The following is a 72089-nucleotide window of genomic DNA, read 5'->3' as shown; positions in this document are numbered from 1 at the left end:
ATTCTTTCAGCCTAATAGCTAGTAAGCCCTCTTTGTTCAGGACCAAACCTGAGCTCTAGTTGGAAATGAAATGCTTCTGAAAGCTGCCTTAACACTTTTCCTCCATGAATGTTGTGTTTCCCTAGGGATCCTATAGGAACCATTCCCTAAATGGGACTCTGGGGCATGAAAGAAGTTCAGGTGAGCTTCTCCAAGCCTATCCTTCCCAACTAGGGAGGATGGAGCCCACAGCAGGTAGAGGATTGATAGAATAAAAGAGAATGACCACAAACTGCTCAGAGTTCCATGCAGGAAGAACCAAGAAAAGAACAATCTAGCTAAATGAAACTGCTTTCTTCCTTTCAAACCATGGTATATTAATTGGGTACACATCGGTCCACTTAATACCAATTGACATTAAGCAATTTACCATTTGATGGCAATTGAAAAACCCAAGCTTACTGCTCCAAATTCCCTTGATTGTTCCGAACAGATTTCCCATCCTAAAGTGGAAATGGATTTAATTTGATCTCTTCAGTCTGTTCACCATTATGTGTAAAACAGTAATGCTGGTACCAGGAAACCAGAGGCTACCTGGGCAGTGGAGTGTTCAAAACAGAGACATTCAGTCCTTGGAAGATTCAAAAGAAGGAGTCACTATATAGTTGTCATGATGGCTACAGACCTGGGGTAACATGGCTGTTCTTTGTAGTTGTTGATTTCTCAACATTTTGATTTCTGGTTTCTTTTTTTGTTGTTGTTTTTTTCTGTCCTATTTCCTTAACACCAGAGGAGCTTAAAGTTGAAAAACATCCTAGAAAGCAATCTAATTCAGCTCTGTCACATCTCAAAAAAAAAAAAAAAAAAAAAAAAACAACAATCTGTTCTCTTTTCCTCTTTCCTATGTCTTCTTTATCCTCTTCCATCCCCATTCCTACCCCAGCTCAGAGCTCTAGAGGCAAAGAGGTAATGGAAAGAACATGTAATCTTATACCAAAGGACTTGAGTTCAAATAATGCACTTCTACCACTTAACATCTCAGGACCTGTTTCTTTGTCAGTAAAGAGGAATAAAAGTCCACCTCCCAGAATTTTTGCGAGATAGTGGTAGAATAACTTATGCAAAAGCACCTTAAAATCTGCAAAGGAACGTGATGTGGAAGATACTGCCTGACCAAAAGCCCCCTAGAAGGAGATCAGCCAAATGGGTCAAAGGTTGAAAGCCAGGCAAGGAACAAATTTTGAGCAGTTGGCAGTAAGAACCACAGCACCCTAGTTCTCTCCACTCAAACCTGAAACTAAAGAAAGACCAGGGATTAGAAGCCTGAAAATATTTGCAGATGTTTGGCATGGCTGTGGTTAGCCTTTTGACTTTTGTAACAAGTAATATCTAGGGATATTTGTTCCACTTGTTTTCCTTTTAACTAACTTGTCAAGCATATTGTTTGCAAACTTTTTAAGTTCTAAAGATCTATTTTGTGAAAAGCTATCTAATCACTTATCTGAAAAAAAAAGGCAAACACGGCCTTGTGGACTTGCCCTGTAATTATACTTTAAAGTGAAATACACAAAGCCGTAACCTCTATTCTGTTGGCAATGTACCCAAATCCTTTATTAAAGTGTTCAAAGAAATATGTGCCATTGGCCCTTTCACAAGTATAGGCATAAAAGAAATAACATATAACCAGATCATACTAGAAGCAACCCTGGGCTAGGAGACACAAAGCATTGGTCCTTGTTAGCTGTGTGACTTGGAACAAGTTACTTTACACTCTGAGCTTCAGAGAGGTAAGTGGGGATGCAGAGTGGGGACCATGACCCCAAGGAGTAAACACAGTCATATCATTCAGGTCTCAGCTCAAGTGTTTCCTGCTCAGAAGAACAACGGTGGATGCTCGGATACCCACCTCCTGACTTCCAGGACTGACGCATCAGTCCCCTGACTGCTGAGTGTTAGCCACTGGCCACTCACAGCTGGATCCCTTCATAGACTGCCCTCAGCAGTCCACGTCCTCCAAGATCTTCTCCCCCACTAAAGACATCTCATATACAATATTAGCCAATAAGAAGGTTGAAACATTACCATATGTAAAAGAGATGGATAATGAGAAGTTACTATATAACACAGGGAGCTCAACCTGGTGCTCTGTGATGACCTAGGGGGTAGGATGGGGTGGGTGTGGGTGAGAGGTCCAAGAGGGAGGGGACACATGTACACTTATAGCTGATTCACAATGTAGTGTGGCAGAAACCAACACAACATTGTAGAGCAATTATCCTCCAATTGAAAATAAATTTAAAAAAAAAATGAGGTCTCACATTCATCCCTCAAGCACCAATTCAGAATACCCTGCAGGGCTGCTGTTGTTCAGCTGCTCAGTTGTGTCCAGCTACTTGTGACCCCCTGGACTGCAACACGCCAGGCTTCCCTGTTCTTCACTATCTCCTGGAATTTGCTCAAATTCATGTCCATTGCATTCATGATGCCATCCAACCATCTCATCCTCTGTCGCTCCCTTCTTCTCCTGCCCTCAATCTTTCCCAACATCAGAGTCTTTTCCAATGAATGGGCTCTCTGCATCAGGTGGACAAAGTATTGGAGCTTCACTTTCACCAGCTCCAAAGTGCCCTGCAGCCTTGGGAGTTTGAGGCTTTGCTGTGATTATGTAACAGTCCAACTTCTTCCTCTTCCCTATCCTGCTTCCTATATTCCCCCATGGATATTGATCCTAAAAGAGCTCCACAATAAACTCTCTGCATGCTCATCTCCATCTGAGTCATCTTCACAGAAAACCTGACCTGCAACAGAGGCGCTTCCTGGCCACATATTCTCTGGCAACTCTCTATCCCATTGCTCTTGTCACTATCTGAAAAAAGACCATTTATTTGCACGTAGACTGTCTGACCCCTCCCTACTAGAATATATGCTCCCTAACTTTTCGTGTTTCTTGCCCACTTTGTGTCCTTAGGGCCTAACCCTCAGTAGGCACTAAATACTTGTAGAATAAAAGAATTTCAGATATTCAGACCTTCCAGTTCAGCAAATACAATGACCTGTACAAATGTTAGCTTATATATTTTTAAGAACTTGGTTTCTGCTTCAGAAATGATAAATTAAAGATAACTGATAAATAGGACTCACCCAGTGAATCACTTATCAACAAATTAATGTATCGTGCCTCAGTTGACATTCCTGTTTCCAAACTAATGGCATACTTATTTAACTGTCTCCATCATGTGCCCTGAATATACCCAAACAGTATTTTTTAAACATGAAAAAAAGCAACTTGAAAAAATTGGATGCAATCACAGTGCATTTGTAGGCACCAGCAAATATCATTTGTATAAACTAACAGCTCATAACTAAGGAAGCAGCCATCAATAAAAGAAAATATTATTAGTCCAAAGACAAAAAGTTTCGTTATAGACAAGAGTGATACATGTGTTGATCCTTATAAGCCTCTGGACATAAAGGCTTCAAGTCAGAACATCTGAGCTGCAGTCCAAGCTCTGCCTCTAGCTCATCAAGTGACCAGGGTCAAGTCACTGCATTTTACTGGTCCTGAATGTTCTCATCCATGAAGTGAGATGTTCTCTTCATCTCTTTGCATTTTGAAATTCTACATGCCTATATTAGGTGATTAATGTATATCCATGATACACTGATGTCAAAGAAGACAACATAGACTATACTATCAACTATATTTAGGATAATGCTAGGAAGTCTCATAGGGGCTTCCCTGTGGCTCAGTTCAATTCAGTCACTCAGTCGTGTCCTACTCTTTGAGACCCCAAGCATTGTAGCATGCCAGGCTTCCCTGTCCATCACAAAATACTGGAGCTAACTCAAACTCATGTTCATTGAGTTGGTGATGCCATCCAACCATCTCATCCTCTGTCATCCCCTCTCCTCCCACCTTCAGTCTTTCCCAGCATGAGAGTCTTTTCCAATGAGTCAGTTCTTCACATCAGGTGGCCAAAGTATTGGAGTTTCAGCTTCAGCATAAGTCCTTCCAATGAATATTCAGGACTGATTTCCTTTAGGATGGAGTGAATGGATCTCCTTGCAGTCCAAAGGACTCTCAAGAGTCTTCTCCAACTCAACACTTCAAAAGCATCATTCTTCAGCACTCAGCTTTCTTTACAGTCCAATTCTCACATCCATACATGACTACTGAAAAAACCATAGCTTTGACTAGACAGGCCTTTGTTGGCAAAGTAATGTCTCTGCTTTTTAATATGCTGTCTAGGTTGGTCATAGTTTTTCTTCCAAGGAGCAAGTGTCTTTTAATTTCATGGCTGCAATCACCATCTGCAGTGATGGTGGCTGCACCATCACTAACTGAGGTTATTGATATTTCTCCCAGTGATCTTGACTCCAGCTTGTGCTTCATTCAGTCTGGTATTTCACATTATGTACTCTGCATATAACTTAAATAAGCGGGGTGACAATATACAGCCTTGACATACTCCTTTCCTGATTTGGAATCAGTCTGTTGTTCCATGTCCAGTTCTAACTGCTGCTTCTTGACCTGTATATAGATTTCTCAGGAGGCAGGTTAAATGGCCTGGTATTCCCATCTCTTGAAGAATTTTCCACTGTTTGTTGTGATCCACACAGTCAAAGTCTTTAGCATAGTCAATAAAGCAGAAGTAGATGTTTCTCTGGAACTCTCTTGCACTTTGATGATCCAACAGATGTTGGCAATTTGATCTTTGGTTCCTCTGCCTTTTCCAAATCCAGCTTGAACATCTGAAAGTTCACAGTTCATGTACTTTGAAGCCTACCTTAGAGAATTTTGAGCTACTTTGCTAGCATGTGAGATGAATGCAATTGTGCAGTAGTTTGAATATTCTTAAGTATTGCCTTTCTTTGGGATTGGAATGAAAACTACCCTTTTGCACTCCTATGGCCACTGCTGAGTTTTCCAAATTTGCTGGCATATTGAGTGCAACACTTATACAGCATCATCTTTTAGGATCTGAAATAGCTCAGCTGGAATTCCATCACCTCCACTAGCTTCACATTCCAGGATGCCTGGCTCTAGGTGAGTGATCACACCATCATGATTATCTGGGTCATGAAGATTTTTTTGTATACTTTTTCTGTGTATTCTTACCACCTCTTCTTAATATTTTCTGCTTCTGTTAGGTCCATACTATTTCTGGCCTTTCTTGTGCCCGTCTTTGCATCAAATGTTCCCTTGGTATCTTCAATTTTCTTGAAGAGATCTCTAGTCTTTCCCATTCTATTATTTTCCTCTTTTTCTTTACCTTGATCACTGAGGAAGGCTTTCTTATCTCTTCTTGCTATTCTTTGGAACTCTGCATTCAAATGGGTGTATCTTTCCTTTTCTCCTTTGCCTTTAGCTTATCCTCTTTTCTCAGCTATTTGTAAGGCCTGCTCAGACAATCATTTTGCCTTTTTGTATTTCTTTTTCTTGGGGATGGGCTTGACCACTGCCTCTTATACAATGTCACAAAGCTCCGTCCATGGTTTTTCAGGCATTCTATCAGATCTAATCCTTTGAATCTATGTGTCACTTCCACTGCATAATAATAAGGTATTTGATTTAGGTCATACCTGAATGGTCTAGTGGTTTTCCCTATATTCTTCAAATTAAGTCTGAATTTGGCAATAAGGAGTTCATGATCTGAGCCACAGTCAGCTCCCAGTCTTGTTTTTGCTGACTGTATAGAGCTTCTCCATCTTTGGCTGCAAAGAATATAATCAATCTGGTTTCAGTTATTGACCATCTGGTGATGTCCGTGTGTAGAGTCTTCTCTTGTGTTGTTGGAAGAGGGCACTTGCTATGACCTGTGCATTCTCTTGGCAAAACTGTTAGTCTTTGACCTGCTTTGTTTTGTACTCCAAGGCCAAATTTGCCTGTTACTCAGGCATCTCTTGACTCCCTACTTTTGCATTCCAGTCCCCTATAATGAAAAGGACATCTTTTTTGGGTGTTAGTTCTAGAAGGTCTTGTAGGTCTTCAGAGAACCATTCAACTTCAGCTTCTTCAGAATTACTGCTCAGGGCATAGATCTGGATTACTATGATATTGAGTGGTTTGCTTTGAAAACAAACAGAGATCATTCTATCATTTTTGAGATTGCATCCAAGTACTGCATTTCAGATTCTTTTGTTGACTATGATGGCTACTCCATTTCTTCTAAGGGATTCTTGCCCACAGTAGTAGATATAATGGTCATCTGAGTTAAATTCATCCATTCCAGTGCATTTTAGTTCTCTGATTCCTAGAATGTCCACATTCACTCTTGCCGTCTCCTGTTGGACCACTTCCAGTTTGCCTTGATTCATGGACCTAACATTCCATGTTCCCATGCAATGTTGCTCTTTACAGCATCAGACTTTACTCCCATCACCAGTCACATTCTCAACCGGGTGTTGTTTTTGCTTTGGCTCTGTCTCTTCATTCTTTCTGGAGTTATTTCTCCACTGAACTCCCGTAGCATATTGGGCACCTACTGACATGGGGAGTTCATCTTTCAGTGTCCTACCTTTTTGCCTTTTCATGCTGTTCACGGGGTTCTAAAGGCGAGAATACTGAAGGGGCTTGCCATTCCCTTGTCCAGTGAACCACGTTTTGTCAGAACTCTCCACCATGACCTGTCTGTCTTGAGTGTCCCTACACGGCATGGCTCATAGTTTCATTGAGTTAGACAAGGCTGTGGTCAATGGGATCAGATTGGTTAGTTTTCTGCGATTGTGGTTTTCATTCTGTCTTCCCCCTGATGGATAAGGATAAGAGGTTTATGGAAGCTTCCTGATGAGAGAGACTGACTGAGAGGGAAACTGGGGTCTTGTTCTGATGGGTGGGGCCATGCTCAGTAAATCTTTAATCCAATTTTCTGTTGATGGGCAGGGCTGCATTCCCATCCTGTTATTTGACCTGAGGTCAAAATATGGTGGAGATAATGAATATAATGGCAACCTCCTTTGAAAGGTCCCATGTATGCACTGCCGCACTCACCGCCCCCAACACCTCAACAGGCCACCACCAACCCATGCCTCCACTGGAGACTCCTGGACACTCATAGGCAAGTCTGAGTCAGTCTCTTGTGGGGTCACTGCTCCTTTCTTCTGGGTCATGGTGCATGCAAGGTTCTGTTTGTGCCCTCCCAGAGTCTGTTTCCCCAGTCCTGTGTAAGTTCTGGGAGCTCTATTGTGGGGTTAATGGTGACCTCCTCCAAGAGGGCTTATGCCATACTCTGGTCTGCTGCACTCAGAGTCCCTGCCCCTGCAGCAGGCCACTGCCAACCTGTACCTTCACAGGAGACACCCTTCTGGCTCAGTGGTAAAGAATCCGCCTTTCAATGTAGGACATGAGTTCGATCCCCGGGTCAAGAAAATCCCATGGAGAAGGAAATGGCAACCCACTCCAGTATTCTTTCCGGGGAAATCCCATGGACAGAGAAGCCTGGGAGCTACAGTCCATGGGGTTGCAAAGACTTAGTGACTAAATAACGACAGCAACAAGAGAGAAAAGAGTCAGAGCACCACTCATACACAAAAGTTATGCTGAAGTCCTTTTAGCCAGCAGGTCTAAAATGTGTGTCTGCCTCTGCCAGATCAATCCCTGGGTCGGGAAGATCCCCTAGTGGAGGAAATGGCAACATAATCCAGTATTCTTTCCTGGAAAAATCCCATGGACAGAGGAGCCTGGTGGGATACAGTCTATGGGATCACAAACAGTCAGACACAATTGAATGACTGAGCAGCAGCAGCAGCAAGCCTAATAACCTATAGGATATTTGTGGGAAAAAGCAGAGAACCTATGTGTAATTACCTATTTTACTAAGTTCAAGGTCATACTTTTAAAATTATTTTGATTTTACATGGGAATGATCAATAATTTAATGAGATTTAAAGGCAAATGAGCTTGAGGCCACTGGATGATAGAATATGCGTGACTACGTTTGATCGAGGGGATGGGATCTACTTTTCCGGACCTAGGCAAGCAATGTTTTTAAGAATGTTTCCTCCAAAACTATTCTGAGCAATGCAGTGATCCCCTTGCTTCAAGTGTATGAACTAAGTGAGGAGGTATCAGACTCCACCTGCTAGCTCAGAAAATTGTGACTTCACAGTGCCTCTCTCCTTCCTCCATCCTATCACTGTGGTACCCTTCAGTCTCCACCCTCTCCCCTCTTCTCTGCATCCTCACCTGAGATGATGATGTCATCCACCTACACAGCTTAATTATGTACAAATGGCTTCCATGACACTATCTCTAGCCTGGACCTCTCAATTTATAAAACTCCTAATTGCCTGCTGCTGCTGCTGCTGCTGCTAAGTTGCTTCAGTCATGTCCGACTCTGTGCGACCCCATAGACTGGTAGCTTCATTTAGCTACCTCAACACCCCCAACTCATATCAAATCAGAACTAAACTTTTTCTTTATCATCTGTGTTACCTTAAACAATTGTTGCTTCTCACTTTCATCCTTGAGCTTATGGTAGCACTCATTCAAGTTATTGCTCCCTCAATCTAAATATTCACTAAATTCTCCCCTTTTCCTTTCCACTATCTTCTACATATGACTGATTTCCACTGCTTCCACACTGATAGAAGTCTTGAAGAAGATTACCCATTCAATAGTCAATGGCACTTATGTTCCTATTCTAAAAGTTTAAATAGACAACAGTATGAAAAAGTATAGATATAGCTCATTTATAAATATAGATAAGGCAATATTAAATAAAATATTAGCCAGGCAAATCAAGCAATGAACAAAAAGGACTTTGTGACAAATTGGATTTATGCCAGGAATTCATACACAGCTTAACACTAGAAATTTTATTTCTATATAATTCTTTATACTATCAGACTAAAGGAGAAAAATAATATGCTAATACTCATAGACACATAGATTCAGGAAAAATATTAAAATTGACAGAATTCAACACTTGTAATTTAAAAAGAAAAATTTAGCAAATTAAGAAAAGAACTTTCTACATCTACCAAAAAACTTCCCTCAAATGTCATTTTTAGCAATCAAATATTAAAAATTCCATAGGAAAGATGTGGAAATTCTGACTATTGACACTTATAAATGTGTAATAAAAGTTCTAAGAGGGACAGTAAGAAGAGTCAAAGAAATAGCAGGTATAAGAATTGAAAAGGAAAACAAAACTGCTCATACTTAAAGTTGATATGATTTCCTCCATTGAACAATAAAACAGAAGAATCTACAGGAAAAAATAATAGATTTAATAAGAGCAGTCAATAAAAGTGTTGGATATAGTATAAATATACAAAAATTAATTCCATTCCCTTAAAAATTAAGCAAAAATAACAATAAATATAATTTCACAATTACCATTTACAAGACCCAATATAAAGTATCAAATAATCCCACAGACAATGTACAAACTGTTTAAACATAAAGTACTATTGAAAAAACACTTAATAGATCTAAACAAATAGATATACTAAGTTCATGGATGAAAATACTCAATAACGTAAATGTGTCTATTATTCCCAAATTAATCTATACATTCAAAAAACTCTAATCAAAGTCCTAACAGAATGTTCATGGAACTTGAGAAGTCAAATTCTACAGATTTATGAAAGAAAAACGGGCAAAGAAAAGGCCAAGACACTTGAAAAAGACTTGGCCAGATTTTGGGACTAGTATTGTGGGTTGGGAAAAGGGATGGACAAATTGAAAAAAAAATAAAAACATGTTTTAGTGTAAAAAAAAAAAGTAAAAACAGGTTTTAGTGTTCAAAAACAGATTTGTATATATGAAGAAACTTCATATATAATAGAGAAAACACTGACAATTAGTGAGGGGAAAATAGGCTATTCAATAAATGGTGCTAGAGTAACTATGATCTGTATAAAACACACACACACACATATTTCTACCTCATTCTACACCTATAAAAAGTCATTTAAAACAAAAATATAAACATTAAACATTTTGGAAGAGTTTTAGAATATATTCATGACGTTGTGATGGGGAAGAATCCTTAAATACCCAAAGTGTAAAACCCATGAAAGAAAAGATCGATGAATCCACCATACAATTAAAGTATTCTGGCCTCAAAAGACATAACTGGAGGCAGTTTGGGTTATGGCAGGGTGAAGCAGCTCTTCAAAAATAAATATAACAATGCTGGACAAAATTCTCAAAACCATTCACTTCAAGGCTCTGGAAATTAACCAAAGGTAGATAATGAATTGAAAAGCATTTATTCTTGAAATATGCTGGATATTTTGGTGTGAACAATAGGGATGTGTGGTCTTCTCCTATTTCTTGCCAAGCTTGGTTGGTAAGAATTTTAGTTTGGCCCATGCTGGGCTAGCTGAAAAACCAGCAGCTTTGCTGCCAGAGGAATCCAGCTGAATTCTGAGGGAAATAAATGGGGAAAAACCCACAACCGCTTGCTAGTTCAAGACTGCAACCTTAGATGTGGTGAGAAGTAGACCAGTCAGGAACTTAATGGACAGATCCAGGAAACCAGGAAGCCACACATGAGCTAAGATGAACTTCCCACACATACCTGAGTGACTGCAAAACTATATGTGCAAAGAAGATCTGAGAAAGGCTGGAGATAAAATTCTAAGGAAGACCTGAGAACTGGCCACATGTGTAAATGACTTTTCAATTCGCACACAGATCAATCAGCACCAGGTAAAAGCCTTTCCCAAACAAGCACAGTCCCTGCCCACTCACTAGCCGACCACTAAGCTATGCAGAATGGGAGCAGGGGCAGGGCAGGGCGGGGCGCCTCTAGGAAGCCAGAGGCTTCCACAGTAGCTCAGCAGTACAGAATCTACCTGCAAGGCAGGAGATGCGGCTTAGATCTCTGCGTGGGTAAAATTCCCTAGAGAAGGAAATGGCAACCCACTCCAATATTCTTGCCTGGGGAATCCCATGGACAGAGGACCCTGGCGGGCTACAGTCCACGGGTCTCAATGAGTCCGACATGACTGAGCACGCATGCACCCATACCAGGAAGCCAGAATAAAATTACAGCAAATTTTAAAAATTTAGTAAATACCTCAGTGACTACACTTCTTAGGGGAAACAGTTCCTCCACATCCTCACCAACACTTGGTATTGTTAATCTTCTTGATTATAGCCATTCTAGTGGGTATTAGTGTGATGTCATTGTGCCCTTAATATACATTTTATTATTGACTGATAATGCTGGGCATGTTTTCATGTTCTTATTAACCATTCACATGTCTTCTTTAGTGAGATGTCTATTCAAATCATTCACCCATTTGAAAAAATACAGATACTGCTGGCAGGGATGAAAAATGGTTTGACCATTTTGTAAAATAGTTTGGTAGATTCTTACAAAGTTAAACATAGAATAAACATACAAGTCAGCAATTCCACTCTGAATATCTACCCAAAAGACATCAAAATATATACGGACCCCAAAATTTGTACACAAATGTTCACAACAACATTATTCATAATGAAAGCTGGGAACAATTCAACTGATGGGTGGGGATAAACAAAATGTGGTATAGCCATACAATGGAATGTTATCCACCAAAAAAAAAAAGAGAAAAAACTACTGTTACCTGCAACATCCTGGGCGAACTTCTAAAATATTATACTGGATAAAAAAGCAAGCGACAAAAACTATGTATCATATACTTCCACTTATATGACAACTTTAGAAAAACCTAAACTAGAAACTCAGTGCAAACCTGTGGAAGGTAAGATTGACTGAAAATGTGCAAAATGTTACTCTTGAAGGTGATGAAAATGCCCTAAAATTGGATTGTAGCAATAGTTGCCTAATCATAAATTTACTAAAACAAATCAATCAGTATTTATGATAAGCAAATATTGTGGTATACAAAGTATACTTCAACAGAGTTTGTTTTGTGGTTTTTTTTTTTTTAGGTAATCATTGAAAAATAAGTCAAGTTACAGATTGAGAGAAGATATTTGAAATTTATATAATTATAGAAGGATTATAATTAAGAATATATATCCATTCCTCTGTTGATGAACAGTTAAATTGTTTCCATGTCTTGGCTACTGTAAACAGTGCTAAATGTCCATTGACACGGGAACGGATAAAAAAGATATGGTACATATAAACAATGGAATGTTACTCAGCTATTAAAAATAATGAAATAATTGCCATTTGCAGCAGAATGGATGGACCCAGAGGTTGTCTCACTGAGTGAAGTCAGAGAAGGAGAAAAAGCATATGACATCCATTATATATGGAATTTTAAAATAAATGATACAAGTAAACTTACAAAAGAGAAATAGACTCACAGACTTAGAAAATGATCTTCTGGTTGTCAGGGGAAAGGATGGGGGAAAAGGATAGTTAGGGAGGCTGAGATGGACAGGTACACACTGCTATATATAAAATGGATAAACAGCAAGGACCTAGTGTATGGCACATGGAACTCTGCTTAGTTATGTGGCAACCAGGATGGGAGGGGAGTTGGGGAAGAATGGATACTTGTATATATATGGCTGAGTCCCCTCCTGTTCATCTGAAGCTATCACAACGTTGTTAATTGGCTATACCTGATGGAAACAGTGTCAGACTTTATTTTGGGGGGCTCCAAAATCGCTGCAGATGGTGACTGCAGCCATGAAATTAAAAGACGCTTACTCCTTGGAAGGAAAGTTATGACCAACCTAGATAGCATATTCAAAAGCAGAGACATTACTTTGCCAACAAAGGTCCGTCTAGTCAAGGCTATGGTTTTTCCAGTAGTCATGTATGGATGTGAGAGTTGGACTGTGAAGAAAGCTGAGCACCGAAGAATTGATGCTTTTGAACTGTGGTGTTGGAGAAGACTCTTGAGAGTCCCTTGGACTGCCAGGAGATCCAACCAGTCCATTCTAAAGGAGATCATTCCTGGGTGTTCTTTGGAAGGAATGATGCTAAAGCTGAAACTCCAGTACTTTGGCTACCTCATGCAAAGAGCTGACTCGTTGGAAAAGAGTCGGATGATGGGAGGGATTGGGGGCAGGAGGAGAAGAGGACGACAGAGGATGAGATGGCTGGATGGCATCACTGACTCGATGGACATGAGTTTGAGTGAACTCCGGGAGTTGGTGATGGACAGGGAGGCCTGGTGTGCTGAGATTCATGGGCTCACAAAGAGTCGGACATGACTGAGCAAATGAACTGAACTGAACTGAACTGAAACAAAGTAAAAAGTTTAAAAAAGAACATATATGTTTGTGCTGCTGCTGCTGCTAAGTCGCTTCAGTTGTGTCTGACTCTGTGCAACCCCATAGACGGCAGCCCACCAGGCTCCCCCATCCCTGGGATTCTCCAGGCAAGAACACTGGAGTGGGTTGCCATTTCCTTCTCCAATGCATGAAAGTGAAAAGTGAAAATGAAGTCGCTCAGTCATGTCGGACTCTTCGTGACCCCATGGACTGCAGCCTACCAGGCTCCTCCATCCATGGGATTTTCCAGGCAAGAGTACCGGAGTGGGGTGCCATTGCCTTGAGTGAGTATATATGTGAGTATATATAGACCCACAGACAGAGAAAACAAACTTATGGTTACCAAAGGGGAAAGGGAGTGGGGAGGGATAAATTAAGAGTTTAGGATTAACATATACACATTAATGGGCTTCCCTGGTAGCTCAGACAGTAAAGAATCTGCCTGTAATGCAGAAGACCCAGGTTCAATCCCTGGGTTGGGAAGATCCCCTTGGAGATGGAAATGACTTCCCACTCCAGCATTCTTTCCTGGGGAATTCCATGAACAGAGGAGCCTGGAGGGCTACAGTGCAAGGGGTTGCAAACAATTGGACATGACTGAGTGACTAATACTTTTTTACTTTTTTATACACATTAATATATATAAAATATCAATAGATAACTGACAAGGACCTACCATATAGTACAGGGAACTATACTCAATATTTTATAGTAATCTACAAGGGAAAATAATATTAAAAATTATATATACATATATCATATATATGTGTGTGTATATATATATATAACTAAATCACTGTGCTGTACCTGAGACTAAATACAATATTATAAATCAATTATACTTCAATTTAAAATTTTGAAATTAAAAAAAGTAACTTGAAGATTAAAAAATTTGTGAGTGAATATATATATGTATATATATGCATGCATATTTCATTATATGTATATGGATTCTTACAAATCAACTAGAAATAGAAAACACAATTTTGTAACAGAGTAGGTGGAAAAATTATCAACAGGTAATTCACAAAGAAAACCTGAATAGGCAACAATAAACATCTAAAAGACAATCAATGTCACTGTAGTCAAGAAAATGTAAATTTAAACTACAATGAAGTACCAAGCATTGCCAGGGAAAGAAACTTAATTTTGATCACTCCAAATGTTGGCAAGAATATGGAGTAACAAGAATTCTTAAACACTGCTGGGAAGATTATAAATAAGGAAATCACTACAGAGGGCAATGTGATATGTCTCACAGTGCTGAAGATGTACACTTTTCATGACTCAGCTATTGCATTTCTACACACACACACACACACATGAAATTTTCACATGTATTCCATGAGAATAAATAAATAAGAACATTCATAATAATAGCTGCTTTTGGTGTCAGAGACCTGGATTAAATCTTAAATAAACCATTCACCCTCTAAGTAGCCATAGGCAAAAGGTCTTTTCATCTCTCTTAGCTTTAATTTTTCCAATATTAAAATGGGGGCAACCATACATGCCCACCAGAAGTATTGTGCAGATTGAAAGAAACAAAGGCTTATGAAGAATACAGCAGAACATTTGACATGTACTAAAACTCTAAGTATATTATTACTCATGTCTCCATGTACTAAATGGATTTTCACATCCTAAACTGATTGGAGGGATATTCTTTGATTTTAAGTGAAGCAGGAGCCTAGAGTGAAAGCAAGCGTGCTCCTTCAAAATGCTGAAGCTCCATTTCCTGTCTTGGGTGCTTTCTAAAAAGTGCACCTTGCCACACATCCCAGAGAAAAAGTATGTCATAGAAGGATGGAGCCAGAGACACTGAAAGAGTTACAAGCATAGGGAATCATTGATTATAGCCTTCTCAACACCTGGATCTCAATATGAGTTATAAATAATTATTCTTGGCTTAAAATAGCATCTGTGTTATATTCAAATGGGTCCAGGCAGGTTTAAAGGGTAAATGTGTTTATATATGTTCAATGAGACATACTGATGCCTGGTCCTTAAAAACTTGTAAGACCGTCTTATCAATTATGTTATGAAGATCAGGGTAAATATCTTTAGTTCAGGCAGTCAGTTCAGTCGCTCAGTCGTGTCCCACTCTTTGCAACCCCATGGACTGCAGCACACCAGGAGCTGTCCATCACCAACTCCCGGAGCTTACTCAAACTCACGTGCATCAGCTCAGTGATGCCATCCAACCATCTCATCCTCTGTCGTCCCCTTCTCCTCCTGCCTTCAATCTTTCCCACCATCAGGGTCTTTTCCAATGAGGCAGTTCTTCACATCAGGTGACCAAATTATTGGAGTTTCAGCTTCAGCATCAGTCCTTCCAATGAATACGAGGACTGATCTCCTTTAGGATGGACGGGTTGGATCTCCTTGCAGGCCAAGAGACTTTCAAGAGTCTTCTCCAACACCACAGTTCAAAAGCATCAATTCTTCAGCGCTCAACTTTCTTTATAGTCCAGTTCTAACATCCATACATGACTACTGGAAAAACCATAGCTTTGAGTAGATGGACCTTTGTTGGCAAAGTAATGTCTCTGCTTTTTAATATGCTGTCTAGGTTGCTCATAGTTTTTCTTCCAAGGAGCAAGTGTCTTTTAATTTCATGGATGCAGTCACCATCTGCAGTGATTCTGGAGCCCAAGAAAATAAAGTCTCACTGTTTCCATTGTTTCCCCATCTATTTGCCATGAAGTGATGGGACCAGATGCCACAATCTTAGTTTTCTGAACATTGAGTTTTAAGCCAAGTTTTCACTCTCCACTTTCACTTTCATCAAGCAGCTGTTTAGTTCTTCTTCACTTTCTGCCATAAGGGTGATGTCATCTGCATATCTGAGGTTATTGATATTTCTCCCAACAATCTTGATTCCAGCTTGTGCTTCATCCAGCTCAGCATTTTGCATGATGTACTCTGCATATAAGTTAAATAAGCAGGGTGAATGATATACAGCCTTGACATCCTCCTTTCCAAATTTGGAACCAGTATGTTGTTCCATGTCCAGTTCTAACTGTTGTTTCCTGACCTGCATACAGATTTCTCAGGAGGCAGGTCAGATGGTCTGGTATTACCATCTCTTTAAGAATTTTCCACAGTTTGTTGTGACCCACATAGTCAAAGTCTTTGGTGTAGTCAATAAAGCAGAAGTAGATGTTTTTCTGGAAGTTTCTTGCCTTTTGATGATGCAACGGATGTTGGCAATTTGATCTCTGGTTCCTCTGCCTTTTCTAAATCCAGCTTGAACATCTGGAAGTTCATGGTTCACGTACTGTTGAAGCCTGGCTTGGAGAATTTTGAGCGTTATTTTGCTAGTGTGTGAGATGAGTGCAATTGTGCAGTAGTAAATATCTTGGTTATTTCTAAATTTTGCAAAGGTGCTCATGGCAGATAAGGTTAAAATGTGGCTTATTTCTGAATAGGATGGAATATCCTATTACAATGGATGTCAGGCTGAAAATTTGGTTGGTTTGGGTGAGCCTAATTTTAAAAGAATTGTCTAAATGGATGTTCCAGACTTAGGTCAGAATTGGGATCTACACAGAGCCAGCAGGGGGCTTCCCTTGTGGCTCAGCTGGTAAAGAATCTGCCTGCAATGCAGGAGACCTGGGTTCTATCCCCAGGTTGGGAAGATCCCCTGGCGAAGGGAAAGGCTACCCACTCCAGTTTTCTGGCCTGGAGAATTACATGGACTGTATAGTCCAAGGGGTCGCAAAGAGTTGGACATGACTGAGAGACTTTCATTTTCACTTTCAGAGCCAGCAGGAACTTTGCATGGAGCAGAAAGCCTGGATGGGGAAGGAAGGATCTTATCTCTAATCCTGGCTTGGCCCCTAGCTTGCCATACTAATCTATGAAGTCCCTTCCCAGCTTCCAAAGTCTCCACAGACTCCATGATCCACCTGTTCGAGATCTGAGATTCTCAGGTTCATCATCTCTTTTTCAAAGCCTGGTTGTAGAAGTTATCTTCCTCTCGGTCTATTAACATGCCTTGAGAACAGAGAGATCTGTATTGAACACAGGAGAGAGAACTGGGCAAAAATGATGTATGGGAGCCAGGGAATGAAAAGAGGAATTAGCAGATTCATACAAATCATAAATGCATAAAAACTGAGGTGTATTTTTAAATGGCACTGAATTGGAATGAATACATAAATCAAAATCAGGCCTTCCCAGGTTTATGGAAGCATAAAGGTTGAATACCTACTCTATAGTCTTAGCTCTTGAACTAGCTGTGTGACTTTGAATCACTCAGTTCCCTTCTTAGTCTGTATTTTCTTCTCTAATATAACAAGGTGTTGGGGTCAGATGATTTCTGAGCAAAATAGTTTGATGAATTAAAGTAAGGGTGAATAGGATGTAATGAATGTCTAAACCTTGCCATGGTTAGAAGTGGGCAGGGGTTCCATCCGAGAGCCTCCCTGTTCTCCTGAGAGTTTGCCCTGTCAGACTTCCCAGACTCTGCTGGCATAGCCAAAAGGCTGCTGGGAATTCCTCTGCAACGCCTTGTTCTGAAAAGAACTCCCAGGAGATTGAGGGGATGGAGGAGGGTGCCAGTTTAAAGCAGGTCTGATATGATCCAGGACCTGATAGGGTTTCAGCTGCCTGCTTCTCTGGCAATTTGCAGAGAAAGAGATTTTTTTTTTTTTTTTTTTGTAGAGGTTAAATGGTTCAAGTCCTAGGGAGGGGACACTGTTGCTCAGAAAGAAACACAAAGACAAGATTCATCTTGCTCAAGAATTATAAATAGAACAGTCAGATTAGATTCGGCCGAGGAATGGGGGCACCACTAAGGAGCCAAGTTCTCTCCGAATAAAGAGGCAAGGTTCCAAAGACTCCCAAAGCAAGCTTTCAAAAAGGGGGAAAAAAAAAAGAAAAGAAAAGATGAGAAAGAAGAAAACTTCAAAAAATGGGCCTTTTCTTCTAACCCACAACTTCTTTTCAGGCAAGAAGACAAAATCATCAGTTCCTGAAAGAGAGATTAAAAGTAAATTATCAGCCCATAAGGAGTCGTTCACTGTAAAAGGAATGAAAATAGTTTACTGCTCTACGGAAAATGCAGGCTGCTTCCAAACTTTAGGTTAAAAACTTGGCAAAGGGAGCTTGGCCTCCCTGTGATTCTGTCTCGGAGATGTTTATCCAGCGGATGGAGATACTGAGATGGGCCTGGTCCTCAGGTTTATTTTTTGTTCTGCATAAGGTTTCCATCAGATACAGTCTGGAAACTGGTGCAAGCCAGGAGGCTGCTGGAGGAAAGCCCTGACTTAGCTGCATCAGGCCCTGCTTATACCAGGACTCTGCTTGGTGAGAGCAAATCAGGACTGCAGAGACCAAGAAGGAAGCAGCAACTAGAGCTGGTGGAGGGCATTTGGAGCTGGTTCCAAATTGGGAAAGGAGTACGTCAAGGCTGTATATTGTCGCCCTGCTTATTTAACTTATATGCAGAGTACATCATGTGAAATGCCAGGCTGGATGAAGCACAACCTGGAATCAAGATTGCCGGGAGAAATATCAATAGCCTCCGATATGCAGATGACATCACCCTTATGGCAGAAAGTGAAGAAGAACTAAAGAACCTCTTGATGAAAATAAAAGAGGAGAGTGAAAAGTTGGCTTAAAAATCAACATTCAAAAAACTTAAGATCATGGTTTCTGGTCTCATTACTTCATGGCAAATAGATGGGGAAACACTGAGGGCTTTATTGTCTTGGGCTCCAAAATCACTGCAGATGGTGACTGCATCCATGAAATTAAAAGACACTTGCTCCTTGGAAGAAAAGCTATGACCAACCTAGACAGCATATTAAAAAGCAGAGACATTACTTTGCCAACAAAGGTCCATCTAGTCAAAGCTATGGTTTTTCCAGTAGTCATGTATGGATGTGAGAGTTGGACTATAAAGAAAGCTGAGTGCCAAAGATTTGATGCTTTTGAACTGTGGTGTTGGAGAAGACTCTTGAGAGTCCCTTGGCCTGCAAAGAGATCCAACCAGTCCATCCTAAAGGAAATCAGTCCTGAATATTCATTGGAAGGACTGATGCTGAAGCTGAAGCTCCAATACTTTGGCCACCTGATGTGAAGAACTGCCACACTGGAAAAGACCCTGATGGTGGGAAAGATTGAAGGTGGGAGGGAAAGGGGATGACAGAGGATGAGATGGTTGGATGGCATCACTGACCTGATGGACATGAGTTTGAGTAAGCTCCAGGAGTTGGTGATGATAAGACAAGGAAGCCTGGCATGCTGCAGTCCTTGGGGTTGCAAAGAGTGGGACACAACTGAGCGACTGAACTGGAGGGCATGTTGTTGTTTAGTCGCTAAGTCTAGTCTGACTCTGTGAGCCCAGGCTCCTCTGTCCATGGGATTTCCCAAGCAAGAATACTGGAATGGGTTGCCATTTCCTATTCTAGGGGATCTTCCTGACCCAGGGATAAAACCTGTGTCTCCTCTTTTGCAAGTGGATTCTTTTACCCATGAGCCAGCCAGGGAGCCTGGTGGATTACATAGTGGCTCCCAACTCAAAAGACCATCTTTCAAGGTCCACTTCTAGCATTAAATGCCATATGGTCTTAGACAAGTCACTCAACTTCTGTGAGGTTGAGGAACCTCTACAGGTCCCCCATGTGTTCATCAGGGAGTCTGGCTTCCACCTATAACTCAAAGTTGTTTGAAAGAAGTAATATAAAATATAAGCTCTGTAGAAATGCCATCAGTAGTCTAGAGGAAAACAGATCCCTTCAAGGGGACTGTAAGGGCTTCCTACAGAACCACAGGTAATATGGGCTGCTCAGTCATATTATAAACTTCATGTTCTTCTCACAATGTCACCTAAATAAATACTGCCAGTCTCTCCTCTTCTAAAGGGAAGTCCACAGAGACAGTGAAACACAGAGATGATTAAGAGCGTGGGTTTTGGGTTAAGACAAGCTAGAACTTGAATCCCTCTTGTCTTAATCATTAGGTATATAACACTGGAGAAGTTTTCTTAAACTATCTGTATATCCATTTACTTCACTGGAAAATGGAAATAATGCTGGCCTCCCAGGTTTGCTACAAGGATTCATAAAAAGCAAGAATGTATGCAAACCCCATAGCACATGTTCAATAAAGTGTGGTAGGGTTTTGAATCATCACTACCATAGTCACCAATTTCACTATCTCTGAACTAAATCAGGACGAGTTCTCCTCAAAGTTGGAAAATGCACATTTCCAGATTTCAAAACTTACTACTCACAAATTTGACAACTTAGATGAAATAGATCACTTCTTTGAGAAACAAAAGCAACCATAACTCACCTAATATGAAAGAGATAATTTAAATATCCCTTTCTTTTTCCAGTAGTCATGTATGGATGTAGTCACGTATGGATAAAGAAAGCTGAGCACCGAAGAATTGATGTTTTTGAACTGTGGTGCTGGAGAAGACTCTTGAGAGTCCCTTGGACTGCAAGGAGATCCAACCAGTCCATCCTAAAGGAAATCAGTCCTGAATATTCATTGGAAGGACTGATGCTGAAGCTGAAACTCCAATACTTTGGCCACCTGATGCGAAGAGCTGACTCACTTGAAAAGACCCTGATGCTGGGAAAGATCGAAGGCAGGAGAAGGGGATGACAGATGATGAGATGGTTGGATGGCATCACTGACTCAATGGACATGAGTTTGAGTAAACTCCGGGAGTTGGTGATGGACAGGGAGGCCTGGTGTGCTGAGGTGCATGGGGTCACGAAGAGTTGGACACGACTGAGCGACTGAACTGAACTGAAATGATAATATAAAGGAAATTGAATTTATAAGAAAATATCCACAAATAAATCTGGCCCCAAGGAGCTTCACTAAAGAATTCTATCAAATATTTAAAGAAGAATTAACATCAATTCTACACAATCTCTTCCAGAAAACAGAATAAGAGAAAACATTGTACAGTTTATTTTGTGAAGCTAATATTTCCCTGATTCCAAACTCAAAGACAGTACCAAAAAACCCATATCTGAATACCTATCAAGAATATATGTGTATAATAGATTCCTTTTGCTATATACCTGAAACACATCATAAATCAACTATGCCCGATAAAATTTTTTAGAAAGAATATGAACACAAAAATTCTTTAAAGTATTAAATATAATTCAGAACTCATAAAAAGAATTTAAACACATGGGCCAAGTGGAATTTATTCCAGAGATGCTAGGTCAGTTCAATTTTCAAATTATCAATCCATGCAATTCATATTCATGAGATAAAGCAGTAAAATCACATGATCCTATCAATCAGTTAATAAACAGCAGCTGATAAAATTTAATATCCATTCATAATTTTTAAATAGGGTTAAGAGAACTTAAGAAAATTGATAAAGACCATCTACAACAAATCTATGAGTAATATTACATTAAATAGAGAAAGACAACCCTTTTCTCCTAAGATTAGGAATTAAGTGACAATATCTACTCTCTAGGCTTAATCAACATAGTTCTGGAAGTTCTGAATAATACAATAGGTGAGAAAAGGAAATAAAGGCATACAAATTGGAAAGGAAAAAGTAAAGCTGCCCATATTTGTAGATGGCATGCTTGTCTGTATAGGAAATCTCAAGAGATCTATTGAAAAAAACTCCTAGAAAAAATAAGTTCAGCAACATTGCAGAATACAAGATAAACATAAATTTATATATATATAAAACATATTAATTTCTTTTTATGTTTTGATAGCAATGAATACATGGGCATTGAAATTAAAATACCATTTCAATCACGAAGAAAAAAATTAAATACTTGTGTGTAAATCTAACAAAACATGTTCAGTACTTGTACCCTAACAAGCACAAAACAATGATGGAAGAAATAAAATAAAATCCAAATAAGTGATGTCATATACGGTATTCATGGATTAGAAGACTTTAACATAGTGAAAAGGAGTACGTCAAGGCTGTATGTTGTCACCCTGCTTATTTAACTTATATGCAGAGTACATCATGAGAAATGCTGGACTGAAAGAAACACAAGCTGGAATCAAGATTGCCAGGAGAAATATCAATAACTTCAGATATGCAGATGACACCACCCTTATGGCAGAAAGTGAAGAGGAACTAAAAAGCTGCTTGATGAAAGTGAAAGAGGAGAGTGAAAAAGTTGGCTTAAAGCTCAACATTCAGAAAATGAAGATCATGGCATCTGGTCCCATCACTTCATGGGAAATAGATGGGGAAACAGTGGAAACAGTGTCAGACTTTATTTTTGTGGCCTCCAAAATCACTGCAGATGGTGACTGCAGCCATGAAATTAAAAGACACTTACTCCTTGAAAGAAAAGTTATGACCAACCTAGATAGCATATTCAAAAGCAGAGACATTACTTTGCCGACTAAGGTCCATCTGGTCAAGGCTACAGTTTTTCCTGTGGTCATGTATCGATGTGAGAGTTGGACTGTGAAGAAGGCTGAGCACCGAAAAATTGATGCTTTTGAACTGTGGTGTTGGAGAAGACTCTTGAGAGTCCCTTGGACTACAAGGAGATCCAACCAGTCCATTCTGAAGGAGATCAGCCTGGGTGTTCTTTGGAAGGAATGATGCTAAAGCTGAAACTCCAGTACTTTGACCACCTTACACAAAGAGTTGACTCATTGGAAAAGACTCTGATGCTGGGAGGGATTGGGGGCAGGAGGAGAAGAGGACGACAGAGGATGAGATGGCTGGCTGGCATCACTGACTTGATGGACGTGAATCTGAGTGAACTCCGGGAGTTGGTGATGGACAGGGAGGCCTGGCGTGCTGCGATTCATGGGGTCGCAAAGAGTCGGACACGACTGAGCGACTGAACTGAACATAGTGAAAACCATAATTTCTTCCCAATTTTGTGTAGAGATTTGATGCAGATGCTACCCAAACTATAGAAAGCTTTTAAAACTATAGACAAGATTATTCTAAAATTTATATGAAAAGGCAAACTAAAATAGCTATAACAGCTTTGAAAAGGGGAGAAAAAGTGAACTCAGTCTACCTGATTTCAAAACTTTTTATATAGCTACAGTAATCAAAACTGTGGTACTGGCAGAAATCAAAACTGTGTGGTACTGGCAGAGGAATAAACACAAATATCAATGGAATAAAGAAACCAGAAATAGACTTACATGGGTATGCTCAGCTGAGTTTTGATAAAAAGTACAAAAGCAATTCCATAGTGGAAAGACTGGCTTTTCAATAAACAATGTTGAAACAATTGGTCATCTACAGGCAAGAAAGAGGAGACGAAAAGGAAGTGGAGGAGTTAAAGAAGGAGCGGGCGGGGGAAGGAGGAGAGTCTTGACCTAAGTCTTACTCTTTAAACAAAAATTAAGTCAAAATAGATCATAGACTGAAACATAAAAAACAAAATTATAATTAAAAAAAAATAGGAGAACATCTTTAGGATGTAGGGCTAGACAAAGAGACCCCAGACTTGAAACCAAAAGCACAATCCATGAAAGGAAAAGTTGATAATTCCACAAATATTCACTGAAACTTTAGTAATAATAGTGTAAAACTGGAACAACCCATGTTTCCTTCAACAGGTAAATGGTTAAACAACTTAGGGTACATTCATACCCTGGAATACCACCTAACAACAAAAAAGAATAAATTATTGATACACACAAAAACATGAACGAAATTCCAGAGCATTACCTATTGTAGGAGTCCATGTATATAAAATTCTTATATGACAGAATTATAGAAATGGAGAATAGATCAATGGCGGCCAGAGGTTAAGGAAGGGTGGAAGTGGTAGGATAGTGAGTGTTACTATATAAGGGCAGCATGAGAGACCCTTGGGATGATCGAACCTTGACTGCATCAACACCAGTATCCTGACTGTGATATTGCATCAGTTTGTCCTGCAAGACGTTACTACTGGGAGAAAATGGACCAGAGTTATGTGGGATCACTCTGTGTTATTTCTTGCAACTGGATGTGAATCTACAATTACCTGAAAATTAAAAGTTTCTTTTTTTTCAAAGTAAGTAATTTTAGAAAATTTGGACTATACACACACACACACATACATATGTACACACCATGGTGAAAGTGCACGTTTACTGCATGGTATTAAAGAAAATGGGCTTCCCTGAAGGCTCAGAGATAAAGAATCTGCCTGCAATGCAGGAGACTCAGGTTCGATCCCTGGGTCAGAGAGATCCCCTAGAAAAGGAAATGGCAACCCACTCCGGTATTCTTGCCTGGGGAACTCCTAAGGACAGAAGAGCCTGACGGGCTGCAGTCCATGGTGTCACAAAGAGTCAGGATGACTTAGCAACTAAATAACAACAAAATATGTGTGTATATGTGCAGAAAAATAATAAAAATCATGTGCATTGCCACCACTCAGAGATAACCACTTAATTCTTTTTTCTTAAATAATTCTTGTAGTTTTTCACCCTTTATTTTCCTTCTGTTTCTTTGGCTGTACTAGGTCTTAGTTGCAGCACACAGGTCCAACTACAAAGTTATATGCAGATTTTTCCATGTCCCAACCTCCATGTTGTTTAAGGGTCAACCGTATATGCATTGAAAAGGCAATCCAAAAGGCAGCAGCTTCCAGACACCAGAATAGCCAGTGTTTTAGTTTGAGCTCAAGTCCAATGCCCCAGCTCCTGGCAATTAGGCAGAAGGAATTCCCTCTTACTCATGGGAGGGCCAGTCCTTTGTTCTATTCAGGTCTTCAGCTGTTTGGAAAGACACCTGCTCCTTGGAAGAAAAGCTATGACAAACCTAGACAGCCTATTAAAAAGCAGAGCCATCACTTTACTTAGACAAAGGTCCGTATAGTCAAAGCTATGATTTTTCCAGTAGTTGCATACAGATGTGATGTTTGGACCATAAAGAAGGCTGAGTGCTGAAGAATTGATGCCTTTGAACTGTGGTACTGGAGAAGACTCTTGAGAGTCCCTGGGACAGCAAGGAGATCAAACCAGTCAATCCTAAAGGAGATCAGCCCTGAATAATCACTGGAAGGACTGACGCTGAAGCTCCAATACTTTGGCCACCCAATGCGAAGAGCTGATTCATTGGAAAAGACCTGACTTAGTCTCATGATTCAAATGTTAATCTCATCTAGAAACACCCTCATCGACACACCCAGAATAACATCTGACTGGGTCTACTCAAACTGACACATAAAATTAACCATCACATGGCCTGATGCCACGCTCTGTCCCACCAGTGAATTCCTAACCCTGTTCTCCCAACTCTGGCCAATTTCCTGAGCAGTGTCTCATCTAAATACAGATAAGACCAAATTCGGCTTTATTTATATGAGCCAGTGAGATCACGGTTGTGATTCTGTGGACCTTGGCTGTAGTATTTTTCAGCCAAATATCCTACATCTGGAATATATCTCAAGAGAGTTATTACTAAGTGGTAGTACCAGGGAGGGTGAAATACCACACAGGGAATGGGGCGTTAGTTTTGTGATGTATGAGTGATGTGGAGCAGCAGGAAGTCACGGTGGGGTTGCCCACGCACACACATACACACACAAAAGGACCTTGTGAGCTGTCATGCTAGTTGTTTGCCCACTTGTTTGGTAATGAACAACTCAGTCTTGGTGTTGCAGTCCAACCCTGGGACATTTTAAATGGACCTATTCTGCAGAAAATTGCCACCTTCCCTGCCACCATTCTGTGCCTCAACTTCTTCAACTATAAAATGGGCATCTTTGGTTTGTCTTTGGTTCATAGATGTATTAAGAAGTGTAGTGATGACTCTACAGTGCTTCAGCTCCTTACCAGAAAACTGTATAAATAAATCAAAGGCCATTGCGTAAGAAAAAATTTCTAGTTCATTAATCACCCAGATCCTTACAAGACTCTCTGTAAATATTTAATAAAAGTAGACAAGTGGTTGGCAACTTATGAGGATTCAGCTTACAACAGACTGCTAAAAGAAAAGAACTCATAGAAAACCAAGACTCAGATGGAACACCTGATAAAAGGATTCTATTTTGGCCATTCAGTTCTACTAGGCTACAAAACAATTCCCAATAGCATATTTTCCAAAACACACTCAACTATTCTATGGCCCAGCAATTCCACTCCTGGCATTCACCCAAAATAAATAAAAACATGTGTCCAAAACCAAAAATTGCACAAATATATTAGCAGCCTTACTCGTAGTACACAAACTCTAGAAACAACCTAAATGTCAATTAACAGGTGAATGGACTAAACAGATTGTGGTATATTCATACAACAGCAAGAGTTCGTAGAAATATAACAGAACTACACAATAATACGGGCTTCCCTGGTAGCTCAGTGGTAAAGAATCCACCTGCAATGCAGGAGCGTGCCCGCATGCTAAGCTGCTTCAGTCATGTCCAATTCTTTGCAACCCCATGGACTGTAGCCTGCCAGGCTACTCTGTCCATGGGACTCTCCAGGCAAGAATACTGGAGTGGGTCACCATGCCCTCCTCCAGGAGATCTTCCCAACCACAGGGATTGAACCCGTATCTCTTATGTCTCCTGCACTGGCAAGTGGGTTCCTTTACCACTAGTGCCACCTCAGAAGCCTGCAATGCAGGAGACACGGGTTCAATCCCTGGGTCAGAAAGATACCCCAGGAGAAGGGAATGGCAACCCACACCAGTATTCTTGCCTGGGAAATCCCATGTACAGAGGAGCCTGGTGGGCTACAGTCCATAGAATCCTAAGAGCCAGACACGACTTAGCAACTCAATAACAACAAAATAACACAACACACACAAAAAGGGAATACATGAACCAGTGATATAGGTAACCACATAAATAGATCCTAAAGCAGTATGTGGAGCCCAAGAAACCAGACACAGTAGAGTACATACTGCCCCATCCCATTTACACCAAGTTGGGGACAGGCAAAACGAATCTACTGCCAGAAAAGTCAGAACAGGGGTGTGAATGGCAGGGGGGGTGGGGTTAGAGATAGTGGGAAAGCAAATAACTAGACAGACGTGGAGGCATTTTCTGAGATAATGGAGATTTTTGTATCTGGTTTCACAGGTGTACACAATGACTGAACTCAAACTGAACCTGTAAGATTGGCGCATACTATTGTATGCAAATTATGTCTTAATAAACAAACAGGTTCTTAAAAATTGTGAGACTCACCCATATTCAGGGGCAGGAAAACTTGATCCCCACTGAATAAATTATGAATGGGCGGTGGGGAACAAAGTACAGTTCTGTTTTGATCACATCCTTCGATTGTGCCTGTTGAAGATATCAGCTAAACACACTACTTATTTCGTCCAAGAAAAGCAGAAAGGAAGGAAGAAAAGAGATGTCTGACACCCTCTCTGACTTTTCCTGTTTAATAAACTTATTTCCGTCCCCTTCAACTCCATTGTTGTAGCCATTCGGTATCTTGAGCCATTCACCTTTTGTTCCATCCCAGGCGCCTGATGCTCTCATGGGTGGCCCTGGGGTGGTTGGCTTAGTGGGGAGAAAGCCCTGGGGCAAGTGGAGGATGATACACAAAACAGTATGTAACTGAGGATTGATTTATACGGTACCAGTTTTAAGTGTCAAAATTAGAGGGGAAAAAAAAAAATCTCTCCAAGAAGAACGAGGGGACAGTTTCACTGAGGCAATGAGATGAATGTACTTTGAAGAAATGGGAGAATTATAATCAGCGAAGACACAAAGGAAGGCAATTTCCTAAGGGGGATCACAACCAAAGGCTCAGAATCGGAAAAGCACAAGCATGTCGGGGAAATAAAAAGGATGAATGATAACTATTATCTGTTGAATGTCTTTGCTTTGTCACCAATAGATGTAAGCACTTATCTCCTTCTGTAAACTTTGGGACAGCTCCCCATTATATGGATAAGAAGAGGAAGACAGAGGGAAACCAGGGAACTTCCTCAAGCTCTCCTAGCTCACAAATGCAGAGCTAGACTTTGAATCCAAGTTTAAGTTCATTACTCACGTATGAGCAAACTACACCTAACCCCAATGGAGCTGATACTGCAACAGAGGTCTTCAGGCCTTTTTAGCAAAAGGAAGGCTATCAATTAATTAATTAGTTAATTAAAGCAGAGCTAAGAGGACAGAGAGCTCAGCTCCACGCTCTGTAATGACCAGAGAGATGGGATGGGGTTGGGAATGGGAGGGAACCTCAAGGGAGAGAGGATTACATGTATACCCATGACTGATTCACAGTGTTGTACAGTAGAAAATAATACAACATTGTAAAGCAATTATATTTCAATAAAAATAAACTATAAAAAAAGAGCTAAGTGGTTATTTGGACATATTGAGGTGCTATAGAATGAAAAGTTGGGGGTCCAGAACATAGAAAACCTTGAGTAACAAGTTTAGAAGTATCCATTTTATTGTAGTAGAGAAATTATTTAAGTTCTTGGAGAAAAACCATGTGAATGTGCAAGAAATGTTTTAATAAGATGGTTCTGGTCCTGATAAATGGAGCAAGCTAGGCAGGACCAATAGCAGGAAAAACAGGTAAGATGATATTAGAATACTGTGCTAGTTCAAACAAGGGACCGTTTCAAGATCTATATTAAGGAACAGGAACAAGAAGAGAATAAAAAAGTATTCAAGAGACATCAAAAAAGAAATATGCTCAGAGTGGTGTCTAATAGGATGAAGAGCTAAGCAAAATGAGCTAGGAAAAGAAAAGAGGGTTCTCAGGGTCAAGATTTGGTCCTTGGAAAAAGTCATATCTGTTACAGAAGTCAGGAAAGAGAGCTGGGAGGAGAGGGGCGTGGTCAGCTCATCAAGACATTATATTTAGGGTTTGGATGGGACAGGCAGACAAGGTGAGATCTGTGTGTCAATGGTAGACCAAGGGGGGATTGGAATCAGAAAACCAAACTATAGGCATCAGAGCCACCTGATCAAGTGCTTAGACTCAAGTCAGACAGAGCAGACCAGGATTCAACATCTACCAGCTCTCTTAGCCTCAGTTCTTCCTATAAAAATGAAACAATTAATGTACCTGTTTCATGGGGTTGATGGGAGGATTAAAAATGCATCCTAAGTGCTCCACAAATGTCAGCTCTAGTTCTGGAGGCATGCATTTATTTGAGGAGAGAGAAGAGGAAGGGAAGCCTGGAAAACTCAGAAAAATTTGGAAAACAGTGCCCTGTAACATATGCCTAGGGTGTCTTGAGAGATTGATAAACAAGGGAGGGTGGAGTCATAATGGACCATTGACACTGGCAATCAGGAGACTAAAGGAGGCAAAAGTCAGGCTTCAGGGGATTCAAGGGTCATTGAAAAATGTCACAATGGAGACAGCAGTTGTAGAAGAACAAGAAGGGCATTAGAAGGAAAGATACTAGAAAAAGAGCAACTCAAGTGAAGATGTATTGACAATATCAGAAAGAGCGGACTATGGGTGAGAGTATAAGTAAACCAAGAAAATTTCCAGTGGGAATACATACATATATATATATATATAATATACTTAAGAAAAAATGATAATTAAGGGACAAAACTCCAGATAGAAGCAGAGAGTAGTGCCGTCAAGGAGAGACATGGATGGGGACTTCTCTGGTGGTCCAACGGCTAAGACTTCACACTCTTTATGCAAAGGGCCTGGGTTTGATCCCTGGTCAGGGAACTAAGATCTCACATGCCACAGCTACAGATCCTACATGCTGCAACTAAGATGTGGTGCAGCCAAATAAATAATTTTTTAAAACCTGTTACTAAATAAATAAATAAAAGAGACATGGATGAATTAGCCTGAGCAATGAAAAGGGAAATCGCTTACCTGGGGAAGACAGAGAAGAGACACAAAGAGAGACAGAGGTGGAAGAAGAAGAATAAAAAGACTTTGGTATCCTGGGGCTCTGTGGATGGTGGAGGAAGATTTGACCCCAAGGGTAAACCATGCCAGTCCTTTGGATTCACTTGTAATAAGCACAAGACAGAAACAACAGGCCATACAGAAACAAGCCAACCACATTCCTCACTCCCAGTGGACTCCAACTTGAATATATACACACGGTCTTGCTGTCTAAGGCAGAACATCTTTGTTGCACACCATTACACGGAACCCACACAGGCTATTCTAGCAGCTTTCCTCCATCGTCTCCTCTCTAAAGTATTGTTCCCAATGCCTATAAAAAGGATTGCCAAGTAGTAGATGTTGAAAAGTGAAGACTGTAGACTTGCTGAGGGGTATGCCTACACCGAGCACCCTTTAGATCAATGATTCCTGTGGAAACGGTAAATGCCCCTGATGGATGTGGCTTTGAAGACTTAGTCTCACAGGGACCTAATTTAACATTTGGCAATCCACTGGAGTATATGGTACAATGGCATTTTCATGGCTTCATTATTTAAAGGGAAATTCATTATGTGCAATGGAAACAAAACTCTATTTCTGACATTTCTAAATCTGAACCCTAAACTCTCAATAAACCTTCTAGTTTCAAAATAATTATTTACGCAAAGCCCTGGTGTATTCACTCTAAACCATTGAGCAGGGCTCCTAATGGTTGGTGATGCAGTCTCCAACAGTGAGACTTGAGTATTGGAACTTCCCTGAAGAATATTAAGTAGTCCCCTTCCTTGCAACCCATTAAAGGCAATCTTGTCCTCACAGGCCTCAATCAAATTTGCACAGCAATTAGTCCTGCACAGGGTTTGATACATTTCTTAATTATAAAACAACTTTGTACTCTATTGGCCCTTTCAGATGGGTTAAGAGAACGTTAATTACCTCCTCCTGAGACATCAAAGAGGTTTTTCTAAAAAAAATTCCCATCTTAGGAATGAATAAAGCAAGATATGTAGAGGAACTAATATTGAGCACCTACTACGTGTTGCACTCTATTGGGCCTGACTTACTCATGTGAAATAAGTCTATGGGTAAATTACTAACCCTGTTTTGCCAATGGGAAAACACATTTGGAAAAGTTAGATTACCTGTTGAAGTCACATGACTTAGTAAGTCTACCCTGAAAATCGAGGTTGGGATCATGGTACCCTCAAGGGTATATGTCCTAATTTTTTTTTTTTCTAATTGTTACCCATCACACACTTTTGAGCTCCTCTGTATACCAGACAGTGTGCTAGGTGCGGTGAAAAATGAACTGACCGAGTCCCCATTCCTGGAGCAAACAAGAAACAAACAACCGCTCTATCCTGCTTCTGGGGTCAAGCCGGCCAGAGCGCTGGGGGCGGACAGAGTAGGGACCCACCCAGCTCAGCTTGGTCGGTGCGGGCTCCAGAGTTCACACAATCCAAGAAGGGGCTCCTCGGGACCCGAATCCCTTGGAAATCGCCACCTCTCCCAGTCTCCCTCGTCTTGGGTATACTCAGGGTAGGAAACTGAAACTTATCAGGAGCCAGCCCTGCCAGAAAAAGCACCTAGGTGCTCTCGGGCCATTGGCCTTGGCGTCAGAACATGCCAACCAACCGCTTTCTTCGCGTCCTCTGACTCAGGCCATCAGCCCAGCACCCCCGCCCCCCACCCCACCGTGCTCTCCGCAGCATCCCTCCCCCACCTCCATTCCAGTCTAGGGATTTTTTTTTTCTTTGTAATCTTCCTAAATTGCGCATTTCATAAGACCTTCAGGAAAAAAAAAGTCAGGAAATGAGGTTTAGAGGAAGACGTTGGAGGACAGTGTTGGGGTGGGGGGAGAGGAGGAGAGAAGCAAGCTCTAGGAGAGCAAGTCTTTCATTATCACGACCTGTTAGGCGCACGTCTTCTCCCTCGCCCTGCGCCACCCTCTCGCTGGATGCGAGCCATCCTCAGGGCTAATGAGCAGAGCGCAGGAGATAACTAATCCTAATGCAATTACCGCTCGCCAGTACAGAGATAGGTTTGAGGCGCTCCCCGCGTGCCCCACAGCCGGAGACAGGCTCGAGCAGATGTGCCGGAGCCTCCCGTCTGAGACGTTTTGACAGCTGTATACAGTCCCGGGCCCCCTCCCCCTGACAGCATCCCGGGAGAGTGATCTTTTCCCAGCGAGTCCCCAAGCAGCCTGCTGGAGGTGAAATGAAATCTTAGCAGCTTGGGGGAAGCTCCGGTCGGGCCGTGCACGATCGCTATTTCCAGGGCGGTGATGGAAAGAGCCAGAGACACAAGCCCCTGCTCTCCGCCGCTCCCCCCACCCCCGCTGCTTCCTGAGAGCTTACAGGGTGTTTCAACTGCAGTGAAAAATTATAGCGCGCGCGGGCCGGGCCCTCTCCTGGCGGGGCTCGGGCTCGCGCTCCCGTGATAGGGGGGTGGTTTGCAACACACACACATGTTCCTTTGTTTGGCCGGACCACGTGCTCTGTTTGCACAGCAGCATGTGGTACCACTGGAGGAAATCGAACCAACACTGAAAGTTCAAGGAACAGCCAAGCTCTGCTGGGAAGCGGCTGGGCCGAGGCCGGGGTGAAATGGTGAGGCAGGAGGCAGGCCCGACTCACTCCCGGGGAAAGACGTGGGGGTGGAGGCGCGAGAGGCTCTTATGGGAAAAAAGGGACTGCGGGAGGTCGAAGTGGACTCTGATGATGATAATAATCTCTTGTATTTGAAAGAGCTTTCTAGTTGATAAAGCTTTCTCTCAACTTTTATCTCATTTAATCCTTACAAAAACATATGATGCCAAAGTGCCTCTCCTTTTGGAGAATAAAGAGAGAGAGGGGAAGGACTGATGCCCCTGAACCCTTGACCGAGTGGTCTGACCTTCCACGAGGCCCAGCAGGGCAGCTCCAAACACGGCTGATGGCAAAATGCGTGAAAAAAACAGCTTATCTCTCTCTTCCCCTCTCATTCCCCCTAGCCCTTCCTCCTTCCCTTTCTTCCCTCCCTCTCTCCCCAGCTCTCTATCCCATTTTTTAAACTTAGAATAATACACACTTGTGTTTTTTTTTTTAAGCCAAATAAGACAAGAAATGACGAAATACGAGGATGCAGAAAGGAAATGTTTTCCAAAATCCAGGTTCCCAAATATAGCCATGGTTAAGAATTTCAGTCCTTTTCTTTTTTCATGTCTACCTGAACATATTTATACAAGTTATAAATACTTACATTTTTATTTCTTTAAGGGGGAAATCTTACTAAATTTTGTTGTTCAGTCACTAAGTCATCTTACTACATATACCACTCAGTTAAATTTGTTCAATTTAGCAATGTATCAAAGGATATCTTTCTGAAACAGAATATACAAATCTACCCCACTGTCCTTTTTAATAGCTGCATACTATTTCTTTGTGTGAGTGTACCATTATTTAATTGCATGAGCAGATTGTTTCCAGTTTTGTTTATTAAAACAATGCCACACTAAACACCTACATGAATATAGCTCATAGATTCACAAATGAATATACTATATACCCTTATATGAATATACACTGCACATTGTGAAAGTATTATTTTAGGATAAATTCCTAAAATTGCTAATCCAAAGCAGAGTTGGGTCAAAGGCAAAGCACATTTTAAATTTCAATAGGCATGGCTAAATTGTTAAAAAAAAAAAAAAAGTTACACTAATCTACAACACATGTAAGAAAGTTAACTGTTAGTGTACGATGGTTAATGTATAAAAGTTAACTGTTTCCACACACACCTGACCTGGGTATTTATAAGTCTTTGAATTCTTGCTAATTCAACAGAATGAAAATCTGATGTTTTTAAGAGTGAGATTTAGCATATTATGATATTTTATTTATACTGACCATTTGTTATTTTTCTTCTATGACTTGTATCTTTTACCCATTTTCCATTGGTTTACTTATCTTTTCATACTGATTTGAAGAAATTCCTTTGAATAATTTATAAAAGATGTTTCTCAATTTTCTACCTTTTTACCTCTGTAATACAAAAATGTTAAATGCTTAATGTAGCTAAATCTGTCAGTTTTAATGATTTCTTGGTTTCTTATCAAGCTTAGAAAAACTTTTTAAAACATCCCAAATCTAAATATTCTGCTACATTTTCTTATTTATGATGATGAGGATGTAGATATTTGCTGAGCAGGTATCACATACCAGATATGATTTTAGGAGCTGGATATGTAGACCTAGCTCCTGAATCATGGAGCTTATTTTCCACTGTGGGAGATAGACAATAAACAAACCAACAAATGAATGAATAAGTACAATTCAAAGTACTCTGAAGAATTAGTGGGAAATAATGGAGAGTACTACTTTGGGATAATGATTACAGATAGTGAGATATAAACTAAAAGCTTTAAGAGATGAGAAATAACCAGTCATAGAGATAACATTGCAGGCAGAAGGAACAATGTATACAAAGGCCCTGAGGAGGAGAATAATTTTGGAGTATTTGAGAAACCTAAAGGAAGCGACTGTCACTGGAATATGGTGAGGAATGCAGTGAATCAGAAAATAAAGAGCCTTGTAGACCAAGATGAGAAAGAAGTTAGGAAGGGCCTTACAGAAACAGTAAGATATCAGTTTTACTCTGAATGCAGTGTGAAGCCACTGAATGTTTAAGGGAAGAAATCAGTGATCTAATTTATGTTTTTATGTTTTGAGTTATTTAAAAGAATGACCTGGGTTCCTTGAGAATGATATTAAAAAGGTAATAGGGAGATACTAAGAAGGAATCTGACCAAGAGATGGAAAGATTCCAGATTCATTTGGGGAGGGATGATTTGCTGGTGGAGTGGATGTGGGTGATGGGAGAGAAGTAGGATTCCATGTGATGTCTAAGTCCTAGTTTGAGTAACTGGGTGGATTGTGGTATCATTTCCTGAGAAGTGTAAATTAGAGAGGATGTGGGGGAAGGGAGAGTCTAAGTACCCTATTCAACCCACTGGGTTCAAGATAATCATACGATATCCAAGTAGGTATTAATAGTTGGTAGCACAAAACTGGGGCTTCCCCAGTGGCTCAGCAGTAAAGAATCTGGCTGCAATGAATGCAGGAGACACAGGAGATGCAGGTTCAATCACTGGGTCAGGAAGACCCCCTGGAGAAGGAAATAGCAACCCACTCTAGTATTCTTGCCTGAAAAATCCCATGGACAGAGAAGCCTGGTGGTCTACAGTCCATGGGGTTGCAAAGAGTCAGACAGGACTGAGCAGAGAGACGACCACACTGGAGCTAAGGGAGAAGACTAGGTAGGAGGTAAAATTTTGGAAATGGCTGGCCGCTGGCTATTTAAATCCAGGAAAAGTGTGTACCCGAAAAAACTGGGGGCCTGATTGCAAGCCTTATCTCCTTATGAATACTTCTATATTTGGAGTTGAAAGGAGAAGGGTAAGCCAGCTAAAGAAACAGAAATAGTCAAGGACATAAGGCAGAAAAGTAGGAGAGATTGATATCTCAGAGATTAAGAGGAGAGGAAAAGGAAACAGCATCAGATGCTGAGGAGAGACGGAGAGATGCCATAATATATGAAGACCAAAAATAATCCATTAGACCTGGCAACAAAGAGATTATTGACGCTATGGACCGTAACAGTTTTAGTAGAAGGAGGAAGTAGAAGCTATAATTTGAGAACCATGGCAACTTCCCAAGAGAAAACTTGAAATTTAATAGGGACTTCTGTGGATATAATGCCTTGATCTGGTATTTTCAAGCTTTCTTGTACATTAGACTCATCTAGTTAAAATTATAGTGGCCTGAGCCCCAACCCCAAAGAGTCTGACTCAGTAGTCCCAGGGTCAATATTTTTTTAAGACTTTTTTTTTTTCAGTGTAGGCCATTTTTAAAGTCTTTATTGAATTTGTTATAATATTGCTTGTTTTATGTTTTTGGGGGAGCATGTGAGATCTTAGCTCCCCAATCAGGGATCAAACCTGCACCCCCTGTACTGGAAGGTGGATTCATCATCACTGGACCACCAGGGAAGTCTTCTCGGATCACTATTTCAAATATTAATAAGTTCTTCAGGCAAATTCTGATACAGTCTGAGAATCAGTGGCTTACCCAAGAGGAGATTTCTCAAAATGGAATTTTAGATTCTATGTCTGATGGAAAGAGGAAAGTTTTGAGGACAGGAGGCCTTTCTGGGCCTTTCAGATCCTGTCACATAAACAGCTGCCTAGTCTTTTACAGAAATAGTGGCTGTACCTGAACATACATTGGATTCACTGAATTTAAGCTGAACTCCCTACTTTCCCTGCCTGTTTGGATATAACCACAGGTAGACCTGAATAAGCTTTCACAGATGAAATTCCTTTAAAAAAAAAAAAAAAAGATCACTCCAGAATTAGAAATGCCTCTTTTCCATTGTTCTTTTTTTATTTAAAAAATAATAATTTTTGATTGGAGGATAATTGCTTTACAATGTTGTGTTGGTTTCTGCCATACATCAGTGCAAATCAGCCATAAGTATACCCTCCTGAGTCTCCTTCCCACCTCCCCTATCCCAGCCCTCTAGGTCATCACAGAGCACCAGGCTGAGCTCCTTGTGTTATACAGCAGCTTCCCACTAGCTTTCTGTTTTACACACTGTAATGTATATGTTTTAATGCCATTGTCTCCATTCGTCCTCCCATCTTCTTCCTCCGCTATGCCCACAAGTCTGTTCTCTTCATCTATGTTCCTCTGTCTTTCTAATTGACTAGATGGTCTAAGACTGAGATCATGTCCATAAAGGCAAAACAACTCCTGATTTGGGAATTTAGAGTCAACTCCCTTTTATTTGATAACCACACTCTAGGCAAGCTCTTTTACATACATTATCTCAATGAATCCTCGCATGACCCTTTTGAGACAACTACTTTGATTTCTATTTTATGGATAAAAAACTGTGACTGGAATAAGTGGTAGTGAAATAAGTTATTACAGATGTCTCAAAAATAACATTCCTCAGCTATGTATAGATTTGACTGTGTTATCCCAACTATGATCAACCTAGATAGCATATTCAAAAGCAGAGACATTACTTTGCCAACAAAGGTCTGTCTAGTCAAGGCTATGGTTTTCAGAATGGTCATGTATGAATGTGAGAGTTGGACTGTGAAGAAAGCTGAGTGCCGAAGAATTGATGCTTTTGAACTGCGGTGTTGGAGAAGACTCTTGAGAGTCCCTTGGACCGCAAGGAGATCCAACCAGTCCATTCTGAAGGAGATCAGTCTTGGGTGTTCTTTGGAAGGAATGATGCTAAAGCTGAAACTCCAGTACTTTGGCTACCTCATGTGAAGAGCTGACTCATTGGAAAAGATTCTGATGCTGGGAGGGATTGAGGGCAGGAGGAGAAGGGGATGACAGAGGATGAGATGGCTGGATGGCATCACCAACTCGATGGATGTGGGTTTGGGTGAACTCTGGGAGTTGGTGATGGACAGGGAGGCCTGGCGTGCTGAGATTCATGGTGTCGCAAAGAGTCAGACACGACTGAGTGACTGAATGAAACTGAAGTGATCCCAACTATAGAAAGAAAAATGGTTCATTACCCAAATAGTTCTGACATTTGCCTTATCTTAACCTTCCTGGCCTGCTGTGTAGATCAGGTTGTTAACAGGCCGGGCTCCACTACCAGCTGGGTATTTATTTTGTCCCAGCTTGGTCATGAAGTGCAATGTAGTGGGGTGTGTATGCATCCACATGAACTCTGGGGTTCAAACCCTGGCCCTGCCCTTAGTAACTGTTGCCTTGGACAAATTATTTAGCCTTTCTGAGCTTCATCTTCCTCATGTGTAAATCAAGGAGCTCTGAAAAGGATGTTGTATTACATGATATGTGTTACAAACATGGTATGCTCAATGCTCAGTAGCTATTATTATTTTTACCAAACTCCATTACACCCCTCATTCAAATCTCAGTTCCACCCCAAATCTCCTGTAAGATACATTTCTAAAATCCTTCTTTGGAGGGGTACTACTATTATTTCTTATTATTATTCAACCCCTGGAGGGGTTATTTCAGCCACATCTGCCCCTCTCCTGAGTTCCGCAGAGCTACCACTCCTTCATAAGATCTGATTTTGGATCCTGAGAGTAACACGGTATTCAGACTAATAAATTTTTTCTAAAGCCATCCTTAATATGGGCACAGTTATCCAGGAAGATTGAGGAAAGTGAAGAGTTTTGGCAAAATTAACAATTTCATAAGGAATACATAGTCAAATCTTTAGTATCTAAAAATATAATATTTTTAAACAAAATGAGAAGACACGGGAATTTAAATGAAAGAACATGGAAAAAACAACTAGTGAAAGAGAGATAAACAGTTTACCAGACAAAGAGTTCAAAGCATTAGTAATAAGAATGCTAAAGAAACAGACTCACAGACACAGAGAACAAACCAGTAGGAAGGAAGAAGGTGGGAGGGGTGAGATAGGCATAGGGAATTAAAAGGTACAAACTACTGTATATAAAATAAACTACAAGGATGTATTGTACAATACAGAGAATATAGCTAGTATTTTATAACAACTATAAATGGAATATAACCTTTAAATTTTTAAATCACTGTTGTACACCTGAAACTTAACATCCAATTAAAAGAAATAAATTTATATTTTAAAAAAAAGAAAACAAAAAAAATAAAAAGAATGCTAGCTGAACTTGGCAAAAGAATTGGTGAACATGGGGAATTTTAACAAGGAGCTAGAAAATATGAAAAAGGAACCAGAGAGCTGAAGAATATAATAACTGAACTGAAAAACACACTACAAGTAATTAACAGCAGACTAGCTGATACAGAAGAATGCATACATGACCTGGAAGACAGAACAATGGAAATCACTCAATCAGAACAGCAAAAAGAAAAGCAAATTTGTAAAAATGAGGAGAGTTTAAGGAACCTCTGCAACAACATCAACAGTACTTATAGGGGTCCTAGAGGGAGACAAGTGAGACAAAGGAGTCAAAAATATATTTGATGAAATTATGTCTGAAAAATTCTTAAACCTCAAGAAGCAAACAGATATCCAGGTATAGAAACCACAAAGGATCCCAAAGACAATGAACCCAAACAGAAACACTCCAAGACATACCATAATTAAAATGACAAAAGTTAAAGAGAGAACTCTAAAGATAGTAACAGAAAAACAGTCACATACAAGGGAACCCTCATAATGCTATCAGCTAATTTTTCTACAGAAACTTTGCAAGTCAGAAGGGAGTGGCATGATATATTTAAAGTGCTGAAAGGGAACAACCTACAACCTAGGATACTCTACCCAGCAAATTTATCATTCAGAATTTAAGGAGAGAGAAAGAACTTTTCAGGCAAGCAAAAACTAAGAGTTCATTAATACTAAACTGACCCTAAAAGAAGTGTGAAAGGGTCTTCTCTAAGTGGAAAAGGAAAGGCTACTGTGGGAAGCAGGAATTTACAGGAAAAGAAAAATCCCATTAGTAAAGGCAAATGTATAGTAAAGGCTGTAGATCAATCACTTAAATAAGCTAATACGTGTATGCATGCTAAGTCAATTCAGTTGTGTCGTACTCTTTGTGACCCTTTGGACTGTACTCGCCAGGCTCCTCTGTCCACGGGATTCTCCAGGCAAGAATATTGGAGTCGGTTGCCATGTCCTCCAGGCGATCTTCCCGAGCCAGGAATCAAACCCTCATCTCTTGCATTTCCTGTATTGGCAGGTGGATTCTTTACCACTAGCCCCACCTCGGAGGTCCCAAACAAGTTAGTACAAAAATTAAAAGACAAAAATTGTATAAAATCTATTATAGCTACTATAAAAAGTTATGGGTAAACATGGATATATAAAATATAACATCAAAAATACAAAATGGGGTTGGGGAGTAAAAATACAGTATTTTCCACAACATCCCTATCACCTGGTCATGTAAACAATGGTTGGGTCCTTCAAGAGATGGAGGACTCAAGTAGCCCAATCATTCCATAGCCTTAATTAGAAGCTTCTTCCTAAGGCCATTCAAATCTAACTCCTGTTGCTTTCATCCTACCCCCAAGGATCGTAAAGAACTAGCCTTTCAGATTTCTAGCAGAACCTGGCAGAAAGTTCTTGAGGTTTCTCTCTCCCAGTTACATATCCCCAGATCCTTCAGTTATTCCTTATGTAATATGTTTTTTTGTTTGTTTGTTTGTTTCTTCTTCCTCATGTCCCCACCATTCTCCAAATACATTACTTATCATTTTTCCCTTTTAAGGGAAACTTGCATTTCCCAAAACTAAATGCAAATATGAAGTTTAACCAGCACAGAGAAAAGCTTATCCCCACCTCTGTTCTAAGCACTGTTTCTTTTTAAAAAAATATTTATTCATTTGACTGAACCAGGTCTTAGATGGTTGTGGCATGAGGGAACTAGTTCCCTAACCCAGGCCCCCCTGCTTTGGAAACATGGATTCTGAGCCACTGGACTACCAGGGAAGTCCCTAAACACTGTTTCTTTCGCCCAATTAACATTGTATGCATTTAGATACACCCAAGTGTGGAAGGTGGAAGCAAGGTGAGGTCCATTTCCTTGAAACAGTACTGCCCCTGGTAAATATTAATACAGTTGTGGAGATCTGGGGATTTTCTGCAGCAGATGAAAGTTTCCCAATCACCGGCTTTATGGGCAATTAAAAACATCTGAAGTGGCTTCTTGATTCCTGTTTTGAAGTCAGTAGTGCCCGGGTGGGCCTCCCAATTCCTCTCCCTCCTGATCATGGCAGAAATAGAAGCTCCAACCTTGGCAGAGCAATTCCACTGTATTGGTCTAAGAGTCATTCCCAGAGGCCCAACCTAGAGTTTGCTCCTCCAGGACATGCAATAATTACGTAATTACCTAAATGTGCTCGGGTCACTCAGTCGTGTTCTACTCTTTACAACCCCATTGACTGTAGCCCACCAGGCTCCTTTTGTCCACGGAAATTTTTAGGCAAGAATATTGGAGTGGGTTGCCATTTTCCTCCTCCAGGGGATCTTCCCGACCTAGGGATCAAACCTGAGTCTCATGGGCAGGCAGATTCTTTACCGTTAGTAGCACCTGGGAAGAAGCCCAACCTAATTCCTTACGTTAAGTCTCATCTTGCTTGAAATGGACAGAGTGCTATGATCTCTGCGATTGTATGCTAATCATTTTGAACAATGAGTAGGATTTCGCGAGACAGAAAAATTCTAGCAATTGAAAGTGTTGCTTATGTTCATGTGTATGTAATATCCAGGGGGCTGGAGTATGGATGGACAGATGGTTGGACTTGTGGATGAATGGATACAGGAAACACTATCTTCCTGTCTCCATATGTTTACCCCATAGCGTCCCAGGGTAGTCACACTAGCTGGCATCCATATTACTGATAAACATCTGTAGTTTGGCTACCATTATAAATCACACTGTATTGGTCAAGACTGTTGGTTCAGGGACATAAACCCACCTGAAAACGACTCAAGCAAAAGAGGAGGATGAATAAAATCAACAGCAGAAAGCAATGCATATGGCCTCAGGGACAACTAAACCAAGGACCAAATGTTCTAAGAAGTCTCTTCATCTCCTATCTCTGCATCTCTCTAAATATTAGATTTATTCTCCCAAACTAGCTTACCTAACATGGCTGCCAGTTATTCCAGATGTATACTCCAAATGTTCCAAAATAGAGATGAAAATGAAGACCCTCTTCTCTCAACCAAAATTTGAGAAAAACCAAAATGAAAATTCTGAACATGGTTTGGATCCTATGCTCATCCCTACTATGGCCTAGGAAAGAGGCCCTATGCCTGGATAGGGATCCTGTATCACACAATCATCTCTGAACCTGGGGAGTGAAATCTATTAGCAGGAGGAGATGAGAATAGACACTGAGCCCACAGAGCAAGGCTCACCCCCAAACCTGAAAATGTTCTGAGTGATTCACTAATTGTAGCTGTTAACGCTTTTAGATGTTCAGTCCTCTCAGAGGATTTAAAATCACTCACATAACCCTTACATTGAGAAATCTGTCTTAGTATTACCACTCTGGTGAACATGTTTCTGAAAGATTTCATCCATGGAGGATTTGGGTCATAAGGCACTTATCTCAAGGTCAGTTATTTGTCCACATCAACCACTTAGAATCTAGAAATAAGAAAAAATAGCCTTTGAATAGGTAGTAGAGGTATTTTAAAAATCAAGTTATAGGGTTGATGAAAAAGTTCTGATGAAAAAGAACTAGTCACGGTCACACATTATAATGCTACTAAGCTATACCCTTTTAAAAATTTAATTGTGAATTATTAAATCTTATGCATATTTTGCCACAATAAAAAATTTTTAATAAAGCTATGCATCTTATTCATCCATTCGTGAACTCATTTATTTTACTTTAGTCTCAGGAAATCTAGAATATACAGACATATCTATGGAATAATGGGATCCAAAATGCTAGAGTTGGAAAGAGCTCAATGCACTCAGCTCTCCAAGCGGAAATCCATGATGCCATAGAATTTCTGGGCTCAAAGTGTTAGCATAGATCATCTAGTTAATCCTCCACTTGTCACTAAAGAGCATTTCACTCCATCCATCCAGGACACCTAATTCATCCTAGACACAGATGCTCAACTGGTTTAGAAGTGCCGCTGACAGTAATTGCCCTCCCTAGGCTTCATAAGCAAAACTTAGGTGCAGTCCAGACTGGAAAGAAATTCTCACGGGAGGGAAGCCGGTACAATGCCCCCACCCACTGCCACATCATGATGAGCCAATAGGTGTAAACACTATTAGAAGAAAAATGAAGACTTCCATGCTCTTAACCTTGAGAACCTGAGACTGTTCTGTAAGCAGAAAGAAGCCTAGTGTTTCTCTTCCCTAAATAACAGGGAATGACAAGCTCACAGAAGGCTAAGTTGATCTGGTGAAGTTGTCTGTGATCATTGGAAGTTCTAGAAACAGAGAGATTAAAAAGTTAAGGCTATGGTCCTATTTCACTCTGTCAGGGCATTAGGCTTTTAGATAAATATTCGTGTCTCCAGTGAGACAAAGGCTGTCATGGAGAAGCCAGCCTTCCAGAATGAATCAGACATTTCTACAGAATTGGGTTAAGTTGGACATACTCTGTGGTGAATAGGCCATAGTCTGTTATCTTTCACATCTTTTTCATTTTTAGCTTTCCTGGGACCTCTTTCTTTTGTCAAAAAAAAAAAATGGGGGTGGGGGAGTTTATTGTTTATACACATTACATTACAGAGAAATAAAGTAAACTGGAAAAAAAGCAAAAATCCCCATTCTTTTATTAGATATTTATTGAAGGCTCACTACATGCCAAGCTGATATTACAGTTATCTATCACCATAACAAAATACCTCAAAACTTAGTTGCTTAAACAACCATTTAATCTCATCCAGAAATTTGTGGATCAAGAATTGGAGGATGACTTAGCTGCATACACTTGGTGTTTGCGGGGCTGGTAGGCTGAAGAGGCAACTTTTAAGATGGCTAGAACCTCAATGCTCCTTGACCATCCTGTCTCTCTCTCCCCCTCCCTCCCCCTCTCCCTCCCCATAATGTCCCATTCTCCAGGACTACTCCGCTCAGCCCTAGTGGTTTCTCACAGCATGGCCATCTCACCGCAGTCATACAAATTAGCCGAAGACTAATTTCCCCACAGGAAGTGTTCTAAGAAACCCAAGTGAAAGCCTTAGAATTCCCTGAAGAACTTCTACTACATTTTATTGGTCCAAGTGAGTCATTAAAACCAATCTGAATCCAGGGTGAGGGAAAGAATAGACTCCACCTCTCCATGGGGCTGTGGCAACCAGAAGAGGGAAGTGAAGACTCGATGGTGGCCATCTTAGAGAAGGGCTCTCACACCCGGTGCTTGTAAGAACCTTCCCATAGAAAGAACAGATCACACACACACACACCATCAACAGGTCATCACAGGGATACAGACGTAAGCTGTGGAATAGGAGCACATGGAAGGAGAACCCAACCCAGACTTGAGAGGTCAAGAAAGGGTTTCTGGAGTAGAAACCACTGAACGTGAGCTCTGAGCCAAACTTGAGGAGAGTGTGTGAATAGATGAACATCAGAGACAGTGTTCTAAAAGTTGGGAATGCTATTCTACAAAGCCTAGGAGAAAAAGAGAGAGAAGGAGCATTTGCATCCAAAAAACTGAAATAATTCCAATATGTCCAAACAGTAGGGTGAAAGGGTATGAATGTTGAAAGATGATGTTGAAGAGACCAGAACATAAATCCCCACCATTTTCTATGAAAAGGTAAATGTGCATTTAATATAGATATATAGCACAAAAATGAGTTCATGACATTCACAAGATTTTGTGGTCCACATTTTATCACTTTATGTTAACATCTGTTCCTTCTCAATAAATATACTTCTAAAATATCACTTTAAATAAATGTATAATAGTCACTTATTAGTTCTATGTTCCCTTATTTGGGCTTCCCTCATAGCTAAGTTGGTGAAGAATCCACCTGTAATGCAGGCAGGAGACACTGGTTCAATTCCTGGGTCAGGAAGATCCGCTGGAGAAGGGATAGCTACCCACTCCAGTGTTCTTGGGCTTCCCTTGTGGCTCAGCTGGTAAAGAATCTGCCTGCAATGCAGGAGACCTGGGTTCAGTCCCTGGGTAGGGAAGATCTCCTGGAGAAGGGAACAGCTACCCACTCCAGTGTTCTGTCTTGGAGAATTCCATGGATTGTATAGTCCAGGGGGTTGCAAAGAGCTGGACACAACTGAGTGACTTTCATTTTCATGCTACCTTATTTAACCAATCTCTTATTGCAGGATATGTAGAGTATTTCCAATTTCTTTTTACATTTATCTTCATAGCTAAATCTTAACGATTTTAGTGATAACTTCCCAGATACCAAATTTCTGGTTCAACATATATGAATACCTTTTAAAGGTTTTTGATACATAGTGCCAATTCATTTTCCAGAAATGTATTAATGTTTAAAATCCCACGAGAAATGTAAGAGAGTACCTATTTCCCTATATGTTCTCCATCAATAGGAAAAATCATTTTGTTTCTATTTTTAACAACTTGATAAGTTTACATTTACATTTCTGTAGTTACTGGGGAAATGGAACTTCTTATATGTGGGTAGTTCTTTTTCTGTAGGCATCTGAAGATCACAAACTTATAAAAAAAATAGGTAAATGGCTAGGCTTCAAACTTACAAATGTTATGAAAACAAAATTTAATCTGCTAGTAAATTTAACCTGTAGTTTGACAATACCTCCCTCTGTCTTTCCTCTTACCTACTTCTGTATTTGACCTGTTCTAAAATAGTGACTTGGTACAGAAGGAGGAGAGAAAGTCAAGAGTTGTGACGGATCAGAGACCCAGGCTAAGTTCAATTTCAGTTAAAGAGGTGAAGTGGGGTGAGTGGCGGGGTGGGGGGAGCTTGTTTCATTCACAATAACTCATTGGTTCCCTCTTTTAATGCATTTAATGATCCTGTGAGCTTAATGACTGTTGCAATTAAAGTCACCCTGCTTAAGCATTGTGAATTACATTATGCTTGTTAGAGGCTGCCTTTGATAAAACATAATAGCAAGTCATCTCTTTTACATCATAACTCATTTTAAATATTGCTTTTCCATATCTATCCTTGCCCAGTTGATTTATTGCCTGTACTCCCAAGAAGTGTGTAATAAAAAGAAAGGTAGGGTATGAGTCCTTATCCAGACTCTGGAAGAAGTCTGGATAAGGAGGTAGCTAAAGGAGAGGTGGTCTTCTGATTGGTTAGCCTAAAAATGGAGAGGGAAGTGAGGGTGGCAATCAGGAACTAAAGTCAACAAGTTATACAAAATGAAAATATTAGCTTTTTATGGCCTCTTTGCCCTTCCTTGCTTTGATGGAAAATCAACAAAAGCCAGGTCTCCACTAGGAAGACTTGAGAGATTTACTTATCCAGATAAACCAGGGAATGGATCTGAGAGCAAGAATGGGGACTGGGAAATATTGCAAATCTACCTTTGTCTACTTAACTTTTTCAAGGAAAATTCTGATGTAGGTATTTGAAATCAAAACTGAACAATAATGTGGTGAAATTGACAAATGTTGGTTATTTAAAGCAAAAAAAAAAAAAAAAGACCCTCGAATCCAGGATGCTTGTTTAAAGTACCCTCCACCCTCATCCCCAAATTATAGGAATTGTTGTTCTCATTCTCTTCTTTATTTTGCTTCAGGAGGCCAAGACCCAGGCCCCTGGGCATTCAAGTCAACTGATGCCTAGTGTTATTTTATTATAAATTCATAACCTTTATCCAAAACCTTTTCCTTACTTATAACATTCAGAAAGGATGCATTTGGAGTTGGAAAGATATTGGTTGTATTAGATATAACAAAGCTCAATGATTCACTATGATTTCACTGATTAGTCTCAAATGAAAACACATAGGTAGAAAAAATCTTGGGGTACACTGTCAAGTTCTTGGGGACCAATGGAGTATTCCCCTCTGTATATTATTTGTCCACTACAACTGGCTCCTCTGTGATATCTCCATAAGTAACAGAATAAAGGGTGATCCAATTCACACACCCAGCACAAAATCTTGAGCCAACAGATATAAAGAGTTCACAAATCTCTGTGCAATACCATGCTATTAAAATTACTTTCTGAGACACAGAGTGGTTTATTAGAAGATGCACTACACCAGAAACAAGAGCCAAATTGGAGATCAATGTCTGGCACTACCCTGCTGTCTCTCCTTAGAATTATTTTAATTTCAACGGACCTCAGTTTCCTCATCTGTATCAAGAAAGATACAACTGTAACATCTCCAATCCCTTTGAACTCTTAATGATTGATTCCACTTTGTTGTTCTGATCACTTTTGATGAGTTCTGTGCTTTATTAACTTTTCCTTTCAAGATATTCTTCCAAGAAAATACTCATTCTGAACATATTTGTCCTCTCACTACCTTAAAAAAGAAAAGAATGATTTAAAAGCTTTAGAAGAAAGTCAGATAATAATACACACACACGCGTGTGCACACACACACACACCTTTAACTTAGTTTTAAGTTTCCAATTCAACCTGGGGGCGGGCAGGGGGGATTGGCAATATAGTAACACAATGGACCTAGATGTATTTTTCCATTTTTAATATATGCTTATTATTCAATTTTAATATCCTTCCTTACATTCTTGTGGTCTATAGAAGACTCTTTCTTTCCTAAATTCCTATAGTAGACACCTTAGATATATCAGATGCCTAAATTCTATTGTTCCTTAGGAAGTAGTAACAACAGCTCACACTTGTATACCACTTTGTATTATTTAAAGTTAATGTCATTGACATCAGGATTATAATAGTGGCTCTAGGTCATCCTTTCAGAATATAGCACCTATAATTTCATCACTCCAAAACCTCTAGAAATAAGTTACAAATATCATGTGTTACAATCTAGTTGATCTAAAAATGCCTTCTTTAGAAAAAAAGCACAATTGGCCAAACAATTTAAGTTCTAAAATATAGAGTTAATACAATGAAATGGGCACACAATACTCATTAATACTCACAATACTCATTAATAAATATACATATAATTGGTATACCACAAATAAATTTGGAAAAATGCACCCAGATCCTTAAAAAATTTGTACCTTACTGATTCCTCTTTTATTAATATATTCTAAGGAAAAATCTGAAACACAAATATTTTTTAAAGAACTTCTTATGTGAATCTTTTATAATGAGCGAAAATTGGATCCAATCTAAGTGACAAGTACAAGGTAATGATTCAGTAAATTAGGATGTATCCGTGTGATGGAATATTTTGTAGTCATGAAAAATATTTTTTTTCAGAATTTCTAATGACGTGGAAAAGCACCTCTGACATCCATTAAGTGAAAAATGTCATAAAATTATATGTTAAAACTTAATCTCAAAATTACATACCCAATAAAACTAGAACAAAGTGTCTCAATATTTATTATTATTATTAATATTTTCTCCTTTGAGTTTTTTTGCAGTTTCCAGGTTTTACACATTGGGTTCTTGCTGTTTTTCAAATAAGAAAAAAATATACACATAGAAATAAAAAACTGAAATTAAAAACAGCTTGTATGGTGAGACCTTGAGGAGCCAAAATGCTCAGAGGGATGAAATGTTTCAGTGGATTTAATGTTGTGACAGACTAGAGATTAATTAGGAAGCCTTTTTGAATATTTCCGCTGAAAACCAAGTACTCAGCCAACAATTATTTTCCAAATACCTATTACACACTTCCTTCAGGGCTCTGCAGGCTGTACTTGCCCACTTCAGCCCAGGCACCTTGCAGAGATTCCAAACCACTCACATTCTGTGAGCGAGTACAAATATATCCAGCAGCCTCTGTGCTGGCCAATGGGGAAACCTGGTGAAATACACTAGGTACCTTGCCTGGCAAGGCTACAGTTCTAGAAGAACTCTATGAAAATTCACTCTGAAATAGAGGTACAAATGTTTAAAAAGGGGGAATGAGTTTCTGAAGAATAATTGTAGAAGTAACTTTCCCTGAGAGCTCAAGAAATGACTTCACAGGACAAAAGGGAGGCCTGCAGGATGGGCAGGGTTCCAACAGGAAATTAAAGAACCACCTCCACCCCTCCCAAAGCTGGAGAACCAAGATGGACAAAAGCATAGAGGCTGAAGGGAATGAGGGGGCAGGGCTGGACTCAAGGAGAGGGCTTTGCGGGAAGAGTGAGGGGTCTCTTGTGGAATGGTGGGGCACGGTTTCTCAGGGGCATTTGATTCATCTTCTAAATCAGTAACTAATGGGACACAACTGAGCCCTTGCTCAATTGTTGTAGGTATTTTGGTGCCTCAACCATTCATGGGAAGATTTAAAAACCGCAATACACTTCCATAAATGCACACATAGTCAGAGGCATAAGATACTGTTCCAAATAATAACTGTAACCCCTTCCCTTTGCAGAGCACCTTTCCATTTACAAAGCTTTTCCCTATGGTTTATCTCCTTTGCTCTTCACAGCCACCCAATGAGACAAGCATTACTAAGACCACTTTACCGATAAGGAAACACTCAAAGAGATCTGATGGGTCATCCCTCGTGACACCAGGACTATCTGACAGAGGGGTGGTTTCAAACCTTCCAACTCCACTGCATTGCTTTCTGTAGTGCAGGCGCCTTTGAACCAGAGACACACCCTAGAAGTCCAGTTCTCTTTTACCTCGTATCGGAATTTCATGTTAATCATTGTCATCGTCTTCTTTCTTCTTGGATTATAGAGTACAGAGGGTTCTGTTTAGACTGGGTTTGGATTCTTCAAAGCAATTCTCTACTTTCAAAGTGTTTTCACACCTCATTTATCCTTACAACTTTCCAGGTAATTCAGACAAATTGAAAACTTTAGTCTAAATACACTAACGACAGAATGGGACGCAGAGAGAGGAGCAACGGGGAGGGAGAAGAGGCAGCAGGAGGGAGAAACTGCTACTCAACTTTTTCGTTTGCTTTGTGCTACACAGACTTGGGAAGAAAAAGGTCTTACCCCCACTGAGGATGTTAAAACGTACTTGTACTTCTGTCCTTCCCAAGTTGACAGACTCCTGGAAATATAAGAGGTATAAAATCCCTTTTTATGAGTTCCATTTCTGTTGCACCACTTTTATTACTGAAGCCTTTTTCAACATTTGGCTCCATAAGAAAAACAGTTCTGTCATATGGTTTCAAGTAATCCTCACACTTCTAAAATCGAATATGGCTGCCAACTAATATCGCAAGAACTAAATAGATGACATCTGGAAAGGAGGATTTTCAAACCCACTGTTCATTACCCCCACCTGTGCCTTTACAGGCAGTGTGAAAATGAGAGGTGAGGTAGCAAAGGGATTCTCTGAAACTTTGGAGGAAAATATCGGGGAAGAGTACATGTTAAAAATCAGATTTATCCTCTGTGCTATCCTGATTTACCAAATGTATTTCCACCAGGGAGAGAGAAGCAGAAGATTGTATTATTACGCCAGTGAGTTCAGGATGTGTTTACAACCAAACATCTCCCCTCAATACAAATCCTATTGCTCAAAGCATCAGGCTCACTGTGGCATTAAGCTAGGATTTAATGAACAGACAAATCAATGATACCTACTAAACATCTCCAGTGTCCCTGCTCTGTGAAAATTATGGTTCCATGTAACTTTTGGAAACCCATTTAGTATTTCCTATATCAAGCTTCATCGTCTGAGAAATTAGGATGCTAATAATATCAGCCCTTCCAAATAGACGGCATTACTGTGAAGCTCAAATAAGGTAATAGATGTGGAAGGGATTTATACACTCTAAAGTGCCAGGGAGATGCAAAGTCACGTGATTATACAATGAAGAATGGGGTCTGATCCTCGCTCACAAGAAGCTCATAATTAATTCAGAGGAAAAAAGCATAAACAAAACATATGCAAGTAACAGCATATGGATTAAACAATAGAAAAGACAACATGACAAGTGGTTTGGTAATATAATATGTTATTATTTGTGAGGGAGAGGTATAGATGATGAGATTTATAAATGTAAAGCAGGTAACAATCCCAGCAAGAAGTAGTGATGTGGACAGGCTTTGTGGGAGAAGCAACTCTAGCCTTGGAGGGTGGCGAGGTTGAGCAAGAAGCATAGGATAACAGACCTACAGTGAACCTGAGCTCCTTCCCCAGATCCAGGTAAAGACACACTGGGATGGAATTCACAAACCACTCCAGCAAGTGGTCTGTAACTCTCTGAGGTCAACCCAGCGAGGCTCCACCATCATCAAGATCCAGGGTGGGCTTTAAAAGAAGCCCCTGGGCATTGCCATAGTGGTTCAGCTTGGAATTATTTGGCTGCCCTATGGACCAAAAACCACTCACCAGCTCCTCTTCACTGCATGCACCCTTATGCACATTCACGTCACCCTATTAAACTGCAGGGTGTCTTCCTGGAAGTGAATGTAGTCACCTAGCATTGAATTCTTGCCTGGAGAACCCGCTTAAACAGAGGAGTTTGGCGGACTTCAGTCCATGGAGTCACAAAGAATCAGACATAACTGAGCAGCTAAGCACAGCACAGCATTGCATTCCCTATATGAGACAATTGCAGCATGTTCTACCGTGGTTAGCAAACTCAATTCCAAGAAATGCAGAAGCAAAGATAAAGAGAAAACAAAAGCTATGTCTCCTTTCAAAGCCGTTCACTTAGCAACGGCTGTGGCAGAGAGGTTAGCTTACTTGTAAGGCATGTACTGGGCCACAGGCTAAAGTCAGGAGGCTGAGAAGTGTGTCTGTGAGTTGCTCAGAGCACGGTGCTAATGCGGCCAAGTTCAGAGGCTCAGTCTCTTGCCCATTCATTTCACAAACCAAAAAGCAGTTAAATGTCACCGTTTGCTGGACATCGTCAGTAGAAGCCCATCTGATCATCCCACTGGTGCAAAGTGTGGGTCATGACATAGTTCAGAACAAGGTGCAAATGGCTTCTTCCAACACATGACTGTGCCTAGAGGCCTAGAAAGCAAGTCAGAGACCAGAGCGCAAGTCAATCCCTTCCTCCTCCCTCCTGATTGCTTTTCCCCACTGGTCCAGTCACTGTCACTTGATATGTCAAAGACATGTCCAATCCACGTCTTCCCTTGAGCTCTGCCTCCTCCTCTGCTGCCCTTCCATCTCTCTGATGCACAGCATTGATCCAAACCTGCTCCTTTCTTCAGGACTTAAATTTTAATGCCTGCCTCCTCTGCAGGGCTGTCCTGATGTTCCAGGGCTCATGCTGTCCCACTGTCTGAACTCCCAACACGCTCATGCTGCCTTTCATTTGGGCCCTGGGATTACTCCCTTGAGTTTGCACAGTGCTTTGTACAGAGTAAGCTCTTTTCAAATGTTTAAGAAATAAATTCTGATTAAAAATGGTAGGAATAGGGGTTGGCTAGAGAGAGCAGAAGGAAACTTTGTTTTGGGCTTGTCTGTTTGGGGTGTAAGTGCCTTACCTCCCCAAACAGTACATCAATAGCAGCATCAGTAATGATAGTGGTAACAGTAGGAGGTGGCAGAGTAACAGTATATTAGCCCTTAAGTGCATGCTAAGTTGCTTCAGTTGTGTCCGACTCTTTGTGACCCTATGGACCATAGCCCCCCAGGCTCCTCTGTCAATGGGATCCTCCAGGCAAGAATACAGGAGTGGGTTGCCATGCCCTCCTCCAGGGGATCTTCCCAACCCAGGGATCAAACCCGCATCGTTTATGTCTCTTGCATTGACAAGCAGGTTCTTCTGACATAAATCAAAGCAAGATCATCTATGACACACCTCCCAGAGTAATGGAAATAAAAACAAAAATAAACAATTGGGACCTTATTAAACTTAAAAGCTTTTGCACAATGAAGGAAACTATAAGCAAGGTGAAAAGGCAGCCTTCAGAATGGGAGAAAATAGTAGCAGGTGAAACAACTGACAAAGAATTAATCTCCAAAATATACAAGCAGCTCAAGAAACTCAATACCAGAAACACGAACAATCCAGTCAAAAAGTGGGCAAAAGAAATAAACAAACATTTCTCCAAAGAAGACGTATCAGTTCAGTTCAGTTCAGTCACTCAGTCGTGTCCAACTCTTTGCGAGCCCATGAATCGCAGCACACCAGGCCTCCCTGTCCATCACCAACTCCAGGAGTTCACTCAGACTCACGTCCATCGAGTCAGTGATGCCATCCAGCCATCTCATCCTCTGTCGTCCCCTTCTCCTTCTGCCCCCAATCCCTCCCAGCATCAGAGTCTTCTCCAATGAGTCAACTCTTCGCATGAGGTGGCCAAAGTACTGGAGTTTCAGCTTTAGTATCATTCCTTCCAAAGAAATCCCAGGGCTGATCTCCTTCAGAATGGACTGGTTGGATCTCCTTGCAGTCCAAGGGACTCTCCAACAGTCCACTCTTGCAGTCAAGAGTCTTCTCCAACACAACAGTTCAAAAGCATCAATTCTTCCGTGCTCAGCCTTCTTCACAGTCCAACTCTCACATCCATACATGACTACTGGAAAAACCATAGCCTTGACTAGACGGACCTCGGTTGGCAAAGTAATGTCTCTGCTTTTCAATATGCTATCTAGGTTGGTCATAACTTTTCCTCCAAGGAGTAAGCGTCTTTTAATTTCATGACTGCAATTAGCATCTGCAGTGATTTTGGAGCCCCCAAAAATAAAGTCTGACACTGTTTCCACTGTTTCCCCATCTATTTCCCATGAAGTGATGGGACCAGATGCCATGATCTTTGTTTTCTGAATGTTGAGCTTTAAGCCAAGTTTTTCACTCTCCTCTTTCACTTTCATCAAGAGGCTTTTTAGTTCCTCTTCACTTTCTGCCATAAGGGTGGTGTCATCTGCATATCTGAGGATAGATGGCTAATAAACACATGAAAAGATGCTCAACATTGCTCAATATTAGAGAAACGCAAATCAAAACCACAATGAGATATCATCTCATGCCAGTCAGAATTGCCATCATCAAAAAGTCTACAAACAACAAATGCTGGAGAGGGTTTGGAGAAAAGGGAATCCTCTTACACTGTTGGTGGGAATACAAACTGGTAAAGCCACTATGGAGAACAGTTTGGAGATTCCTTATAAAGCTGGGAATAGAACTGCCATATGACCCAGCAATCACACTGCTGGGCATACACACTGAGGAAACCACAATTGAAAAAGACACATGTACCCCAGTGTTCACTGCAGCACTGTTTACAACATCTAGGACATGGAAGCCACCTAGATGTCCATCAGCAGACGAATGTATAAGGAAGCTGTGGTACATATACACAATGGAATATTACTCAGCTATTAAAAAAGAATGTATTTGAGTCAGTTCTAATGAGATAGATGAAACTGGAGCCTATTATTACTTTATAGAGTGAAGTAAGTCAGAAAGAGAAACACCAATTCTGTATGTTAATGCATATATATGGAATTTAGAAAGATGGTAGCAATGATCTATATGCAAAGCAGAAAAGAGACACATGTAAATAACAGACTTAGGGACTCTGTGGGAGAAGGCGAGGGTGGGATGATTTGAGAGGACGGCACTGAAACATGTATATTGCTGCTGCTGCTAAGTCACTTCAGTCATGTCCAACTCTGTGTGACCTCATAGACGGCAGCCCACCAGGCTCCCCCATCCCTGGGATTCTCCAGGCAAGAACACTGGAGTGGGTTGCCGTTTCCTTCTCCAATGCATGAAAGTGAAAAGTGAAAGGGAAGTTGCTCAGTCGTGTCCGACTCTTCGCAACCCCATGGACCGCAGCCTACCAGGTTCCTCTGTCCATGGGATTTTCCAGGCAAGAGTGCTGGAGTGGGGTGCCATCGCCTTCTCCGGAAACATGTATATTACCATATGTAAAATAGATGACCAGTGCAAATTTGATGCATAAAGCAGGGCACTCAAAGCCAGTGCTCTGGGACAACCCAGAGGGATGGGGGTAGGGAGGAAGGGGGGAGGGGGTTCAGGATGGGAGATTCATGTCAACGTATGACAAAAACCATCACAATATTGTAAAGTAATTATCCTTCAATTAAAGTTAATTAATTAATTTAAGACAAGTGGGTTCTTTACTACTAGTGCCATTTGGGCCCTTGGTGTCTTAATAATTTTAGGCAGGTGAAAAACACCCAGCTCTATCAGCAAAGAAAAGGAAAACAAGCTAAGCAGCTGAAGCCCTTGCCTAAGACATCTGAATAAGCAAACTGGACAGGGAAATACAGATCTTTGAGGCATAAAAATGAGAGAATCATCATTTCCTCTCACTTCTCCTCCTCTTCTCCAAAATCCAGTTAGTCACAGGTTTTGTTGATTCTCCCTCTAAAATGTCCCCCACACCTATCCCCACTTTAAATTATCCTCAAGCCCTTATTCTACTTTCTCTGGACTGTTCCAGACACTCTTGCCTGGGCTCCATCCAACTATCTGTTCCCCTTTGATTAATACATCATTTCAAGACTGACAATGACTTTATAACTCTCCTGTCTGAACACATCACTCCTGTGCTGCTAAGCCATGAATGCCTGCCCACCCCAATCCCTTAAGGGTACAGGCTGTATGCCTTAGCACAGCTTCCTAATTTGGCCCCAAATCACCCTTCTAGTTTTATTTCTCCCAATGGTCCCTCACATTCTATTCTCTAGACCTACCCAACTGGTTACTATGCTTCAACCATAGGTGTTTTTTTGTTTTTTTTTTTACATCCCCATGACTTTGTACATGGTGCTTTCTCTGCTTTGCCACTTCCCCCAACAAACTCCCATGCATCCCATAAAGACCAGCTTAAAAGTTACTTCTTGGGATTTGCCTGGTGGTCCACTGGCTAAGACTCAAGTGCTCCCAGTGCAGGGGGTCTGGGTTCAATCCCTGGTCAGGGAACTAGATCCCACATGCTGCAACTAAAGATCCTGCATGCTGCAACTAAGACCCGGCGCAGTGAAATATATATACGTGTGTGTGTATGTTACTTCTTCCTGGATACTTCTCTGACCATGGCTCCATCCTGCCCCCAACTCTTTCCTCAGCTTCCTCAGAGAAGACTAACACCATTGTCTGCTCACTATACAATCCCACCAAACTGAGTTCTTGCTGGGATGGGACTGGGTTTTATTTCTCTTTACATCCTGAATGCCCAGTACACAGAGGGTACTCATAAAACTGTCTGTTGTGTGTGGAATAGATTAACCCAGGTGGGCTGTCCACCCCCATCAAATCCACATTCTGTTCTGCCTTGTCCCAACAATTGTAATCTTTACCTTCCCCATATTTCACTGTGATGTATTAACAAGGAACAAAAGATGAAATGAAAGTGAAACAGTAGGGATGAACAGAGAGTACCAGGTCACTAGCAATCTTTTTTTTTTTTTTTTGCAATGGGATGAATCATTTCTAGATCACATCTGTGTGTCCTCATTCACTGTCCTTTTTTCTCTTCTCCAGTGTCCAGTAAGTCTCCTTCTAAAATGTCTCCCACATCTTAGATTATTCTCAAGCCCTAGCCATATCTTACCTGGGACAAACCAGGAGAATTTTTGTAAACTGAAACTCCTAGAAATATTTTCTGATTCATAGTCTTCCTTTGTTTTAGAAACAGTACCTAGAATACTTTCTTCCCTTGAGAAGAAAATGGCAACCCACTCTAGTATTCTTCCCTGGAAATCCCATGGACAGAGGAACCTGGTGGGCTGCAGTCCATGGGGTCACAAAGAGTTGGATATGACTTAGCAATTAAACAAACACCTAGAATGCTTTCTTGACTTAGTTCTCCTTTAATGGCTTCATGGCACCTTCAAAGCCATCAAGATAAAAGAGAGGACACCAATTACGCAACCAGACAAAGAGCTTTTAGTTCCACCTCATCTGCTAATTCACTCTGTGACTTTAGTCAACACACTTTCCCTCTCTTGTCCTCAGCTTCCTTCTCTAGTGTCAACGTGGAAAAAAAAGTTCTCAAAACCAAGTAACCTCTGCAGTGGTCTCCTATGAGAAGGTGCTCGCTGAGGAATTTTCCAGCTCTAACACTTTTGCTGCTTGCTTGCTTCTCCCCCCTCCCCCTTCCACGCATGCCAGTGGCAGGTCTGACCAAAGCCTCAACATTTTACTAGAATTTATTTCCATGATTACCTTTGTGTCAAGACCTCCTACCAGAAATAGGAAGGGTGAATATGAAAGACCTATTTCCTTTCCATTGTGTTTCCTCCTCCCCTCTGTAGTGAAAATGGCCTGTTTGGAGAAGCCAAAATGCTTTTGAATTGAATTCACCAAAGTAATATACACAAGGTTTTAATTTACAGTTTGGGGTCTCCAGGCCCCTGCATATGAGTTCTATAAATGAGACGTGTTGCTACAATAAGTCCCATTGGGAGAGGCTGGCCTTAGAATGAGAACAGCTGTAGAGCTATAATCCAACAAAGTCAGCTTCTGAATCAGATATGAATTATTGGTTCAGTCACAAAGCTATGGATATGCTTTCCCCCACAGGCACTCACATATGGCCTTTGGCAGAAATGAAAATATCTTTTCCCTCCATTACTGGGTTGGTTAATAATGAACCTTTATTCTGAATACTTTCTTGTGCCTTAACTTCCTTTCTCTTTGTTCTCATTCTAATTTCCTCCAAGGCCTCCAACAGCCATGGATACAAGGTGATGCTAAGAGCTCTTGGGAATATTTTAAAGCTAAGGGAGCCAAAAGAGCTGTTCTCAGCCCTGTTTGTACACTGGGAACATATGAGGATCTTACAAAAATCCCACTCTCCACACTGCACCTAAGACCAAAAAATTGGAAACAGGGTATGGGACTGAGACATTGGTATTTTTTTAAGCACTGAAGTGATTCCAGTATACAGTCAACATTGAAACCACTATTTTAAAGTCAATTCTGTCTCAAACTACAGGAGCTTTTCTCCCCATCCCCAAACAATATGTAGGAAATATGGATACAAAAGACTTCCTTCATAAAGCTGACTTGTGTGGAATCTTCAAGTCCAAAGACCAGGGCTTGTCTTCTAAACCAAGGTGCATAGCTAAAACTGCAAAAAAATTACCCTACTTCCATAACTTCACTTTGCCAACAAAAGTCTGTATAGTCCAAGCTATGGTTTTTCCAGGAGTCTTTTACAGATGTAAGAGTTGGACTATAAAGAAGGCTGAGTGCCAAAGAATTAATGCTTTTGAACTGTGGTGCTGGAGAAGACCCTTGAGAGTCCCTTGGACTGCAAGGAGATCAAACCAGTCAAGCCTAAAAGAAATTAACCCTGAATATTCATTGGAAGGACTGATGCTGAAGCTCCAATTTTTTGGCCACCTGATGTGAAAAGCCAACTCACTGGAAAGGCCCTGATGCTAGGAAAGATTGAGGGCAAGAGGAGAGGAGGGCAACAGAGGATGAGATGGTTGGATGGCATCCTGGACTCAATTGACATGAGTTCAAGCAAACTCCTGGAAGTTTCTGAAGGACAGGGAAGCCTGGTGTGCTGCAGTCCATGGGGTCACAAAGAGTTGGACACGACTGAGCAACTGAACAATAATAACATAACTTCTGGAGTGTCAGCTTTCTGATCCTTGAAGCATTTGGTTGTGAAGTTCCAAATCTAACAAAGAACAATGAAAAATGAACAAGAACAGAAAAATTAGGAGTAGGATCATGTGTTTCTAGCACTACTCCTACTGAGAAAGAATCTGTTTAAATGCTGGAGCTTTATTTGCTCATCTGCAAACTGAATATGGAAGTCGGTGAAATATAGCCTTTAAGTAGATTCCCTCCACCATTCTCCTGGTGCTATTAGATTGATCAAAATGTGTTAAAGGCTTGTTGTTGGTGTGTAGTCGCTAAGTCATGTGTGACTCTTTTGAAACCCCATGGACTGTAGCCTGCCAGTCTCCTCTGTCCATGGGATTTCCCAGCAAGAATACCGGAATGGGTTGCCATGCACTGCTGAGCCCTCTTCCAAGAGATCTTTCTGACCCAGGGATCGAAGCCACATCTCTTACATCTCCTGCATGGGCAGGTGGGTTCTTTACCACTAGCGCCACCTGGGAAGCCCCTTATGTATATAGGGCATGTTGTGTCATGATGTCTGCAAATGAACTTCATATGATTCAGTAGAAAAAGGCAGATAAGGCCAATAGGGCTAAATGTTAATAATTATTGAATCTGGGTGGTGGGCATTTAGATTATCCCCTATTCTTTTGATTTTCTGAAATGCTTGAAATTTTTATAATAAAAGTTTAACTAAAAAAAAGAAAGAAAGAAAGAAAAACTACTTGCAGTGAGGAATTTGGACTTCATTTCATAGTTGATGAAGGATATTAAGCAGGGCTCTCACATGACTATCCTTTAGTTTTTGAAGGCTGCCTTTGATAGCAGGCTGGAGGAGGCCTTGAAAGAGACAAACCTTGGAGACAAGTGAAGTTAATGGAGAATGTAGCAAAAGTCCAGGTGAGAAGATGAGACCTAACTTCAGGTGAGAACAGTGGGACCACAGAGGAAGTAAACTTTAAATTATTTGGTTATTTATCCTGATTTCTTCCCGGTCTTTGAATCTTGATTTTTGTTTGGTTGGCTGGTTAATTTGAGTTATATTTCGTAAACAAGAATTGAATACTCCCATGCTTTCACTTATATCAAGCCTCACCACACCCCCTGAACTACAGGCATCAGTATCTCACTTTTACCAAAGAGGAAACTGACTCAGAGAGGTTAAGTAACTCTGCCAATGCCACACAGCTAAAGGCTGGCCTCATGCCCAGATTTTCTGGCTGCAAGTCAAGTGCCCTACCAACTGCGCTCCACCAAGTAGACTCATTCTACTTCTTTCTTCTGGCAGACTGAAGCCTGGCAGACAATTTGCCTGGGCATCACTTACGTGGCTCAGAAGGCAGCTGAGGCAGAGCCTGGCTTTGAAGTCCAAGCAACCTGGATCTGATTCCCAGCCTTGGACAAGAACCCTGGCGCCTCAATGTCCCCATCAGTCACAGCATCGCGGCACAGGTTTGCTCTTAAGTTGCCTGCAGTAAATGAGATCAGAGTCCCCAGTACTGTGCCTGGCACACAGTCTGTTCTCAAGAAATGGCACCAATTTTTCCCCAGAATAGTCACGAAAGGGTCAAGCCATCACCGGAAGAAATGTTGTATATTTGACTCAGGAATGTGGTCATGGGGCAGGACACAGACATAAACTAGGTTCAGAAAAAAAAAAAAAAAGAAGGTTTCACATGGTTTTAATACTCTCTTGTCACCTCGAAAACAGTTTTTCCCCTTCCACTTATGCCACTGAGGTAACTGGTGAAAACACCCCCTTACTCCCTCCCCAAGCAAGCTTACTAGCAAGCCCAGGAGATCCTTGTGCTAAGCTATTTTACAGGAGTTTTCTGTTCTTTCCTTTTTTTCCCTCTCCTTTCATGCTAGAATTAAGAAACCTGTAACTTGCTGCTTATCTCATTATCTCCTGCCTTGAATTTTAATGTGTCGCTTCTAAAAAGCCCTCATTGATATTCCAGTTATGTATGTGTTTGTTTGTGTCTCTTGGGAAAATTTGCTACCGATCTTCCAAGTTGAGCACCAGTGTGCTCACAGCTCAAAGGTGGAGCTCTCGTTTGTAAAAGAAAAAGAAAAAAAAATAATGGAGATGGTTTGAGGATTTTGCATCTATAAGAAGCTGTAAATAGAGCAGCTCAAGAGCCTCAATCCAAAACCATGCACAAAAAAGCAGATGAAGAATTGGGTGTCTTTCTGGGATTCTGGGTTATATCGATGAATAATTCAAGCCTACAGGCTCTTAAAAGGACACAGTTACCTGGTTTTCCAGATAATTAGAGACCACCCCTGACAAAAAGGTTTTAACCTAATTTAATCAGATAATTAACCAGATCATCCAGAAAAGAGCAAGCTTTTTTATCCTGCCTAAATTATCCAGAGTCTCATCGTTATTAAGTAACTGACAACCTCTACTTCCTGCTATGTTGAGTCTACACCCGTGGATGGAGCTAAATCAAGCTTCAGGTTAAGAGGTGACAAGAACAGGATAACAAGAAACCATTCTTACAAAATCTTGGTGCCTTTTTCAAGTGCTATAGATCCTGCCTATTTCCATACAAAGTATAATGTGAGGCTTAGGGAAGTATCTGTAACAAAACAAAAGTCCTACCATGAGGACAGTCCAGACATGGTTGAGAGCTAGTTTTATTGACATTTTTGCACAGATCGGATTACTTAAATAATGGCTTGCTTCATAGTACTTTGCTATGTATTAATGTTAGGAGATAGAAGTTGATGTAGCATTCTTGTTGTGCAGCTAATGAAATTTTCTAAATTTATTCATCACCTTTTCTTCCCCAGAATAATGCTTTGAGATCTTTGAGGTGGCCATTGCTGATACTAATGACATATTTACTGAATACCAAACACACGCCTGGTTGTCAGGCTTCATTATTTCATTTAAACATAGAAAAGGCCCTTCAAGGTAGGCTTGTTTTGTTTTTGAAATTAAAGTTTCTTATTTACATAAAATGAAATACTCTTGGGGGTGTGTGTGTGTATATATATATATATATTTACTCATACTTAGATGCACATACAGATACATTTACAAGTATATACATTGTTGTTTTTCAGTCACTCAGTTGTGTCCAATTTTTCCACTCCATGGACTACAGCATGCTAGGGTTCCCTGGCCTTCACTATCTCCTGGAGTTTGCTTAAGTTCATGTCCATTGAGCTGGTGATGCTATCTAACCACCCCATCCTCTGCCACCCCTTCTCCTTTTGCCTTCAATCTTTCCCAGCATCAGGGCCTTTTCCAATGAGTCGGCTTTTCAGATCAGGTGGCCAAAGTATTAGAGCTTCAGCTTCAGCATCATTCCTTCCAATGAATATTAAGGATTGATTTCCTTTAGGATTGACTGGTTTGATCTCCTTGCTGTCCAAGGGACTCTCAACAGTCTTCTCTAGCACCACCGTTCAAAGGCATGAGTTCTTTGGCACTCAGCCTTCTTTATGGTCCAGTTCTCACATCCATACATGACTACTGGAAAAGCCACAGCTTTGATTATACAATTGGCAAAGTGATGTCTTTATTTTTTAATACACTATCTAGGTTTGTCATAGCTTTCCTTCAAGGGGGAAGCTTCTTTTAATTTCATGGCTGCAGTCACCATCTGCAGTGATTTTGGAGCCCAAGAAAACAAAATCTGTCACTGGTTCCAGTTTTTCCTCTTCTATTTGCCATGAAGTAACGGGACCAAATGCCACTTAGCTTTTTGAATGTTGAGTTTCAAGCCAGCTTTTTCACTCTCCTCTTCCACCCTCATCAAGAGGCTCTTTAGTTCCTCTTCACTCTCTGCCATTAGCATGGTATCATCTGCATAACTGAGGTTGTTGGTATTTCTCCTGGCAATCTTGATTCCAGCTTGTGATTCATCCATCCCAGCATTTACATGTACTCTGACTGTAAGTTAAGTTAAGTAGGGTGACAATATACAGCCCTGACATACTCCTTTCCCAATTTTGAACCAGTCTGTTGTTCCATGAATGGTTCTAACTGTGGCTTATTGACCTGAATACAGATTTCTCAGGAGACAGGTAAGGTGGTCTGCTATTCCCATTTCATTAAGAATCATATATATCATATATGTATTTAATATTGATGTATGCGTATCTATAACCTGTGTGGATTTATGTAGCCATCACCACAATCATAACTGATTCATTGAGGAAACTGAGGTTATGTTGCTTTGAAATCCAGGTCTCTTTATCCTTAGCTCAGCATTTTCTCCATTTTTCTACATCAGCTTCCTACTCCATAAATATTCTCTCGTCCATATAAGCAGTTCTCCTCATCATTCCTTATCATTCCATGTACTTATCTTCTCCTGGCAGCAAGGTAGGTTTTTATTATCCCCATTTTACTAATGAGGACACTGTGGTTTGGGGCGGTGTGGGTGGTGGCAGGCGGTGTACTCAGCCTGGATTAATTGCAGACAGGATGCCCTCTGTACTTGGTCCTGTGTCTCCTCAGAAAGAGCACTGCTATGGGAACATGAATCTTTACTACTCTCAGCCTGGCTGTGTCGCACTTTCAAAAGTATTGACCCCAGGACAGTAAGAACAACAATGAAAAGGTTGGAAAACAAAATTTGTCACAGCTTTCAACTTTTCCAAGGGAAATAATAGGTGGGAGAGCTTGTTAATTAAAACCACCCTTGTTGGAGTCGATGTGGATTTAATTCTAGATCTACAGCTTATTGGCTGTGTGATCTTCAACAAATTAACCTTTTAAAAAAATCATTTATTTATTTTAATTTGGCTGCACAAGGTCTTAGTTGTGTGTGGAAACGAGCTCACTGACCAAGGACTGAACCCGGGCCCGCTGCATTGGCAGTGCAGAGTCTTAGCCACTGGACCAGGGAAGTCTCTGCTCTTTCTAATCTTAAGTGCTCTCTTTCATACAATGGAAGGCTGTTGTAAGTATTAAAGAGATGAGGTTTATAAAAAGAGCAAAATAATGCCAGTTATAGTAACATGGATGCAACTAGAGATTACCATACCAAGTCAGAAGAGAATGACAAATACCATATGTATCACTTATATGTGGAACTTAAAATATGACACAAATGAGCCTACTTATGAAGCAGAAACAGCTTCCTGGACATAGAGAACAGATTTGGTGGTTGCCAAGAGGAAGGGAGTTGCAGGAGGAATAGAGTGGGAAGTTGGGGTTAGCAGATACAAGCTTTTCCATAGAGTGGATAAACAAGGTCCCACTGTATAGCACAGAGAACTATATTCAATATCCAATGATAAACCATAATGGAAAAGAATATTTTAAAAAGAATGTATACATATGCATAACAGAGTCATTTTGCTATACAGCAGAAACTAACACAACATTATAAATATTTCAGTAAAAATATTAAAACTAAAATATTGAATTATATGTTGTACACCTGAAACTAATAAAATACTGTATATCAACTATAATAATAAAATTTAAAAAGATTGAGGCATGCGCATTGTCTGGTACACAGTAAGCACTTAATGTTATTGTTAAACATGGAGGAGAAGAATCATTTCTAGAAATGCAATGAATGATTCTGGAAATGCAATTATTTATCAATAACCAATGATCTGCATAACTTAGTGACAATTTACATTGATGTCACTGGGCACTGTTTAAAGTGTTTTGTATATGTTAATTTGTTTCATACTTGCAATAACCCAAGGTTAACAACAGTTACAGGGCTTTTAACAACTTGGATTTTTTATTTATTTATTTTTGGCCATGCTGCACAGCATGTAGGATCTTAGTTCCCTGGCAGGAAATCAAACCTGTGTCCCCCCCTCTATATATAACAGAGCTGCATTCAAATCCAAGGAGTCTAGCTCCAGAGTCCATTATTCTGGTCACTATATTCTGTTGCTTCCCATAAGTGAAGAAGAGCAGGATTTTTACTACAGTTCCAAGTCATCTCATCACCATGACCACTGTCCTCTCAGTTCAGAGTCCTAGCCATTGTTTCTCTTCTTTGCTCAGTTCTTAAGCTTCCCCCATCTTTGAGGGCAATGATATATATGGAAATTCTGACTGCAATTTCTTAGGTTCAACCATTTTCCGTTTGTTTCCTTGTGCTAGCTGAATCAGTAACAAGAGACAAAAAAAATTTTCTACGTAGCCACAGACTCTAGCCATCCATGGGGTTGCAATGGGATATTCACAAGGGAACTTACTTTGCCTTGACAAGAAGGCGTGGAAGAGAGCCAGATGTCCCATTAAAAGTCCTTTCGAACCTAAATGAGTTTGTGACGATGTGTGTTTATATGTGTGAGGATAAAACATACTGTGAGCATCCCTTCTCCTAGCGTATAAGCTGTTATCTGAGAATGAGACACTTCAGGAGGCTAATTAAGCACTGGAGGCTGTCTACACAGGCAGAGCCAAGTGGAAAGCTGGGGCCCTCCCCAGCCCCCAGCCACCCCCCTCACATACACACATAAGCAAAACCCTGCTAATCATCCAGGAAACCCAATTTCATCTGATGATGCATCAACAATAACTTCATTTTGCCTCTATAGACAAAGTATTTTTCAGGTGCCTGGGCTTCCAGGTACCCAGGTAAGTCCCAGCTTATTCTGTTGTAATGGCCCTCTCAGTACTTCTGAATGTACCTCTGGCTCTGTCCCTCAGCTCAGATAGGCTGGGCCGCTGCACCCCCACACCGATTCTCAGAGCCTTCCTGTACCAGCCGCAGCCATTTTGTCATTTAATAGCAAGCATTTAAAAGAGAAAAAAAAATCAAGGTGAAAGAGAATCACATTAAAAGTCGACTCCATATTTTATATAAAGATGTTATTTTTTTAGTGGTTATTTATGATCATTGGCCTTTTTGGATTAATTATGGCACCGCTTTTGTAAGTGGCAGGAGCAATCTGTCACCCAGAATTACACAGAAGGCCACCCAAGCTCCGTGTTTCCTGTTATCCGGCTGTAAATCAGTGTAACTTGCAAGGGAGCATGCCGTACCACACCGATGGCCCGCCCGTCCTCTGTCACAATCAACGCCGTGCCCACCACTCCCCTGTTCTTGCTCCCCAAAGGGTCCTGAAAGAGGATTTGTCCAGGATCGCCACAGCCCCACAGCCTGCTGACTTTATAAAGGGACGAGGTGAAGTAACACTTTTCTTTTTAATACCCCGCGGTGTGGAACTGAAATTGCAGCCTGCTTCTATTTTCAGAGGCCTCCTTGGTAAGAGAATGTTTTTATCTGGAGATACAATGACCGTGGCCCATGCTCTGCCGTTCCCATGAAGGCCTTGCCAAAGTCCATGAATGCTCGCTTTATGAATTGGTCTTGCAGGTGTTCAGGGGGGTATGTAATCACGAATGAATGGTCGAAAAACACAGAAAGTCTCCGCAGCCTCTGGCACCAAGAGCTGCTGGGCTTTATGATTCTGTGAGAAAACACACACGCATCGAGAGCATTCCCTGGGTGCCAGGGTTGCCTGAGGCCAAATATTTTTCACAGTTCATCCCTGGGCTGGTGGTACATTCCAGAAAAGAGGGGATCTGTAGCCGCCCGATGGACCAAGAAGTTGGTCTCTCACATGGTTTTCCTGCTCTCACTTGCTACCGGCATCACGTGGACCAAGGCACTGTCTTTCTGCACACGGGCTACCAAGCCGGCTAGAGAGCCTGGAGATTCTAAGAAGACCTCATGGACACCCACCCAGGTGAGCCGGCCACCCAGACAAAGAAGGCATCGGGAGGTCAAGAACAAATACCCTCAGAGAATTGTGCATATCCTTAGGCAGGGGCACAACTAGAACTGTAGGGGGGTCAAGGACAGAGTAGCTAGGGGGCTTCCCTGGTGGTCCAGGGGTTGACACTTTACCTTCCAATGCAGGGGATGTAGATTCCACCACTGGTCGGGGGCTCAAATCCCACATGCCATTAAAAAAGAAAAAAAAAACAACCCCAGAACTATAAGTGGAACTATATATGTAACTTTGTCCTGTATTTTCCAAGTCTCCTGTACATCATACTTCCATAATTTAAAAGAAGAGGAAAAAAAACCCAGAAGCAATATTGTAACAAATTCAATACTTTTTAAAAAATGGTCTGCAGTATTGTAACAAATTCAATAAAGACTTTTTTAAAAAATGGTCTGCATCAAAAAAAATCTTAAAAAAGAAAGAATAGAGTATTTTCTCAAGCAGGCTGAGAAGGAGGGGACTGGGAAGGGGTGTCCTCTGACTAGAGACCCCAGGAACCCAAAGCTTTAGATCTAAACTGAATCCCTTGTATCCCCTCCACCTATGAAAAGAGACCAGAGATCAGTGATAGTGGGGAGAAGGTCACTATTAGCTAATCTAGCCTGTCTTTGCCAGCCTCGGCCCCAGGGAAACAGCAAAGATGTGGAAGAAGATTTCTGTCCTTTCTCTCACTCTCCCTACCTGTCCCTTCCCTCTCCTCTGGGCCCTATCTAAGCTGCTAACTGGGAGAAAGTCTCCGAGGGGGAACTTCATCAGCTCTCCAGCACTCTGGAAGGATGCAAAAGATATTGAGGATTTGCTGAGAGATTTCCAACTTTTTTTTTTTTTTAACCAGTTCAGACTCAGGGCCCTAGAGAAAGACAGGAGCCTAGCCTGGGAAAAATAGGATACTGGCTGGTAATAGGTGGTACCTCTCAGGAGCGTCCATGGCCAGGAGCAGCCCAAATCCCTGGCACAGAGAGTCTCAAGAGACATTGGTGAAAGAAAGTGAGAGCTGAAAGGATGACAGGGCACTGGCCTGGAGATGGAAGCTTCTATTCTTCCAGCACCTGGAACTGAGAGCACCCTCATAATCACAGCTGGCAGGAAGAGCAGAGCTCGAATTGGAGTTCAGAAGCTTAGCTGTCAAGGCCACTCAAACACTGGGGGAAAAAACAAACAATTCCTGTGATTAAGGGGTTAAAGAACTTTGAGATATGGGAGCTATAAAGATAGCAGACTCACAAAATAACCCACCTTCCCTGGCTTTTCTTAAGTATGTAAGTCTTTACCATCTGAGTTACCAGAGAAGCCTTGGCTTTTCATACCTCTGCTAATTCATGGTATACCAACATTTCCTATCACCTACACTGAAACCCAAGATGCCAAAACTGTCCCCATGGACTAACCTCCTAGTTATAGTTAAGGGGAAGAGGAAGTCTGAATTAGTTACATTTCAGAAGCACAAATGAAGACATTCCATTTCCAAAAATATTCCCAACTTGGCTCTTCTGACGCCAGAAATTCCACAATCTGAAATGTATTCCTTTGGTTTAACCCAACATTAAGCTACCATAAACATTAATTTATTCAGCAAATATCTACTGAATACCTTCTTTGTTGCCATGCCATTTACTGGCATTAGATAAATGGGGAAAATAACATAGACAAGTTTTCTGCTCTCGTGGCACTTAAATTAATCTCTATCAGTCCTTTAAGAATGAGTTTAACCATTTCCTGAAAGCACATTTCAGTAGAAAGAAACTAAGTGAGACCACCTAAAGGGAAGCAGGATTAGGATGGGGTGTCCCTGAACATAAGGGCACAAAGGATGAAATGTAGTGGAACAAGAGCCACTGAGAATAAATTTCATTCATTCATCCATCCATTCCACAAATAGGTTTTAAGCATTTCAGAGCCAGATACTGAGGGTTAATCATTAAATAAGACAGACACGGCCCCTGTCCTGAAGGAGCTTATATCTAGTTTGGGAGACACATTGGTAACAGGTAAGACAATCACAGTAATATTTGACTAGTACTAGTCAGGGCAGACACAGGGCACTAAGAGGGCACACAAAGCAGACTTAGAGGGACTTCCAGTGCAGGGGGCCTGGGTGCAATTCTTGGTCCAGGAACTAGATCCCACATGCCACTACTAAAGATCTCATGTGCTGCAACTAAGACCCAGTGAAGACAAATAAATAAATAAATATTAAAAAAAAAAAAAAACCCAGCAAACTTGGAGAAAGGGATGGATCTATGGAAGGTTCTTGAAAGGAGTAAAAGCACAAGAGTGAGGGTGGGGCTTCGGCATTCCTGACAAAGGGAATTGCTTATGCCAAGTCCCTACAGAGGACCACTCTGCTCCCAGATCCACCGCTGCAATGTGGAACATCCAAGTATAGGTAAGATGAGACTGCAGGTTCCCCTGTGGGTCTAAGCCAGAAGTTGGCTAAAGTTGGCCAGATAGTAAATATTGTAGGCTTGTGGCCCATGTGGTTGATTACAACTATTCAGCTCTGCCACTGCAAAAGGAACTTGCCACAGGCAATATGGAAACAAATGGATGCAACGGTGTTCCTTTCTTTAAAAAAAAAAATTTATTGGAATATAATTACTTTACAATATTGGGAGTTTCTGATGCATGATGAAGTGAATCAACTTTGTGAAAGCGAAAGTCACTCAGTCATGTCCGACTCTTTTGCAATCCCATGGACTGTAAGCCCACCAGGCTCCATGTCCTTGGAATAATCCAGGCAAGAATACTGGAGTGGTAGCCATTCCCTTCTCCAGATGATCTTCCTGAGACAGGGATCAAACCCAGGTCTCCTGCACTGCAGGCAGATTCTTTACCATCTGAGCCACCAGGGAAGCCCAAATCAGCTGTAAGTATACACATGTCCTCACCCTCTTGGACCTCTCTCCCGTTGTCCCCACCTCCCTGCCCCAGGTCATCACAGAGCACTGAACTGAGCTCCCTGTGCTCTACAGCAGCTTCCCACTAGCTATGGATTTTACACATGCTAGTGTATTTATGTCACTCCTAATTTCCCAATTTGTCCCACCATCCCCACCCTGCCCCCGTCCCCATGACATCCACTTGTCCGTTTGCTGCATCTGCGTCTCTATGCATGCCCTGGAAATAGGTTCATCTGTACCATTTTTCCAGATTCTGCAACTGTGTTTCAATAACACTATTAAAAGAAGAGGCAAGAAGCTGGATTTGGCCCACAAGCCATAGTCTTTCAACCCCTGGTCTAACCAAGACTTGGAGTCAAACAGAGGCCACTAAGGAAATTTCCGCAACTGGGGTGGGCCTCCCTGGAGAGGGTAAAATTTGTGGGAAAAGAGTACCAGGCATGGAGCTGAAACATCGGACCTTGTGTCTTGGTCAGAGCACAAACTCTAGAATAATGTCTTCCTCATCTTTAAGATGAAAGAGTAGGATAAGATGGTCTTTAGGGCTTCTTCTCGGAAAGTCTAAAACAAGGCTACTTAACCCGGCTACAGGAGCCCCAAGGAATCTATGGGTGATGTTGAACCATTCATGAATATAGATGAAAAGGCACAAAATTTTTAGTTTTATTTATTTCCAACTGACATATGGTGTTTGTTTCAATGATAAATGTAGTCAACCAGCTACAGTCATATTAGTGGTACCTATGATTTTGTGTCCAAGAGCAATCACAGATATTTTCCTAGCATGTTACAGTTGTAACAAGTAATGCTGAGATAGCAGCTGTATTCCTCACTTCTTTGAATTTATGATAGTTTTTGGATTTGCAACTGCTACTGCTACCGCTAAGTCGCTTCAGTCGTGTCCGACTCTGTGTGACCCCATAGACAGCAGCCCACCAGGCTCCCCCGTCCCTGGGATTCTCCAGGCAAGAACACTGGAGTGGGTTGCCATTGCCTTCTCCAAAGTATGAAAGTGAAAAGTGAAAGTGAAGTCGCTCAGTCGTGTCCGACTCTTGGCGACTCCATGGACTGCAGCCTACCAGGCTCCTCTATCCATGGGATTTTCCAGGCAAGAGTACTGGAGTGGGGTGCCATTGCAACTGAACTTTGTTATTTAAAATGTGAATAGAGATACATATAATATCTATGGATATTTTTTATATTTGAAAACTACATTTCAATACAATTCGTTTTCTCTGTAATCCTACAGAGAGGAGTCTATCTCCCCCCAAATGGTTAACAACTCCTAATCTAGAGTTAATGAATTATCAATTTATATCTATCCTACTGGCAAAGTATTCTTTCTTAAAAAAATCCTTTTCTGGGGAAGATGTGGCAGGGGAATGCTTTGTTATGTAGTTGGAAAAAGTTGAGAATTGTAACAGGCTTTTTAGAAAGTAATGTGCCAATATTTCTTAAAATTTCAAAGTGCATATACATGCTATAATGTCACTCCTGGTAACTTAACTAATATAAACACCCCTCAAAAGAAAAGACAGATTGGCAAGTATTGGTCAAAAATGAACAGACAAACCTAGAAAGAGAGTGAATGCCTATTGCCAAGAGGAAAGTTGGGAAGCGACGACCTATCCACAGTCATGTGGAATACTGTATAGTCATTAAAAAGGATGATTTAGAGTTCTAAGAGCTGCTCTGCTGGGGCTGCCTGAAAGAATCACTGAATGAGGAAAGTGATACAATTTTATTTCACTTACTTAAAATACACCTTGACAAAGGAATGTTGTATGTGTATTATGTGTATGTGATTACATGAGCGTGGAGAAAAGCAAAGAAAGAAAGATATTAGGGTATTCTTGTGGGTTACGTGGGAAAAGGTGATGTTAATGGACCAGTGAAGGGGAGGAAGGAGCCAAGGAAAACAGAAACGACCATGCTCAGGAGAGCAAAGTGTATTTTAATTTCATCTTGTGTTTATGTAAAATTATGTTTGTAGGGTTAGAAGGGAAATAATTCCCTCTGCCCCTCAGAAAACCCTGTGATATCAGGTAAATATAGGCTGAGTTCAGCTTTTCTGGTTTACTGTCAATATATTGAGTATCTTTAGAATCCTGCTTTGTTCTCAACAATGCCTGACATCTTCTGGCAGCATATTTGGGGACTGAAATGATAAGTCACAATACCCAGCACGGTTTTATTTCACAAATGAATACGTCTATTTTGATATAAACAACTCATTCATTCATTCAGAGAGAAGCATAAGGGCCAAGCATGATGCTGCAATCTGAGGATTAAACAGTATGGAAAGGACAGGAAAGGAGAAGTATTTTGTATTCTTTACTGTTTCTAGTTAGTTTCTTTGTGGTTGTTGTTCACCAAAGTCAAACACATGTTTTTTCTTATTTCCTCTACTTACTCCTTCGCCAACTTGGCCAACTCTCATAAAGATAAGATCCATGCCCAGGACATCACAGATAGCAGCAGAGGCTCACAGAGCAACAAATTCAGGTCCACTTGTGGGTCCTTTCAAGGTCAGGAGGGCGTGGCATTGGCTCTGGCCAGTCGCCATCTTGCGCAGTGACCTACAAGCTCAGGAATCTGATCAGGCCACTTTGCAGAGGCTGTCCACACCACCAACTGCCCATCAGTTTCTGTTCTGACAGCCAAGAATGAGAACAAAAGAAGTGAAATGCCAGCAGCTTTCAATCTCCTCACTTGATTCGACGGCCTTCTTGTTTTTTTACCTCCCCAGATCTATTTCGGGAACTGTTTAACCAAAAGAAACTGATTCTCTCAAACTGCCTCTTCTTAACCCTTAGAAAGACAAAGGCTCTCACCGTTTTATGCTTGCATGGAGTGGAGGATGAGAAATAACTCTAGACATCCTGGATTCACTAGTACAGGTGGCAGCCACTACCACCTAATAATCATTACAATTCCTTACGGCAGTGCCACACATTTCAAAGTGTTTCCATCTGCACAATAAAATCTTGTAAGAGACAGGAAACACAGGCAGTATTATTGGCAGGAGGCGAAGAATCTGAATCTAGGCATAGGTAAGTAAGTGCAGGAGAAGATAAACTAGGAATACAGGAATTAAGAGTCCAATCCAGGTCTTTCAAATAGCAACACAGGAGCAATCAGCATTTCCCGGAAAATAAATTGGTATATACCAGCCCTGCCCAGACATAGAACATGAGGCACACATGTAAGTTACAAATTTTCCAGTAGCCACATAACAAAGAAAAACAGGTGAAATTAATTTTAATGTTTTTGATGTAACCCAACATTTTAAAAATAGTATCACTGCATCATGAAATCAATATAAACATTTTAACGCGCCTCTTTTGTACTAAGTCTTGGAAATCTATTGTCCGTTTTATCACTAGAAGATGGCTGAATTCGGACTAGCCCCATTTCAAGTATGTAATAACCACATGTGGCTGATGACTACCAT

The sequence above is a fragment of the Oryx dammah genome, unplaced genomic scaffold, assembly GCF_014754425.2.
Source record: "Oryx dammah isolate SB20612 unplaced genomic scaffold, SCBI_Odam_1.1 HiC_scaffold_17, whole genome shotgun sequence".
Classification (NCBI taxonomy): domain Eukaryota; kingdom Metazoa; phylum Chordata; class Mammalia; order Artiodactyla; family Bovidae; genus Oryx; species Oryx dammah.
This window is presented reverse-complemented; position numbering follows the sequence as displayed.